This window comes from Cucurbita moschata, unplaced genomic scaffold (assembly GCF_002738365.1).
Source record: "Cucurbita moschata cultivar Rifu unplaced genomic scaffold, Cmos_1.0 Cmo_Scf00006, whole genome shotgun sequence".
Lineage (NCBI taxonomy): Eukaryota > Viridiplantae > Streptophyta > Magnoliopsida > Cucurbitales > Cucurbitaceae > Cucurbita > Cucurbita moschata.
Window position 1 is genome coordinate 3,467,664 of NW_019268522.1, and position 64,928 is coordinate 3,532,591.

Sequence of the window (64,928 nt, forward strand, 5' to 3'; positions counted from 1 at the left end):
AATACTATAAATGGTTTCCAAAGACACAATGTTACAGTGATGTGTTATCTAACCTTGCAATCTCGGCACGTCTCTTAGCTTGCTCGGCGATCTCAGAGAGTTCTCGGTAGCTACTCTTTTCGGAGAAGATGTTTGTCGATTCGGGTGGTTGAAGTCCATGTAGTGTCCTTTGAGCAAGTGCCCATTGAGCTTCCCTTTCTTCTTTTCCATAGTCTTTCTTAGTAGTGAAGGCAGTCTATTTGCACAAACACGACCCATAAGCACACAATTTTATGCTAGCAGATATTGTCCTTTTGGGGCTTTCCCTTTCGGGCTTCCCCTCAAGACTTTAAAACGCGTTTACTAGGGAAAGGTTTCCACATCCTTATAAAGGGTGTTTTGTTCTCCTCCCCAACTAACGTGGGATATTGCATTCTCTAAATGACGAGGACGAAAAGAAAAACGTACCTTGTTTTCTAACATGCTCACCCACGCCTTTCCGCTCAAGATGTATCGAATAGCGAACTTCATGATATCGAGCGGAATGTAAAAAACAATGCTATAAAGCCAGATGACACCAGCCCATCCCCATCCAACGCCCTTGATCTTAGCAAATGACCAATCAGCATACACAGCTATCACAGTTGCAACCTACGACACAACAAAAAAACATTTTAGCTACCAGACATAGTTCAAGTAGTGAAATTTGCATAGTTTTAGTGTGTTCTTACCAATTGTGCAATGAAGAAAGCGCTGACTAAGAGAAGTCCGGGACGCTCAACGTACGACCAGCTACGTGATCGAGTTACGAAAATCAAAGCTTGGCTAACAATACTCACTTGCAAGTACAAAGCAGCCATCTTTTCGTCTTCGTTATGACGAATCGATCTCACACCGAATTTATCCTACATTGTAACGAGTTATAAGTACTAAAACTTTATATGATTCCGAAAAGTAAAGGCTGGGCGCACGAAACATACAGTGAAGAAGTCGGTTCCGTCCATTAGCCAGAAGAATATAACCGTCATCAACGCCAAGTACCCACCGAGTACTACTCCGGTGGCGAAAATCTCCTTGAGTTTCCAACTGTCAGGCAATGGAGATGGCTTCACTCTGTCCTTTGAGATTGTCATAATTGTACCTTTAAAACAGAACAATGCAGGGCATCAATATTGATTGTTTCGGTTCTTTCGAGCTATAAATGACGGTTTATCGTTAACTCACCGTCGTTCAAGATGGCAATAATTAGAACCATGAACGGTGAGAAATCGAACTTCCAAATGAGAGCGATCAACATGAAACCAAACTGCAAAAGACGAATGAAATATAAATTATATGATTGATGAAACGAGCATAGTAACTATCGAACCGAGTTTAAGCGAGGATTGCATACGTACCACAATACGAATGGTGATGGAAACTGCATAAATCTGTAGAGACAAAAGAGAAGAGGAGACATGGTCAAGTGCTTGGACAAATACATGTGAGTCGAGTTAGCTAGCGATTTACGTGTCGAAAGGAGTGACTTACGGTATAGTTCTTCATCCTTTGGAAGATTGCTCGGCTAGTCAACACGGCACTGATGATAACACTCAATCCAGGCTCGGTTAGAACGATATCCGATGCGCCTCGTGCAGCATCAGTAGCATCAGCAACAGCAATACCAATGTCAGCCTTCTTCAAAGCAGGGGCATCATTGACACCATCTCCTGTCATTCCACAAATGTGCTTCCTTTCTTGCAGCTTCTTGACAATTTCATATTTGTGTTCTAGAGATCGCGTTAATATCGAAAACGTTAGTGAATTCGAAACAAAAATGTAGCATATAATCGATGTTCGAGCGTTAACAACAATCACCTGGAAACACTCCGGCAAATCCATCAGCTTTCTCAATCAACTCTTCAACTGGGAGGCCAGCAATGCTTTCGTCCTTGTGTTGACCGAGTAAGGAAGATGACGGGTACATGTTCGTTCCCATTCCGAGTCTTCGGCCGGTTTCTTTTCCAATAGCAAGTTGATCACCTGGTATGGAGGTTGGTCGGGGTCGAATGTTAACGTACAGAACATCACGGAGAAGGATTTCGATACATTAGGACGAAGGAATCACCTGTAATCATCTTGACATTCACTCCCAAGTTGAGAGCTCGGCGGATGGTTTCAGCACTGTCGTGTCGAGGAGGATCGAAAAGAGGCAACAAACCGACGAATTGCCATGGAGAACCAGGACTCTCCTTTGTTTTCTCAGGAACTTCCTGTGTAAAACATAACAAGAACCAATGATCAAAGGATGGTTCAATCATCAAAGTAAAAGTTCACACTCGATGGAGGAGCGGAATTCGAACCTGTCGAGCAACAGCCAACGATCGAAGTCCACGCTCGGCAAACTTGTCGATTACAGAAAACACCTTCCTCTTGAAGTCCTCTTTGCAGTTGCAAAGACTCAAGATCTGCTCATAAGTATCATATAGGTTATAAGGCATGGTAATCAACTAATCCATACATTGTTTTGATACGAATACGAATATGAATACGACGTGTACCTGCTCGGGAGCTCCTTTGCTAGCACGGTGCCAGTTACCGTTGGAATCGATGTAAGTCAAGGCAGTTCGCTTGTCGACAGGGTTGAATGGGAGGAAGTGAACTTCTCTAATGCCAGCTCTTGCCTGCAATAGAACAAGACGTGTTTAAAGAACTGTGATTGAGTGAAAGCGTGTGGTGAACGAATAACGAACGAAGATAACCGTACCTCTTTCGGGTCAGCAAGCATACCGACCATGGCAGCATCAATGGCATCCTGGTTTTCAGTCCTAGAAGCCCGGGCAGCAAGAAGAACGACATGGTCTTTGTCGACACCCTTGACAAATACCTCAATCAAGTTCTTGTCAACACTCAACTTGTTAAGCGTGAGCGTTCCGGTCTTGTCGCTGCAGAGGACGTCCATACCGGCCATTTCTTCGATGGCAGTCATTCTCTTGGTGATAGCTCCCTGTTGGGACAACTTGTGAGATCCAATAGCCATAGTGACAGACAAGACAGTAGGCATAGCAATGGGAATTCCTCCAATCAAGAGAACCAAAAGATTGTCGATTCCATCTCGGTAGGCACGGTGTTGGATCGGGTACATGACGATGATCTCGATCAGCATACCAATGGCAATGGAACAGATACAGAAGTTCCCAATGGCAGTGAGAACCTTTTGGAAGTGACCAACTTGGTTGGTGCTGTCAACCAGATGAGCTGCCTTTCCAAAGAAGGTGTGGACACCAGTGGCAATAACAACAGCTTCTATTTCTCCTTGTTTGCAAGTTGAACCTGAGAACACTTCATCCCCTGGATGCTTCGTCACCGGAAGCGATTCTCCCGTCAATGCAGATTGATCCACCTTTAACGGATCACCCTCCAGAAGACGAGCATCGGCCGGGATGATGTCTCCCAATTTGACACTAATCACGTCTCCTGGTACCAGAATTGCTGCATCTTGTTCACACCATTTCCCATCCCTCAGAACCTATCAATACCATATCATATCATATCATCACCAAACAAACAAACAAGCTATGAAGAAGAATTGATATCTATGATCACCAAACAAGCCATGAATTGATATCTATGATCACCCAACAAGCCATGAACAATTGATATCTATCAACAAGCCATGAATTGATATCTATCATCACCAAACAAGCCATGAAGAATTGATATCTATGATCACCCAACAAGCCATGAATTGATATCTATGATCACCAACCAAGCCATGAAGAATTGATATCTATGGTCACCCAACAAGCCATGAATTGATATCTACTACTAACCTTAGTCTTAGGAGCAAGACCAGCCATAAGAGCAGCAGCAGCATTACCAGCATTGTTCTCTTCAATGAAACTAATGGTGGAGTTGATAACCAGCAGACACACGATACCGACGAAGTCCTGCCAATCCGGTCCCTTACCGCCTCCGTTAGCCAAGGCAATGGCCATGATAGCTGCAGCCTCCATGACCCATGAAAGGGGATTCCACATAAAACCAAGGAACTTCAGAATCTTGCTTTCCTTTTTCTCTTCTAGCTTGTTGGGCCCAAAGATTTGAAGACGGTTCTCCCCTTCTTGAGATGTTAAACCTTCTCTTGTACATTTCAGCTGCTCAAACACTTCTTCAATGGGGATTTTCTCCTGCAATTATACAAATTACACCCAAATCTATGGATTTAGCTAATCAAATACTAATTAATCTTAAACCATCATTACTCACAAAACTAAGGGCCCATTACGAGTTCAAGTCAAACATGAGAACGGTTGGATGATAAAAGTTCCACATCACCTCATTTAGGGAATGATCATAGGTTTATAATCAAATAATATTCTCTCCATTGGTACAAGAGCTTGTACTAAAAGTGGACAATATCATACCATTGTAGAGAGACGGGTTCATCTAACACTAACCACTAAAATATTATATATATATAATATGCCCAAAATAATTGGGAGGGGTCCCACAATAACTAATATGAGAGCCTATTCAGTGTGATCAATACCATCTGGTTACGGAGAGTCGTAATTCCTAACTTGATATTTATATATAAATAAATGAAATTGCTTTTTAAAATATTTATAGCTGTTAAACAACAAATTTTATTTTTAATACTTGTAAGAATATTAAATTTTTTTAGTTAAAAGTTAAAATTTTTAACTCTAGTTTAATAATTTTTAATTTTTTTAAAAAAAAGAGTGATTAAATTTGTAATTTAATATATTAAAGCGATTTTTTTTTTTTGGAAAAAGACAAAAAAAAAAAAGTGAGTCACCGCCGAGTTGGCGAGTTGGACTCGGAAAGGAGACAAGAGAATTTATATTTGCGAACGAAAATTCAGGCGACCCCTCGGGGATGATGTCAAACCCCCAATCACAGCCGCGTTGACTATAAATTACCAAGTGGTCCCCACCACCAAAAATTAACACACACACACACACACAAAATAATAATAAATTAATTAACACAAAACAACCCACGTGCTTGGCGCGTGTGGTCCCACAGCGACGGCGGTGGCGCGTTGGTCGTAAATATCCGCAAGACGAAGGGTAAAATGGGAATATATAAAATAATTTGGTGAATCCAAAGCGGGTCGGGTAATTGTCAGGTAGGGTCAAAACCGTTGAAATGTAAAAAAAAAAAAAAAACCTCTTTTTTTCAGAAAAATAAATAAATAAAAGTACCACGGAGAGTACCATAAATTCCCAGTTTTTTTTATTTTTTATTATCAAAAAATTAATTCCCAGTTTTTTTTATTTTTTATTATCAAAAAATTAAATTTTTTTTTAATAAAAAAAAAAAAAGACAGCCCTAATATTGCTTTTCTGTATTGCACATGCTCAGATCCAGCTAAAGAAATAAAAAAAGAAAAAAAGAAAAAAAAAGATCTGTTTGGCTGGCGAGAAAAGGTGAGAAAGTAAAAGGGAAAATAAACACTCTCTGTTCTAAATCAGTGAGATTTTCACAAAATGAGTACTAAATTCAATCAATAACTTCAGATCAGTACCATAATCAACAGATACATACTATAATTTTGATATCAAGGGGGGTGTTTGGGGGTCGGGAAAATTAAAATTTTCCCGAGAAAATAACAGGATCAAGAAAGAAAAATACCAGATCAACCGTCTCGTTCTTGATCCCCTCCAGAGTTAAACCGGTGTCGTTTCCCATCTTGAATCGAGTTGTTCTTCACAAGAAAAAAAGAAAATTGGGTTTTTTTTTTTTTTTTAAATTTTTGAGTTTCAGAGAAGAATCATCGATTCCAGAAGTGGAATTTTCTCAGCGTTTTCCCGAGAAATGTAACGATTTTCCCGGGAAAATTAGTGTTTGGGAGAAGAGAAAATGAGAGAGAAAATGTGAAGAAGAAGAGAGTGTGAGAAAAGGGGTGAGGAATTGGCGTCTAAATGCACTTCCCTTTTTATATAACTCTAAGCCTCATCCCTCCTTCCATTGTGATTGCCACGTCCTCTTGTGGGCTCCACTTTCTTTTTTTCCCCTTTTTACCCTTCCAATATAATCAAATTAAACCCCGAACATTTCTAGCATATGGTTTCGTAACGTTGGATAGGATGTACCGTAAAAGTACTTCGAATTTAGATTCAATCTCTATTGGTGACTCCACATTGGATTCACGAACCGAATGCCCAAAACTGTTTTGTAGCTATGATGACGAGAACAGGGAAGTGGTTTCTTCGTGGCCGTTGGATTTAATCTTCCATACGGAATCGAATCATCCACATGGCAAACGATCATTGGTGGGTTTCGTCTTAAATTTTTATTTTTAATTCAATTGTAAATTATTATTGTGAAATAACCAATGATCACTATTTTATATATATTATTTTTAATTTAATGATTGATATAACCCAAGCATTTGCATTTTTCCTATGAGCAAGACAAATATGGTACCGTTGTCTCTTCATAACAACATAGGTTATTACAAAAAAAAAACAATTTTTAATCCTTGTTGGCAAGAAATTCATATTTATATGGTCATGAAGATTCATTCCGTTTTTATTTACGAGAATCTTACATCCGGCCAGGAACAAAACTAAGAACTATGAACGAACAGTTGTTTAAAAATTTAAATTTTTTTAAAATAAATCATCCCAAAAAATTTCGTTCGTTTTTTTTTAGTCGGCTGGGTTGTTATTGTTCGAGTAATTTAAACAGTATTGATCACTGGACTGAGTAGATAAGTTAAATAAACTATAATATGTGATTGGATAATTGAGCTATAAACAAGATTATAGCACATGGGATGATCAAATAATTTGAGATTAAAAAATTAATTTAGTTTCAATTAATTAATAATACAACATAAATAATAGTTTAAAAACAAACAAACAAAAAAAAAATAGAGACATTTGACTTTTTATTTTATTTTATTTTATTTATTATTATTATTATTTTGTGAAAATTATGGGAACCCCAATAATAGCACTCAAAGTCTCCTCACTTGTAATGTTTTTAAACATATCTATATATATATATATATATATAATAAATAAAGGAAATAAATTGTTTGATTAAAAAATTGATAAATAAATTTTTAATGGGAAAATTATTATTTTATTTTTTTAAAAGGAAAATAAAAGAGGGTTACTATTTAATGGAGGCCAAATAAATAAATAAATAAATAAATAAATAAAAGGCATTGAAATTAATGAGAAGAGAAAAAAAAGGGTAAAACCAACTTGACCGTTGGATTCCATTAAAAGCTAGTCAACTCTTTACAGCTTATGGGAAAATGAGAGGACTTTTTTTTTTTTTTTAATTTAGACTTTTTTATTAATTAATTAATTAATTAATTAATTTACTTAAATTAATTGATTGTGTTCATATGGGGTGGGTTGTACATGTACTTTTGTTCGTATTTTTATAAAATAAAAAAATTAATTAATTAATTGTTTTAATTATGTAACTTATGACATTATTGAGAAAGATAATTTTTATTTATTTATTTATTTGTTCCTTTAAAATTATTCTAAAAGGAATTAGTCTTAAGTTGGCTAAGTGCAATTTAGGGTCTCCTTAATTAAACCTTATTTGTAACGTTCTCTTGTTTCCATAAAAATATATATATATATATATATATATAACGTTTATTTTTTATATAAATATAATTTTTTTTGTCTTTTTCAAGAAATAATAATAATAATAATAATAATAATTTATTGGAAATATGGAAAAATATTTTTTTAAATTACTTTTCATCTATTTTTATTAATTTTTTTTCCAACGGTAATAATTAAATTAATATGTAAAGAATGAAGGGTAAGAGAGGAATTTTTATTTTGATTTTATTTTTTATTATTAAATTTTAAATTTTAACGTTGACTCTATTGTATTAGTAACCTATTATTTTAATTAAAAATTAAAACTATGAAAAATGTCGAGTTTGGAAACATGTTGTCATAGTTTATTTTTAAAAAAAGAATGTGATGTAATATAAAGTTGACATTAATTATATATTAAAATTTTCAAAATTTCAAAACTAACCCCAACAATTTGAAATTAATGTTGCTATATTTATTTTATTATATGGTCGTTTTGATTAAATTATTATTTCATATTTTAAAGGTTTAAATGCTATAATAAGGTTTCCAAATATATTAATTTGACAGTGAAGCATATTCTTCTTTGCTGCACAATTTTGCAAATAATAAATTATTTGTGTATAATATGATAAATATAGTTATATTTGTTGTTTTTTTGTTTGGTAATGTTAAGTGTACCTTGTAATTATTTCCTTTAATTTGAGTGTGACATTCAAAATAATGCCACTTTAGGCTTGATTTAATTTTATGATATTAGCTTGGAGTAATTTTTTTTTATATTTAATGGATTTTCCTCTTTTTTTTCTTTCTAAAATTAAATGAATATTTAATTGTTGATGGAAGTGTAGTAAGTTGTTATTTAAGTATGTTAGGTCTCTAAATTGGCAGGTGATTGTACGGACATTTTCGTGGAATGTTATCTACTTCTGTTGAAGTGGTTTCTAAGAGTGAAGACTATACCTACATGACCAATGGGCGTTGTAATAGCCCATGCACAATGCTAGAAAATATTGTATGTTTTGGTCTGTTACGTATTGTCGTCAGGCTCATGGTTTTAAAATGGGTTTGCTAGGGAGAGGTTTCCACACCCTTTATAAGGAATGTTTTGTTTCCCTCTCCAACTGACGTGGGATCTGACAATCCACCTTTATTCGGGGCATATTGTTCGCTTTTGTCTATTACGTATCATTGTCGGGCTCATGGTTTTAAAATGGGTTTGCTAGGGAGAGGTTTCCACACTCTTTATAAGAAATGTTTTGTTTCCCTCTCCGACTAATGTGGGATCTCACAATCCACCTCCATTCGTGGCATATTGTCCGCTTTTGTCTATTACGTATGGTCGTCGGGCTTACGGTTTTAAAATGTGTCTCCTAGGGAGAGGTTTCCACACCCTTTATAAGAAATGTTTTGTTTCTCTCTCCGACTGATGTGGGATCTCACAATCCACCTCCATTCGAGCCCCAGCGTCCTCACTAGCACACCGCTCAGTGTCTGGCTCTGATATCATTTAGAATAGTTCAAGCCCACCGATAGCAAATATTGTCCGCTTTGGCCCGTTACATATCGTCGTCAATCTCACGATTTTCAAACGCGTCTGCTAGGGAGAGGTTTTCACACTCTTGTAAGGAATATTTTGTTCTCCTCTCCGACCAAGGTGGGATGAAGTCTTATTTGAAAATGTCACTCAAATATGTTGGGATTTATATCCAAATAAAGAAGATTCTTATAATTATGGAAGTTGCTATTATTGTAAAATTCCATTATGTAATGTTTGTAAATGCAATAACAAAGATTAAAGTTGTCTTGTAAAGGCTAATTAAGTATAAAAAACTTCTATCAAAGTGTTTTTTATTTCTTTATTTATTAAATCATTTTGAGACAAAAGTGTGCTTTGATTTCCATGCTTGGGAGGATGTTTATTATCATTATTGTGTTGTTATTTTTAAGGATGATGTTTTCTTTTCATAATCCTTTTTTTTTTTGGTTTTTTTTTTTAAGAAGAAAATCTCAAATAAATAGTTGAGAAGTCCTTTCGAGAGAACGTGCCATGAACGAGACAGAAAATGAAGGAGGAAGCGAAGAAAAATTTCTCTTCGTGAGCTAAACAGAATCCGGTATGGAAATTATATCCTCCGTTCCCATCTATGCCCCCGCTACTATATTTATGTATAACTTATTATATATTTATACTGTGAGGGAGCGAAGAAAATTTTCTCCTCAATATTTAAGCGGGATCAGGTATGAGGATTATTGTGATGTCCTACATTGGTTGGGGAGGAGAACAAAACACCCTTCATAAGGGTGTGGAAACCTTCTCCTAACAGACGCGTTTTATAGCCTTGAGAGAAAGCCCGAAAGAAAAAATCCAAAAAATACAATATTTTCTAGCAGTAAATCTGGGTCGTTACAATTATATTTTCTAGAATGTTTTAAAAATCTAAGAATAACGTACTAATAGAAAGATAAACTTAAAAGTTATGGTTTGTAGGAACATGTTTGATTAAGGTTTTGGTCGTGAAATTATGTATAATATAAGTTATTATTTAAGCAATGAGATTTTAAAAAGCCTACTTAGAGACTAGACGGTCTCTCTAATCTATTAACTATTCCTATCGAGCTTTTATCAATAAGTGTTTCTTTTGTAGTAGTTAAAAAGGTATTTCACGACCAATTTCTTATTACACCATTCTCGACCATAGAATTAGACTTGAGGGGTCAACTCGTTGGCTTCTATGAGGAAGGTGACACATATGAGATACGAAGGCTCGTTAAGGAAGGCAATAATCGTTCACGTAGAGACATGTGAGTGGGGTGATAACCACAAAATATTTAATCTATTTTTATAAATATATTATTTGAGAAGATAAAAATTTCTTAGAACAATCATATACGACATGATATTAATCTTGAGTGAGTTATGAACTCCTACCCGTGAGTACTTGTTTTTTTGTATGAATCCGTAAACTACAGAAGGTACGGATAATCGTCCACATCTTTTACGGTGAAATAAAAAGGCTGCCCCGCCACAGCAAGCAAGTTGGTTTGAATAGTTTTCAAAAGCTTAATTTTCTAACGGGCAAACTTTCAATTCAAATAAAATTTCACCAACCAAGTCAAGTACAGTTCGATCTTGTAGCGTGTTCGTCTGTAGTGAGTAGTACAACGGGTATCTTCGAAAATTTAAAATCCGAACAAAAAAAATTATAAAGATAAATATTGAGCTCAAAGTATGCATGTGGGATTGGTCAGCATATTCCCATGAAAAGTCTAAAAAACCCAACAATGATGTTTAACGACAATTAGGAAAAGGTTGAGATCTCAAAAAGCTTCGCAAAAATTACTTCTTTTTTAATATTAAAAAATAAAAAGAGTAGAGACAAAATAGGTTAGGTATAGATAAAAAGGGAATAAAAAGAGAATAAAAAGAGGTAGGTAAGTTGTTGTGTTCAAAATTTACACTGAAATTTTAAAAATAGGGGTATTTTACGTACTTAATAAGTACTCGTTTGTGTTCTTCTTCTTATCTTATATGAAAACGACGGGTTAATGAGCTAAAAAATGTCGGTTCTTTCGCTTGGTACATTTGGAGCGTTTTTCTAAATGTTAGATCGAAAGTACATACGTGTTTGCTAATAATTTGCTTCGTTATTCAGTTTTATATTTAGAGGCAGTATTTTTTTTTATATCTGATTTCATGTAACGATCTGTGCTCAAGATAGCATTTGTATCGGGATTTGAAATATATATTTGACACCTGATGACCCGTCAGTCTCCTGCATCCTTAAAACATTGTCACGTAAACTCCTCACTTCTAATAAAAAATATTATTCCCCACATACTAAAATGACGAAAATAAGATTCCCCACTGACCAACATAAGTACTTTCAGCGTGTTTTGTCTTCACTTACATGCTTAAGAGGTCACCGAACATAGAATTACTCTAAGTAAAGCATGATTTATTTTTGGTATAGGTAGTAATTTTCAATTTTTGTAGTCATCCTATGCTCAGAATCACTCTTATTAAAAAAAAAACGTTCTAAATACTTTGAACATGTTTTTTCATTAAATACTGCAAAACCGAGGTACAATCAATGTTTTTCAATTTTAGAAGAAAAATATATTAAAAACTGATGGGGTACGACCTATCTTTCCATAAAAAAAAAAAATTGGAACATTCTTGAGTCAAATTCATTGAACTTCAATTTTCGTAATGGAAAATGATAAATTTTGACCGAAGTCAGTTTTGAATGTACATGAGTCGAGGTAGGTCCTCGTGGACTCGTTATAAAAGAAAACGGTAAAAATTAATCTAGAAAGTAAGAAAAAAACGTTTTTCCATTGTTGGATGAAATCTTTTTGGCTTTGTACGAATTGTCCTTTGGAATTTGTTGTTAGTCAACATTGTTGAACATTCAAAACGCCTAAAATGGATCATCAATAGAACAACTAAGATTGCCTAGTAAATTGAGTCTTCTCTCTTGACTATAAAATTCAAACAAAAACACGAGTTTCGTCGTCACAATTATTTATCGGTTTGAATAGAAAAAATTTTCCTTAAAGTTGAGATCTTTCCGTCCCACTTGTATTCTGAAAATGAAATCAGCGTTGCAACTCGAAAATGAGAAAGTATCGAACGATTTGGTTCTATAAACCAGATGGAAACCTTGTAAGTCCGTTCAATTTGGATTTATTTTATCGGTTAGCTATTTTGTTGACATTCTTGGCTTGATTAGTGATCAAATTTCTCTAAGATTTTGGTGAAAAGAAACAAATTTCTCAAAATCCACCCCCTCGAGAATCCAAGGTCCTCGATGACACATTGTCCGGTATCTAGCTCTTATACTATTTGTAACAATCAAAGCCCACCGCTAACGCATATTGTTTCGTGTCTATTAGAGAGAAGTTTTCATACCCTTATAAATAATGTTTCGTTTCACTCTCCGATTGACGTCGGGTCTCACAAAAATCGAATAAAAGTTGCGCAGATTTTTAACCTAAAAAAAATGTCAAAAAGTTTGAAAGGCAAAGCATATAAAAAGGTGAAAAAGGGAGTTTTTTTTTCCACTTTATATCCAATATCTTTGATATTTTGGTTCCTTTCATATTCTTTTGAATAATAAAGAAAATATTAAATTCTATCATTTTCCTTTTTACCTACTTTTTTTCCCTACACATATAGCTTTGCCCCATTTTCTAATATTTATTTAATGTTTTTTTTTCTCACAAGATATTTGTAGATATATATATTTTGATTAAATTTTTGTAATTTTTTTATTTACATAATTGGTGAAATTATTATCGAGATACATCGGTAAAGTCGAACCTTTTAAATGCAAGACATGAAAGACTGGTTTCATGATCGAGGTATATTAGAGGTCGGCTATCTCTAACCAATTAGTTTCTTCCTTATTACATTTTTTTCGGTATAAACAAAAAGACTTTCTTGCACGTCATTATTATTAATCATTACGAACAATATCGGCTAGTAGTGAACTTGGACTATAACAAATGGTATTAGATCCAGTCACTAAGGAGTGTGCCAGCGAGGACGATGGCTCCCAAAGGAGAGAAGGCGAATTGTGAGATCTCTGGAGAGAGGAACAAAATATTTCTTATAAGGGGTGGGAACCTCTCCACAGTAGAAGCGTTTTAAAACTGTGAGATTGACGGCGATACGTAACGGATCAAAACAGACAATATCTGTTAGTGGTAGGCTTGGGCTATTACGAAACGTACGTATTGGATCGAAGCTCTCCCCAATAGAAGTGTTTTAATATTATGAGGCTGATGTCAATACGTAAGGGGTGAAAATGGACAATATTTGCTAGCAGCTGGCTTGGGCTATTACAGATCGTACGTATTGGGTCGGGCACTTGATGGTCCAGACATCCGGGCATTTTCCTACAACCGTTACAACATGGTCACGTCATATCTGTTGGCGGTGGGCTTAGGTTGTTATAAATCGTACATATTGGGTCGAATACTTGATAGTCCTGACATTCCCCTACAACCGTTGCAACATGATCACGTCATTTACTTCTTACTTTTAGAAGTAAAGATTATCCTTATAGACCTGCAGGAATCATTTCAACATGTTTTGTTCTCAATCACATGTTTTATAGGAAAAATATTCCGAGGTTACCCAACCTAGAATTGCTCTAAGCAAAACACATTAACTTTTGAGTTTCTATGATTGAACCACCGAAAAAGAATGTGCACTTTATTGGGTCAGGACTCTCACTACGTGAATTTATCTAATCATGGAAGTACACTACGTGAATTCATCTCATAACATCATATCATCGAAGAACAATGAGAACTGCGTCAGACACTCACTTTCATTAATTTGTTGCATTTCTAACAATTTGACAACACGAACTCAATGTATCAAATGAGATTAACATTTGATATGTCAATGACAAATAATGAACAATTAGATGACGACAAACAAGTGGTACTAATAAGCCAAACATTTGTACAACCTTAACCTCTTCGAACAATTTGGCTTTTGCAATTTTATATTTAATGCATAATAAATGAAAATATAATGTTTTGTACGAGAAGTCGTAGGATTCTTAGCAACGGTTTTATCGAGCTACAACAACAACTATTAATCGCTACGAAAGAGCTCGTGGTAGTTTAAGAACTATTAACAAAACCTTTGTTAAGAGAAATTCAATATCACTTTGAAAACTGATGCAATAACCTATGATAGGAACCACAAAATTCTAGGCATATTAATGATAATTAAGGTTACTTTTCTTGGTGTAGAGAAAAAAAAATCAATGCAAGAATGCTTATTCATTAGCGATTGATCAATTACAATGTGACACCCGAGTAAAGGAAGGTACATGAATGAACTTTGAACACGTCTAAATTAGAGGATGACTAAAAAATAATTAAAAGAATTGAAAGTTATTACTGACACCAAAAAGGTGCTCCGTGTTGGTCTATGTGGATAGTCTACACTTCTAGAAGCCAAAAGTAATGTGATCATATTGTAGAGAAATGTCAGAGTAGCGATACATGCCCATGATTTGAAATTCGAATTTGGCACCTGATGGCCCCGGCATCCCCCACGGCATGGTCACGTTACCAACCCCTTCAACATGTTTTGTCCTAACTCACATGCATCCGAGGAAAATTATAAAAAATCACCTAACATAGAATTACTCCAAGTAAAACAAGTTTAACTATAGAGTTCCTATGATTGAGTAAGTAAAACCGGTTTAACTATAGAGTTCCTATGATTGAGTCATTGAAAAGAAAGGTACACCTTGTTGGTATAATAGTGACTTTCAATACTTTTAAGTCTTTTTTATTCATTCTATACTCAAATACTCTCATTTAAATGTAGCATCGATTCATTTATGTACTTCTAATTTATTCTCGTGTTACAGCTAGGACACACAGGTGCAGAATTTGAATTCCAAAATTTGGGTATGAAGCTGTGAGATCTCACATCGGTTGGGGAGGAGAATGAAACAATGTTTATAAGGGTGTGGAAACCTCTCCCAAACAAATGCGTTTTAAAAAGGGAATGCTCGACAGGGAAAGCCTAAGAAGGACAATATCTGTTAGCTGTGGGCTTGAACTGTTACAAATGGTATTAGAGCCAAACACCAGACGATGTGCTAGTAAGGACACTAGACCTCGAAGGGATGTGGATTTGGTGGGGGTCTCACATTGATCGGAGAAAGGAACGAGTGCCAGCGAGGACCCTGGGTCTCGAAGGGGGGCGAATTGTGAGATCCCACATCGGTTGGGAAGAAGAATGAAACACACCTTCTATAAGGATTTGGAAACCTCTCCCTAACATACCCGTTTTAAAACACGCCTTCTATAAGGATTTGGAAACCTCCCCTAACATACCTGTTTTAAAAACCTAGACGGAAGCCAATTAGAAACCTTTCCCTACCAGACGCGCTTTAAAAACCTTGAGAAAAATAACGACAATATCTGTTAAGCGGTGGGTCTAGGAATGACAATATTTGTTAAGCGATGGGTCTGGGAACGACAAAATATATATTAAACGGTGAGTTCGAAAACAACAATATTTGTTAAGCGGTGGGTCTAGAAACAATAATTTTGTTAAGCGGTGGGTCTCGGATGCTACATAAACATTACATACACTCTAAAAATTTATGATAATGAGATTAGGTCTTAGATTAGGATATTTTAAAGCTAATAATAAACCAAACAAAAACAATAATATCATTACTTAAAAATTAAACAATCCCTTGAAAACCCATATTTTATGAACATATTATGTAATAATCATAAAAACATGAATCTCAAGAGTGCTTAAAATGGAAGGCAACAATAATAATAAATAAATAAATAATTAAAGTAATTATTAAAATTTGACACATTTTCCAATTTGGTAGGTTTTTTGGTCAAACAAATGTAGCTTCTTGACTAACATGTGAAAAGGGGACAGTTTTTTCCTTATAAACTGCTAATCATAATTCCACATTTTGGGATTGCCTTTAAATAAATTATTACATAATTGAAATTTATTTATTTTTTTCTATTTTATCTAGAAAGTTTCGAGTCGTTTACGTGCATACTTCGTCTAATTTGATGAAATATAATATTTTTATAAGATATTCATAAAATTTTAATATTGCAGGTAGTCACGGATGCGTTTTTCTAATTTTTATTTTGTTTGTTGATTTAGTTTCGATAATTATAATGACGGTGAAAGGGAAAATCAACTTTTTATTTTTTAACCGGGGTTTACATACTTTTTATAATTAATATTGCAGGGGTACTTAAATGAATTGAAATTACGTCCCAATGAGAGCGATCTTGAGAATAAGATGGGTAAAAAATACTTGAAAGAATTGAAAAATTACTATCTACTTGAATGAACTGAAATTACGTTCGAATGAGAACGATATTGAGAATAAGATGGGCAAAAAATACTTGAAAGAATTGAAAAATTACTATCTATACCAACAATGCGCACTGTCCTTTTCAGTGGTCAGTGGTTCCAACTGTAACGCTCTAGATCCACCGCTAGCAGATATTGTCCTCTATGGACTTTCCCTTTTGGGCTTCCCCTCAAGGCTTTAAAACGCGTATGCTAGGGGAAGGTTTCCGCACCCTTATAAAGGGTGGTTTGTTCTCCTCCCCAACCAATGTGAGACATCACAATCCACCCCCTTTCGAGGCCTAGCGTCCTCGCTGGCACTCTTTTCTTCCTTCAATCAATGTGGGACGCCCCCTAATCCACCTCCGTTTGGGCCCCAGCGTCCTTACTAGCACACCGCCTCGTGTCTACCCCCCTTCCGGGAACAACGAGAAGGCTAGCACATCGTCTAGTGTCTGGCTCTGATACCATTTGTAACGACCCAGATCCACCACTAGTGTCCTCTTTGGGCTGGTGAGCCGCGGTGGATTTGGAACGTTACATCAACCATAGAAATTTCATAGTTAAACGTGCTTTACTTTGAACAATTCTATGTTGGGTGACCTCTCGTATTGGTACGTAGATCGTCTTCACTCTTAAAAGTGAAGAGTAAGTAATGTGATCATGTCGTAATGGATACAGAGTTTAGTGACTAAATTGACACAAATTCAAAAGTTTACTGATTCAACCTTAATATTTTGTTCGATTTTATAATGTTTGAATTAGTTTAAGTTAAATTACAAATTTTTTTCCAAAACATTAAGAAAAGTTCGATCAAGTTCTCATTTTTTATTTTAATATTAATAATTTCTTTAAGAAGTAGCATGAACGATGACGATACGATATTATATATCATGAATAAATAAGGATAATAGGCCAAAAATTGATGAAAGCATGATATGTTTAAAGTAATATTTTTATTTTATCTAGTAGGCTCTTATTATTATTATCATTATTGTCACGCTTGAGGAAAATAAAATTTAATGGTCAATTAACATGACATGTGGTTAATTAATAATCAACTTATTAAATTAAAGTTGAAAGTTTAAAATTTTAATTTTTTTATTTAAAAAAATCCTAAATAAACATTTGTATCCCGCTTAAATTTGTTAGAGAGTTCATATGACCCGATAATCCATCCAGCTTGATTTTTTTTTTTTTAATTTGGGCAGAGTTAAATTTTTAGAAAGCCGAAAATTTTTGTCAATTTTCTCGTTGACATTTTTTTAATTGGATGAATCCCACCGATCCGAAAATTAGGTTATGACTTAATCCAAACGTTACAGTTAAAATTTACGCCCTCTAAATTTTATAAGTCAACTATTATTTCAAGAATAAAATTAAGATTTTAAGATTTATTTAAAAATCAATTTCTTTCGAGGTTAGTGAGCTCAATATACCTTAATACAAATTAGAATAGAATAACATGAATATAATAGGTTATTATAAACTTTTTCTTTTATTATTTCGGAGACTCAAATTTTAACCCGACAACATTTTTTTGAGCTAAGAATATAAAAATAAAATTTTGTTAGCATTCTACGTCATCTATACTTTAAAAATATAATTAATTCGATAATCTTATACTTGTCTAGTATAGGGTTTATATTATGGTGGGTCGATGTTTACCGATAAAAGCAAGGACCTAAACTTTAACTCGTCTCTAATAAATTTTTAACTATTAGGTTTTAAAAAATTGAGTATCTACACAATATTTATAGTTTACGCTCTATTATAAAGAAAGCAGGTAAATATATTAAACATAAAATTTAAAATTTAAAAATTTATTAAACGTTTCAAAGTTTACGAGTTTATGAAGACATTTAATCATCAATCTTAGGCATAATAATCCTTATCCATTTTGCTTTATTTAGACGGATGTCTGTGAGTTTAATTGGAGGCAGGAAAATTTAAATATCTAATTGTTTTGTGAGATCATACATCAATTGTAGAGGAGAACAAATCATTTTTTATAAAGGTGTGAAAACCTTTCTCTAGCAAAGGTGTAATAGGGAATAATGATAGTATCTAGATGCGTACTAGTTCGGTTCCACTACATAACTTTGAAAGACGCGTTTTAAAATCGCAAGGTTGACGACTGTGATGTCCCACATTGGCTGGGAAGGAGAACAAATCACGGGTTGACGACTATGATGTCCCATATTGGTTGGGAAGGAGAACAAATCACCATTTATAAGGGTGTGGAAACCTTCTTCTAGCAGACGCTTTTTAAAGCTTTGAGAGGAAGCTCGAAAGGGAAAGCCCAAAGAGGACAATATCGACTAGCGGTGGATCTGGGTCGTTTCAAATGGTATCAGAGCCAGACACTGGACGATATGCAAGCCTTCTCGCTGTTCTCTAAAAGGGGTAGACACGAGACAGTGTGCCAGTAAGGACGCTAGGCCCCAAAGGGAGGTGAATTTGGGACGATCCCACATCGATTGGAGGAAGGAAAAAGTACCCAGCAAGGACACTGGTCGGCCCCGAAGGGGAGTGTATTGTGATGTCCCACGTTGATTGAGGAGGAGAACAAACCACCATTTATAAGAGTATGGAAACCAGGAAAAGCCCAAAGAGGATAATATCTGCTAGCGGGAGAAAGCCCAAGCAGGATAATATATACTAGCTAGCGGTAGATCTGGGCCGTTACAACGAATGCATAGTTAATTAAATAAATTAGCATATAATAAAATTGTGTTGGGTATTTAAAATGTTAAAATTTTGATCATAGAGGCGCGTGCCAAAGTGGATTGTCAGTGACAGAGCCACGCTAGGAATCCCTCATTAACCGGCCAAGGGACCCCTAATCTCCGTACCGTACACGCGTTTTTCAAGCACACACCGCTCTTTCCTAACCTCCCTGTGACAGTTTCCAAATATCTTCTCATAACCTTATCAAATTCCGCCACGTGTCCTCTCTTACCACACAGTCGGTTCCTCTTGCCCTTCACGCTTCAATCCCCCATTTATTCTTTTAATTAAAAAATCCATTTAATTTAATATTCTTTTTCAGATTATTCTAATTCCTAATAAAAAGTCCACTCTCATCCCCAACTTCTAATTTTCATTTAATTAAAATATTTCCACTTTTAATTTTATTACTATTTAAATCCATTTTTTTAAGCTTTTAAACCAAATTAACTTCCAATAATTGCATAGATTAACGTAAACATATTATATATATATATATATATAAAATATTATTGCTTTAACCTATTTAAAAATTTAAATTAAATTGAAGTTAAATTAAATAAATAAATTTCAATTTTAAATTTTGTATATATATATATATATAGGAGAGAATATATTATGCATAACACCAAAGTAAAATTACCAAAAATATATTATAATAAAGAATAAAATAAACTTTTAGTGACCATATATATATATATATATATATATGAAGAATAATACCTAATTGATTCTTTTGTAGTAAGCAAGAGAAAAATGAATAATATATTTATTTTGTTAATGATGATAATAATAATAATAATAAAAAATAGATTTCTATATTTAAGCTTTTTAATAAATATTCTTTCCATAAAAGCACAATTAAAAAAAAACTAACAATTATGGACAATTTACCATCTAAACTAATGTTTTGCTTTTGAAATTTATGTTTAATTTTTATATGGTCAACCACTTAAATTAGTTTTAATGTTGAATTATATGTTTACGTAATTCAAAATTTCATAAATTTAAGAGTCGGGTTTAATGGGTTCTTAAAAATTTGATTTTGTAGAAAATTCTGTGATTTGAAATTCTGGGTTATCATTGAATCCTCGACGACGTGATCGTGTTACCTATTCTGTCTTGATATGCTTTTAACAGTGAAATATATCACAATAGACTCGTACCGTGGTCATTTTAGCATATTTTGTAAGAAAATTCTCGAGCGGTCGCATAATACAAAATTTCTCTAAGCCAGTGCACACTGTTGGTATTTGTAGTAGCTATCCATCATATACTTAGAATCACTCTTATTTAGATATGGTCTTGATTCGTTCATGTACCCTACATTTACTCGGATGTTACAGTGATCTATTAGTTATTAAACTATACGAATAAAACCCATTTCCCATTATACATGTTATAATGGTTAAAGGACCTGTTCGATACAATTTTGAAAGTTTGAAGGGCTAAACTTGTAATTTGACCTAGTTTAAGCTATATATTGAGCCTACCTAGCTGTTGGATGACGACAACAAATCATAACTCGAGAATTACACACCTAAGTTGGATCGGGATGACCATACTAAGGGGCAAGAGGTAAGATATTGAAACGAGTAGAAAAAGAAAATGATATATTAGCCATCCAAATTGTCGATAGTGTAAAGGGTAAGGAGAGTGATAGTGAAATAGTTGATAAGGGTCATTTTCGTCTTTGCAATTTGACCCTTCAAAACTAGCTTAAAGCCAATTTGCTAATGAACCCTTTAATTGTGGGCTTTTTGTCTTTCTATTTATTAATTATCTTTTTGTCTTCCAATGAGAATCTTTTTTCTTTCCTTTTTAATTAGTCTACTAATTATTATAATTATTATAAAAAAAATAGATGAGAAAGTTAAAAAGATAAAGTTGAAATTATTGTCTATTTTGCTCCGTTACTGTGATATCCCACATTGGTTCGGGAGGAGAACGAAACAGCCTTTATAAGGGTGTGGAAACATTTCCCTAGTAGAGCATTTTAAAGCCTTGAGCGGAAGCCCGAAAGGAAAAACCCAAAGAGAACAATATCTACTAGCAGTGAGTTTGGGCCGTTACAGTTACATATAGCTGTGAGCCTCATGGTTATAAAACAAGTCTATTAGAAAGAGTTTTCACAACCTTATAAGGAATGCTTCGTGCCCCCTCCAACCGGTGTAGGATCTCATATATATATATATATTTTATAACAGCCCAAGCCGTCAGCATCACAGTTTTAAAACGCGTCTATTAGAGAGAGAATTCCACAACACTTTGTAAGGAGTGCTTCGTTATTCTCTCCAACCGATGTGAGATCTCACATATACATATACATATATATATATATATATAAAGATAATACGTGCAACCTTTTGTGTTGTCATAACCTAACTTTCTTCTTCTTTTTATTTCTTTTGTTCCTCCTTTTTAATCGGGATGATGACCGAGCAAAAATCAAATTGAGAGTATGAGTGAAGTCACCCCCTCTTTGTTCATATAAACCATTAAAATATAGTCAACAGATTCTTCCTAATCGGTTCACCAATATCTTCATAAATGAACCGAAAAAATGCTTTGTTCTTACTTTATTTTAAACCGATCATGATACTTTTGAACTATGTTCTTTATGAACGAGATTGGGATGTCCTTTTTGAACCGGCTTCCTTACGTCGTGTATAAATAAGGGTACCCTTTAATCACCAAAGATAAAAAGGAAAAAGAGAGTGAGGTTAAAGTTGGAAGATTTTTATTTATTTTATTATTATTATTTTTGGAGGAAAGCCATTTTGATGGAAGCATATATATTATTTGAATAGCAACTTTCCTTTAATAATTTGGACATTGTCTTTATAGCTACCTTTATTAATATTTCTATAATTTTAGTGAAATTACCGTTATACCCTTGCTTATTCTCTCACCTTCTCTCTCTTTCTACTTTATTTGAGTTAGAAAGGGAAAAAGAGGAACATTTTTTGGAGGGTAAAATTGGGAAGAATATTATTGAGAGATGTGGTTGAAATTGGTTTAGAATATAGTCAATAATCCATTTATGGCCATCCAATAAAATTCTTGGTTTTATTTCAATGGCAACAAATTTTCCAATTTTTTTTTACTTTTTAAATCATATTTATTTATTTATTTTTATAATTTTACTCTCATAAGAATATATTTTTCAATTAGAAAATAAAAGAACCGAGCTTTAAGTCTATTTCAGCGTAAATTGACCATTCCAAAAACGTACAAATATATTCTCCATTCAAGCATGCATACAACTTTGCTAAAGTTCACGTTTGATTCCTCAGAAGAAAACTCCAATAAGAAAGCGTTTGGTTTAGGAACAAGACGTTTATGGAATTTGGAACATAAAAGTCGAGTCGAGTCTACATTTGTTAAGTATATGGATTTCTCGAATCTGTAAACAAAACAAAACCTATCAGCTCGAGTTGGAAATCAGAAAGCTATCTCCTGAAATAACTAATCCCTAGACATTAAAGACATTTTTTTAAACGACTAACCAAAGCTCCCAAAATTTAGGGTTTTCACTGTTTTTATTTTAACTACAAAAATTCAAGTTTACAAACTTCAAACTTCTCGAACTTTTAGATTATAGCGTCAAAATTCGTGAGACAGGAGACAGGTCATCGTTCTTGAAATGGGGTTGGCTAAATAATGGTCCTAACTCTTTGTAGAAAGAGGAGAAGGCAAATCCAAACAAAATCTATCCACCGGAGTTGGATACGAAAAACCTATCATCCTAAATAACTAAACCCTAGACATTAAAAATATTATTTAACGACTATCCAGAGCTCCCAGAATTTAGGGTTTTCACTATTTTTACGACAGAAATTCAAGTTTACAAACTTCGAACTTTTCGAACTTTTGAATCATATTGTCAAAATCCGTGAGACGAGAGACGGGAGAGAAGCCATCGTTCTCGAAATGGGGTTGGCCAAATAATGGTCCTAACTCTTTGTAAAGTGAAGGCAAATCCAAGCAAATTGTACGTTGTCCTACAATCACAATCTTTCTTTTAGGTTATTGGACCATTGGAGCATCCACTATTGAGTACGTTTGCACTTGGAACCATCCATTTCATAATATGTTCCTTTGCCCTTTAATTTCTTCTCACTCTAAACCTAAACACTCTCTTTATTACACTAAAAAACACAGCAAAGCAAATTATTCCCACCAAAGAATCCAGCTTCTCCACCTCCTTTTGTCCACAATTTCCCTCTTTTGCTCCCCTAATAATGGAGATTCTTAGCTTGCATTGTTTGAAGATAATACGACACCCAAGTCCAAAACCGACCCCGTCTCTATCTCTCGCTCACACACAGAGTGTCGATATCATTTGTCGATGGAAGGAAAACCGTCCTTTTGAAACGAGCCATGAAAAAACACGATATCAGTGAACTTGGTTTGAATTAGAATGAAAAAGTATGTGTAACAGCTCAAACTCCGCGCATATATTGTCCTATTTGGATTTTCTTTTCTGGGCTTCCCCACAATGTTTTAAAATGCATATAGTAGAGAGATGTTTTCACACTCTTATAAAGAAGGTTTCGTTCTCCTCCCCAACCGATGTGGGATCTCACAATTAATTGTGAGATCCCATGGGGCCACTTACTGAGTATTCTTCGAAGTACTCATGCCGTGTGCTATATCATTTTTCAGGTAAAAGCAAGGCGCACTTGTACGAAGGACTGCAACATCGCGAGCAGAGACTGTGACACGTAGATTCATATTTAAATTTATAGGTTATTAGAATAGATTGTTATGCATTTCATTGTTTTCAATTATTTTGTATTGCTTTTATTTTCTCTAAATTTCAGTAATTTGTATTTAAACATGGTCGTGTTTTCCAGGGAATAAGTTCTTTTAAGCGTTTTTCGAAGTTTACGCTATAATGATGTTCATGTAAGAGTTATATTTCCGCATTATAGATGAGCATGAGACGTTAGTAACGACTCTGAGTATGTAGAAATTTAGGGTCGTTACAGTTGCTCAATTGTGAGATCCCACATTGGTTGGGGAAGAGAACGAACATTCTTTATAAGGGTATGGAAGTCTCTCTCTAGTAGACGCGTTTTAAAAACCTTGAGAGGAAGTCCGAAAAGGAAAGCTCAAAAAACATCTGCTAGCGATGAACTGAAACTTGTTAAACTATTCTCAAACCAACGGTGCTTATGTTCGTATTGTCAACATCTCTCATCAGTATTCATTACCGAACACTTTTGCAACATGAAATCAAAAAGATAATCGTCATGTCGAACCGTCTAGGGTTAGCAATGTTAGCTTTGTTGGGTACTTTGGATGAGATGGAGAGGTTGAAGTGTAGAGGAATAATATGGAAGGTACATAAGTTCCACTAACAAAGGTTGGCCTTTCGGCTCTTTTGGTTTTTGCCTTTCTTTTTCACAAAAAGTCCTCTTGCGTGGCCACACAAAGTGAACCATGCACCAAGCTTTTCAATGGCCATCATCAATGGAGATTTTTATTTATTTATTTTTGTTATTTAGTGTCTCAACATTTTTTGTAATTGCACTTTATTCTTTCTCCTAACCCATTTTGAATGTTCTTCAATTATTTGCCATGAATTTGGTTTCATGATGTTTGGCTTAAAAGAATTTCGTGTCGAAATCATTGCTATGTTATGTTTTAATTCTATTAGGTTGTTGTTTTGAAAGATGGATATCTAATTCTTGGAACATGTTTGTTGGACGGTTTTTAAGAATTGATTGTGAAAGCGACATGATGAACAACGGATTAGAGCATCTCTAGTGACATGATCACATTACTCACTTCTCGCTTCTAAGAGTGAAGATTATCCCCACAGATCAACAAGGGTCCTTTCTCACTTCTAAGAATGAAGATAGTGAAAATTATCCCCACAGATCAACATGGGTCCTTTCTCACTTCTAAGAGTGAAGATTATCCCCACCGATCAACACGAGTCCTTTCTCACTTCTAAGAGTGAAGATTATTCCTACAGATCAACACGAGTCCTTTCTCACTTCTAAGAGTGAAGATTATCCCCACAGATCAACACGAGTCCTTTCATGATGCTTTCTCCTCACTCACATGTATACTAGGAAAATTCCAAGGTTACCCAACATAAAATTACTTCCAGCAAAGCATGTTTAACCATGAACTTCATATAATTAAGCCACTGAAAAGAAATGTGTACCTTATTAGTATAGGTGGTCATTTTCAATTATTTTAAGCCTTTATTAGTCATCCTATCATTAGAACCGCTCTAATTTGAATGCGGTCTTGGTTCATTCATATACTCATTCTTTACTCAAGTATCTGCATTTGTAGAAGAAAATTTTATATATAAACAATTCTAAAATATAGATGAAAAAATTATAAACTTCCACAACCCGCTTCTGAACGGGAGTAATTCAATTTGTTAAGATATACGTATTTTAAAACTAATATTGAAATTTTGTATTAAGCACCGGCATGGGAATATTGACACAAAAGCATGTGAAGAAGTTTGTTCTTCATTTTGCATTGATTTCAAACCCACACAACACACTCCACCACTTTGAGTTGGCAATCTTCAATTATTAACACACTTTTTTCTTTATTTTAATATATAATAACTAAATGCTTCTCAATAACATGCCTACCCTTTTAATAAATAAATAAATGCATCTTTGACCAAAAAAAAAAAAAAAAGACCCGAGCCCGCTGCTAGCAGATATTGTCCTCTTTGGGCTTTTCGAGCTTTCGCTCAAGGTTTTTAAAACGCGTCTTCTAGAAAAAGGTTTCCACACTTTATAAAGGTGTTTTGTTCTCCTCTCCAACCAATGTGAGATTCTTACAATCCACCTCTCTTCGAGGCCCAACGTGCTCGCGGGAACTCGTTACTTTCTCCTATCAATGTGGGACCCCCACCCAATCTACCCTCTTTGGGGCCGTTACAAATTTAAACCTTAATCTTTCATAAGTATATAACTTTACATCTCTTGTCAGATTCTGTTTGAAAAACGTTAATTTACAAGTACATGAATGAACCGAAACCACATTCAAACGAGAGCAATCTTGAAGATAGAATGATTAAGAAAAATTTAAAAGAATTGAAAGTCACTAACCTATACCAACAATGTGCCCCTTTTTTCACGATTAAGCACGTTCTGCTTTGAGCAATTCTACGTTGGGTGACTTTCTCAGAATTTTTACCGAGTGATAACAAAACATGTTGGAAGAACTCGTGTTGGTCTGTAGAGATAAAACTTTCACTCTTAGAAACAACAAGTAACGTAACTATGTCGAAGAAGATGTCACGAGAATGTCGGGAATATCAGATACCAAATCCTTATCCGTTTATCATTTATATATATATATATATATAAAGAAATTGGGGCAATATTGACTAGAATGGTAGAGAGGATCATCATAATGATTATCAAAGGCATGTGATAAGATTTCCCACTTCACAACTTACAGCTTGGAAGCTTTCAATGCGATGTGCAAAAGTCATTACTACCCTTTCAAACATAAATTCACAATTTATTTTTGTTTTAAATTTTATTTATTTATTTATTTATTTATTACAACAATTAATTAATTAATTACTCGTCATTTACAATATTCCACCGCATTATCATTTGTTTTTTTTTAATATTTATTTAATTAGTTGAAATTGTCGGTGCTATAATTGAATATATAATTGACTGATGAAATAATTAAATTTAAAAATATTTTAGTTATTAATAATAAAAATTATAAATTCTTTTTCAACATAATTCTTTTATGATTTATCTAATTTATTTTTATCTTTACAATATTAAAAAGTAAGATAATTAAAAATAAGTTTTTTCGTATTTGCCCTTTTTTTAAATATATACTAATAATAATAATTTATAAGTTTTATTTTTTTTTCAAATGGGTCAAAAGTATTAATAAAACAAAATATAAAATCTTTCCGAAATAAAGCATTAGAATTTAAAAAAACACGTGAAAACGAATCACGTTCCCTTTGTAACATAAACCCAGATCTATTTGATCTTCCACCTAACAAAAGCGAAAAAAGAAAACACGAGATGAAATTAGGTACAAAAATTAGGTCAATTTTATTCATTAATAATCCGTATTTAAATATGACGATACATCACATATACTCAGGTAACGCCTAATTGAGGAAAACAACGAATTGAGGGATGATGCAATATTGGTAGTGAATAAAGCGTCTACGGCAAAGCCATGAGATTCATTTGGGCAAAAAAACAAACGTATGGTGACCTAATCAATACCTTAAATTCATTACTTTAATGATATAACAATTTGAATAAGGCAAAAAAAAAAAAAAAAAGGAGAGGAACATAAACAAATGCGAAAATGTGCAAAGAAATTGATACCAAAAGGGTTGAAGATCGTCATGTTTGGAAGTCATTGGTGGAATTCAAGTTCAATTTTGATTTGCTTTTGATAAATGGGTAAGTGGGTTAACAAAATTGACTCGTCCCGTTGTTTGAAAGGGTAAATTCATTTGTTAGTTGTTTAACTCAAATTTATCACTAATAGATATTGTTCGTCTGGGTCTGTTTCGTATCACCGTCAATCTCATGATTTTAAAACGCGTTTGTTAGGGGAGAGATTTCCACTCTTATAAAAATTGTTTTGTTTCTTTCTCCAACCAATGTGGGATCTTACAATCTGAATTCACCCTTCTTAGGGGCTAATGTCCTTGTTGGCATAACGTCCAGTGATTTTGTTAGACCCCATATTGGTTGGGGCATGGAAAACATTGAGGGGAAGCCTGAGAGGGAAAGCCCAAAGAGGACAATATTTGCTAGCAGTGGGCCTGAGTCGTTACAAATGGTATTAGAGTCAAATACCGGATGATGTGACAGTGAGGAGGTTGTTCCCTGAAGGGGGTAGACACGAGGTGGCGTGCCAGTAAGGACGCTGGGCCCTGAAGGGAGATGGATTTGGTAGGGGTCCCACATCGATTGGAGAAAGGAACGAGTGCTAAGAAAGACGCTGGGCCTTGAAGGGGGTGGATTGTTAAACACCCTTCACACGAGTGTGGAAACATTTCTCTAGTAAACGAGTTTTAAAAACTTTAAGGGAAAACTCGAAAAAAAAAAGCTCAAAAAAGACAATATCTACTAGCGGTGGGCCGTAGCGTTACAGATCCGAAGAAAAGGAGCCATTCTTATAAGTTAATAACCTCATTTTTGCAATGGAGCAGACAATATTTCTTTTCTTTTCTTTTTTAATTTGAAATTTACTTCCATAATTCATCAACTTGAGAGTTGCTTTTGTTGAAATTTGAGTGTTATTTTTATGACTTAATTCCTTTTGACCTTTGACTTTTGTTTTATGTTTTTTTTTTTTTGGATAGCATTAAAAAATGTGCAAAAAAAAAATCAATTTATAGTGAAGTTTGCTTGTAAAAACTTTCATAAGTGTATCTTTGCTCTCGTCTCATATGACCCAGTCCCGACATCCAAATTTCCTTTGACCAATAGGTCGTCGAACATATCATTATGGAACTAATATAGAAAAAAAAAAGTAAAAAGAAAAGGGTACACCTTTACATGATACGAGCGTTTTGATATTAACGTAGACTATTATTAATTTAGAGTTCCATTTGTGATTGACATCTTTTCTTGCTCGAACATTATTTTAGAATTTTAATTATTATAACTAACCAAAAATAAAAAATAAAAAAATTAATTGTAATTCCTCTCCTACTTGCACAAGAAAATAGAACAATAATTTATTAATTACCATATGAAAAATTGATAAATAATTAAGAAACATGGCGTCAACAGAAACCAAAATCAAATTGATTTCTTTCTTCTATTTTTTAAATGATTTTTTAAAATCATTAAAATAAAATAAATAATAATATTATATTAATTAAAATGGATAAAAGGAAAAAAAAAGGGAAAAAATGGTTTAACACGTGTGAGAGATTTGTTCTTATCTTTTAGAACGTTTACCTTCATTCATTTTTAATACCTTTTCATAGCTTAGGATTATCGGGAACGAAAACTTTGTAGGGTATTAATTGTAAAACATTCGAACTTCAAAAATGGATTCGTCGATTCATTCTCAAACTTTAAGGAGTCTAATAAGTTCTTAGGCGACTTTTTGTGTTCTAATAGCTCACTGTAAAAATATTTTTCGAACAGATTCTTGATATCGTGCGAAGTAGGTTGGTAATTTTAGAAAATGTTGAACGAGTCACTGATAAAATTAAAAGTTTAGGGGCTTATTTGACATTTTTAAAAGTTTAAGGACCAATTGAATTTGAGTGGGATTTTGACTTATATAATGTCATTATTCAAGATTCCTTGCTACATGTTTTGTAGGGTGGAAAAGCTCATTAGGGTTTACTAGTGGGAAGGGCATCCAAAGAGGGTGGAGGGTCCCATTTGAGGTGGGAGATTCTATTTATGCCTATCAATCACACTATGAGCTTCATATATACATAATTTGAAATTGAAATGAGGCCTTCTTACATAATGGGTGTGCCCATTCCCTTTCCAAAATCAATTCTTTGTGGCTTACAATGGTTCTCTTCCCAATAAGTAAGATGAAAGGTTACTTTGAGAGACTCGTTCTCTAGTTTCTTGAGGTTCTGTAGTGAAAATGGGTCGATGATTTATATTTTGAAAGATAATCGGAGGAGAAACAGCCACTTAATCATTTGTTTTCTCGTCTTTATCTATCTTCCTTTGACTTTGCTTATATAGTCTTTATTCTCGGTTCTTCTAAGTTTCCTTACCATTTCAGTTTTGCTAGAAGTTTGTTGAAATCTCTTCGTTTTTTCTTCTTGTTAACTTTACCCTCATCTTAGGTCCCTTTGGGACTTGTTTCTATACTTCTTTTTATCTTCCAAATGGTTTTCTGTGATACCAGAGTTAAAGATGAGAATATGAATGAACTGAGACCACGTTCGAATGAGAACGATCCTGAGGATATGATGGCTAAGAAATGCCTAAAACTATACCAACAAAGTATGTCTTTTTCGGGTGTCTCAGTCATAAGAACTTCATAGGTAAGTATACTTTGCTTTGAGCAGTTCTATGTTGGGTGATCTCCTAGAAATTTTTGTACAATGCATGTGAGAGAGGACGAAACATGCTAGAAGAACTCGTGTTAGTCTACGGAGACAGTCTTCACACTTAGAAGCGAGGAGTAAGTAACGTGACTATCACTAGGGATGCAAGAGAATGCTAGGGTCATCAAGTGTCGAATCTAGATTCCGAATCCTGAGTAAGAGTCATTACATTTTCATTCCATCAACCCCACTTTACTCACATCACTTCCATTTACGAAAATCTCTCAAATAGTCAAATATTTCACATGGCATGTCTATCACGAGAGAACGAACACTATTGACATTACTTAAAGATTGTGTTCTATCCTTCTAAACCCAATAGTAGCGTAGCGTATGCAAGAGCATTTAAGAGAACGAAAAATTTCTCATCTTTAACTCATTCTCATATGGCTAGATATTTGATGTCCATAAGCTTGCTTCAACTATCACTCTTATTATTCATGCTAACTTGGGCCTTGCGTACTAACCTTAGAGTCAAGCCATCTGAATGAGGCTGAAATAAGACATAAGAATGTGAGCTATAAAAAAGCATTGTTGGCTGTGAGGAACAATAGAGCAACAAAAAACGCGACCAAAACAAACTGGAATAGCCATGAGGAATGAATGAGCGACAAAGCTATAAGCCATGAAGATCAAACAGCAGTACAACAATGAGCCGAAAGAAATAGAAGTTTTATAAGAACACTATACTATTTGGTTATAGAGATAGTGTATCTAAAAACTCAAATCTTATTTGATTGTTATTTATGTGTCATGTCAAATTAAATGTTGGATTTTTATTTTATTTAGTTTTCTGTTTATACATCTTACCGGTAATAGCACAAGCCCATTGCTAGCAGATATTGATATTGTCTTATTTGAGATTTTCCTTTTGGGCTTCCCCTCAAAGTTTTAAACCGTGTCTGCTAGTGAGAGATTTTCACACCTTTATAAGGCCGATGTGGGATCTCACAATCCACCCCCTCCCCCCGGGTTTTATAAGAAAAACTTTGTTCCCCTCTCCAACCGATGTGGAATTTCACAATCCATCCCTTAGGAGCCAACGTTCTTGCAAGCACACCATTCGGTGTCTGGCTCTGATACCGTTTGTAATAGCTCAAGTCCACCGCTAGCAGATATTGTCCTCTTTGAGCTTTCCTTTTCGAGTTTCCCCTCAAGGTTTTTAAAACGTGTCTGCTAGTGAAAGGTTTTCACACATTTATAAGTCTGAAGTGGGATCTTACAATCCACCCCTATTTATAAGGCCGAGAGGTTTCCACACCTTTATAATGAATACTTTGTTTCCCTCTCCAACCAAAGTGGGACTTCACAATTCACCCTCCTGAGGGCTAGCGTTCTCACTAGTACACCATCCGGTGTCTGGCTCTGATACCATTTGTAATAGTCCAAGCCCACGGCTAGCAGATATTGTCCTCTTTAGGCTTTCCCATTCGGGCTTTCCCTCAAGGTTTTTAAAACATGTTGACTAAAGAGAGGTTTTTCACACCCCTATAAGGAATATTTCGTTCCCCTTTCCAACCATTGTAAAATCTCACAGTAACTTTGTTTCGTTTATTTGAATTTCAAGATTAAATCTAAAATAATGTTTATATTTTAAAAAAAAAACTTGTGAAAATTTCAAGCTAAGGTAAGAAATCTTAAAAAAAAAAAAAAAATAGTACTTTCATAGATAAGATATCAAACTACGAAGCTAACCTAAAAACTTGTAGAAATCAGCATGCGACCACGCAGTCGAGGGAGAGGAAGGCAGGGGAAGCGAGGTAGGCCTCCAAGGGCTAGGACAAACCCAACAGTCGAGGCTCCATCCCAGGATCAACCTGCTAGCCTGAATCCAAACCCAGCAGTTGGGGCTCCATCTTAGGAGCAGCCTGCCAACATGAACCCAGACATCTCGAGGATGTCGACGATTATAGGAGCTTTGCAATTTCTAGTGCATGTAGCTATTGTTGGGCTGGTAGCCTAGTTAACCCAAGATACAGGGGCACAACTTAGGAGGGGAGGTATCTGAGATACTTTAAGGGGTGTGACCTCAAACTGTTTGGAGGGTTATCTCGAGACTCGGTAGTAGTTTAATTATGGTTGTTTGCGATATAGAAAAAATTCCGCTGTAAAGGATCACCAAGTAGGATGTGCAGCCTTTATGTTACGTGAGGATGAACGACTTTGGTGGCAGTTTTGCTCAAGGTCTATTAATGTCAATAACGGGTCAATCACTTGGACATAGTATAAGAAAACATTTCTCAAGAATATATTACACCAATTCTGCAACTCCAACAGGAGAACAGGATTGTCAATGAGTACGAGAGAGTTTGCCTCATTTTAGCATAGAACTAGTAGATACAGTGGCAAAGAAAGTCAAACAATTTGTTATGGGCTTGAAAGCTGACATTCGAGGGTTTGTAGTAGCACATATGCCTAAGAGCAATGTCATTGTCCTTTAGTTGGCAAAGTTTGATCAATGATAGAGCACAAGAAGATTTGAGGGAGTTTGTGAATGGAGGTGATCCTTAGAGAGCGATATGTCAAGTTTAACACTAAGCTTGAGCTAGGGACAACCTATCTTTAGGGATCTATACAAGTGGTCTCAATAGAACTCAAAGAGTTGAAATTGCATATTCAAAAACTCTTACATAAGGGCTTCATACGCCCAAGTGTTCTATTTGTAAAGAAGAATGAGGAGTCTATCTGCCTGTGCATAGACTACCAGAAACAAAATACAGTGACTACAGAAAACAAATACTCTTTGTTGCAAATTGATGACTTGTTTGATGAGGAAGTTATGTTCTCTAAGATCAACCTTCGATTAGACTATCATTAATTGATGACAAGGGAGCGCAACGTTCCTTAAACAAATTTTTAAATCAGGTATGGGCATTACGAGTTTAGAGTAACATTTTTTGGACAGACTAATGCTCGAGTAAAGTGCTCAAAGAGTTCTAAAACCGTTTACAATTGTGTTCATCGACGATATTTTAGTTTACTCAAAGTCCAAAGGGGAACATGAGGAGTATTCTTAAGAGGGTTGTTGACAACTCTAAGAGACAATAAGTTGTATGTTAACTTCTTCAAATGTGAGTCCTGGCTATATTTGAAATGAGATAAGATCACAAAAAAGATGCATCTGGAAGTGAGATAAGATCACAAAAGAGAATTGAAATGAAAAAAAGATAAATTCAAAATATGTGAACAAGATTCGAGGGTTGAAATTTAGGGTGTGGTTGAGGATTTCAGAGGGGTAAACATGGAAAAATTATAGGCAAAGCCACTCCTAATTTCATAGTGGCTAAATTTCAGATTTTTTCTTGACCATTTTTTTAGAATGGAATTTGTATTGCTATTTACACCATATTTGATGGACTAGTCTGGGCCAACTCAAAACTTGCATGAGCTTGATGATCCAAACTTTGATCCAATGGCCTTGACCTAAGCCCAAATAATATCTTGGGCATACTAGCTTGGGCCATGATCAAAACTCGACCTGTACTCCGAGGGCCGAAATGAGAGGGTAAAATGAGGGATGAGGGACCAAGACAAACTACAATAGCCTTTGAAAAAGCGACGAAGTTTCTTAAGAGGGAGATGCTGAGATGTCTAATCAGGGGAAGAAAGAAGTGGGCATTATTCCACCTACTCCATTCATTTTGTTTCCTGAGAAAGAATCGATGAACTTACTATTTCATCGATTTAACTCTAAAACTTTGGAAAAGTATATCGAATTACACCCACAGTTAAGTTTATGTTGCAACACCATGAGTAAGATATTCCACACGTGTTATTTCTCAATAAAGAAACAAACCGAGATGGTCAATGTTTCGGGAATAACCGGACCAACCCAGTCGATTCAGTTTGTTCCAAGTCAACCATTTTTTTAGAACCCTTAATTCTTTCCATTCTTGTGAAATATTGAACTAGAGAACTTGGAGATTTTCAGTGTTGTAGAATGACTGAACTGGACTAATTTACATGGTTAATATCTGGTGTTCATTAAATTTTTATGACCACTTCTAAATAGAAAAACCACTCGGCCTTATCAGGGTGAATTCTGTCCATACATGAGTTATTACTGTGCATGCATGTTGAGAAGATCTTGGAGATAATGTTCAGTTCAGAGCCTTCCACCATGAGTTAAAGAGAATTCTGATCCAAATCGTATGAAAGAAGAATATAATCAGCCCAGCTTTCTCAAATGAGTTCAGAAATTCAGCCCAATATCTCACTTCATTCGCAACGTTTCTACTTCCATTCTTCTAAGTTGGATTGCATAGTAAGAAAGATAATAAGAATAATGTACATAGATGAATATTTTGAAAGAACTTGGGACGTCAAATTAGACACTTGTGCATTCACAAAATAAGTTTATAAAAGATAACCATATAAGCTCCAAAAAAAAATGCTTCGACACTGGGGAGCTGAAAAATGTGGACCAAAATTTTTAACATAATAAAATAAATGCATGATGGCAAACGCACCTCTTGGTTTTCCCTCATGTTGTAATCCCTATACTCCTGCAGATGCTGAAAAAGGGAGGAAAATAAATGGAAGGCATTACCATCAAAAGCTCTCGTAAGAAAGCGCAAAAAGAGGGATTAAGATCCTCTTCTTCAGGCTTTGGTGCAAATGCAGTCTAGTACTCGAAAAACAAACAATAAGTTCATTTTGAACAACTTTAGGATTAGCAAACCATCCATTTTCCCCCTGAAAATCAAAATAAAAGTTGTGCCTGAGCACTATGAAAATCAAGAAACAAAAATGGGATGTTTTCGAAATAACAAAATTAAACAGGTTCTGTTTCTAAATAGGTAAGGCATTGTCAGTAATGACACCCAAAATAAGTTAATAGCCAGAGACAAGGAATTATATAGTATGCACCTTTGGGAGCTGGTGGTTCATCTTGAGGCTTCATGGCTGGGAAGAGAAGAACCTCCTGTTTTCACAAAAAGAACAGCATGAGAAAAAAAGATTTCACGAGTATGCATCACCAGAAGAAAACAGGGGTGAAACACAAACCTTGATGTTCTGCGAATCCGTTAACAACATAGCTAGCCGGTCAATGCCCATTCCCCAGCCACCAGTAGGAGGCAATCCATAATCAAGAGACGTACAAAATGTTTCATCCAAAGCCATTGCTTCATCATCACCCGACTGTCGATCCTGTTAAAGAAATCAAGTAATATAAAACCCAATAAATCATCAATCCATTCCACAAATCATCATTTATGTTTTAGGGTTTTAACTCTACTGTATTTGTGTATTTACTACAGGATACCTTGAGTTGTTCAGCAAACCGCTGGCGTTGTACAACAGGATCATTCAATTCAGTGTACGCATTACATACCTGAATAGCCATTAAATGTTAACAGCAGAAGCACAAAGGCATGCACACATACAGACACATGTATGATCAAGTATGAGCAGAAAACTAATTATTGTTGAGTTTTGGTAGCTTACTTCATGTTTGTTGATGAACAATTCAAAGCGTTCAGTTAGACTAGGTCTTGCTCTATGCCACTTTGCCAAAGGACTCATAATCTCGGGATGATTGATGATGAAAGCAGGATTCACGCACGTTTCTTCTAGGAAATGTCCCACAAGCTGCCAAAAAATTTACTTTAATACTGTTGTAAAAAATGTGTGTGTAAATTTTCCAGAAGTAAGGTTCGCAACTCATCTTCTCTTTCTGTATATTTCCTGTTCCTCATGTAATATGATATCTTATCTAAACAAGATTAGTTTCTAAAGATAAGATAATATGATTAAGAGAATTACTTTATCCAGCAAGCGAGCAGTTGTTTCAGGTGGAGGACATTTGATTTCAAACTTCAGGCATGCCTCTCTTAGATATTTATTAGCTTCATCACTGGCCAAGTTCTTGGGTATATTAAGATTTGCCATTTTTTCTAATTCCTCTATCATGTCAATCCTCCTGCAGTACATTAAACATATTCAAGATAATCCCAAATAAGATTCTGGTCAGCACAGTTCAATTCATACATGGGCTAAACAAATTATTGCAAACAGACCTGAAAGGGGGAGTGAAGTCAATCTCAATCGATTCATTGTCAAGCCCATTTGAATGATATTTTACTTTATAGCCACCTGTAAGCTCCTTCACCATTCCTATTTCAGACGCAACCGTGTCAGAGTACAGATACAAGTTGATAAAGATGGAAACTGTGAAAGGCGATGATGGAGAATTCGAAGGAGTTAACATGCAACATCCGTAGTTTCAACACTTCTTATTATACACCAAACTTTCATTGAGAAGAAATGAAAAGATACAATTAAAAGAAACTCACAGCAGAGGAGTCAAACTACAAAAAGGGGCTCAAGTCCGAAGTTTTAACATTACCACTTAGCATTTTCTCAGTGAGTTCCATCAAATCATAGTAGTCTGCAAATGCCATGTAGAACTCGCAGGTGGTGAACTCAGGATTATGAGTCAAATCGATACCCTCGTTTCTAAATTGTTTCCCTATCTCATATACACGGTCCAATCCACCAACAACTAACTGCTTAAGATAAAGTTCAGGTGCAATACGCATAAACAATTTCATGTTGAGATCATTGTGGAAGGTCACAAATGGACGGGCAGCTGCTCCTCCAGCAATCATGTTCATCATTGGTGTCTCAACCTAAGGGTTAAGACATTAAGAAAAAGATAGAGAAATAAATTACAGGTGAGGTGCATTCCATCCAAAATCATAAATTGCAATGATCAATAGTATACATACCTCCAAGAAGTCAAGATCGTCAAGAAACTTCCTAACATATTGGATTACTTTAGCTCTGGTTTTGAATATTTGCCTCACTTCCAAATTTAACATCAAATCCAGATATCGTTGACGATAACGAGTTTCCTGGAATAAGGAAATTGAGCATATTATACCATAATATTTCCAAGAGTATAGTCTTGGAATGATAATCAGAGATGAAAATTCAGCAAACCAAGGAACACAGATAGCGTCAACCAGCTATTAGTCTTAGTTCAGGAGATAATACATGAATCAGGAAGATCAAGATGTTCTTTGACTAATACAAGTTGAACACAAACAATGCATTTTAATGGAACCTCTTGAAGTAAGGGTATTTTGTTATTAACATATAAACTTGATTGACGATGTACAAAGAATATAGAAAGAAGACACCATGTGCTAGACACACATCGCAAACAACCTAAAGCTCAAATTCTGCTTGTAGTTTACTCTATTTCTTAGAATGAAGTTTTCTATCTTTACTTCAACTGATATGCCAGTATTTTTCCTTTGTCCATAGACACAGCAATTACTAGTGGGCATAATAACTAAACTAGCATGTGCATACTTTCTGGCAACCAATTGGTGAGGTTTTTTTGTAGCCCTTTAGACAAGAAAGTGAAAACAGATAATCCGGTGAGTATACAAAAGAAAGTGTGAGGCACAAAAGGAATAGATACCTGATCCTTTAAAATATAGGTTTCAGGATTCCTGGTACAACCTGGGGCCCATGCGTCATTTTTCTGCACAAACATGAGAACATGAGGGCTCATCTAAACAACCTTGATAGAGAAACTAGTTTTATTTACCTTCAAATTTGCATTCTCAGAACCAGAAGCCGCCTTCTGCTTTGGCATCATATGCAGACAGTGAGATAGGACAATGAATGATTTTGGAAAAATACTGAGTTCTCCCCTTTTTGTTTTTCCTGCAAAAATGGAACATGTTGATAAATGTCATGTAACAGAAACACAAAAGAGCTCAAGGAAGAAAATGCAAAGTCATGGGTTTTTCAGCGGCATTAAATTATAAAAGGCCTGCTATTAGGATTTCTCGCAGGGGATGCGACGGACAACAGTTTTAACATGCACACCCACTACAACTGAAACAATGTTAGATAAAAGCCTGCATTTTTCTTTATCCAGGTTATTCACGTTTTCCTTAAAATTAGTTAGTTGATTCTTGTTTTTAGGTAATCTGAATTGACACACACGTATAATGGGATTGCATATTTTTAGCTGGCCATGTTTACAGGAAAGTGGCACAGGTTTAGTTGGCCACTTGGGCCATTTTTAGCGTAGATTTGTTGTTTAAATATGCCTCTAATAAGAAACCAATCACCAGTCTTCAGCAGAATCTCAATACGTCTTCTCTCTCGTGTTTTTCTGTTATTTTCTTCTTCCAACATTTTTCTTCGGCTTTTTTCCTCCGTCAAGGATTTCCTCCAATTTGCTCAGTCAAAGGACATCAAACAAAACTGAATAAAAACTCAATGTTGCAAATTCCTCTCTCTTTCCTTAACTATGCAAGGAATATATCAAACCATGATAACACACAGAAGGACCAGAAAGGAAAAAGGACAATTGTGGAACAAACACAATAGACTAGACTTCTGAAAAATAAAGGGAAAATACTAGTAAAGGGAAAGAGCCTAGACAATTCTTGCAGCCCAACCTGGAAACCCAGTGACACCAACAATATCCCCACGCTTCACACTGGCATGAAACATTGCAAATTCAGCTTCATCGAGCTCTGAGACACTGCATCATTAAAATGGAAATGTTATAGCCTTTGCATAGAATTGGAAAAAAAAATAGGAACCAAGTCTCAATAGAATAAAACACAAAATAAGACATGACAACAGCTTTGATGCACATGCACTTCAAGACACATAAATGATAGGGTATAATAGGTGGTTTTGCCAGGATCTACGTAATTCCAAATTCTCCAACAAAATTCTTATATGAGCCTTAAATCATTAATGCAAAAGCACGGGGTTGTTACTATCTATGATTCTTATGGAGATTGATGGAAAATGAAAAACAGAAGTGAAATAAATGAAGCAAAATTGTGCAGGTAAGAACTGACAGCATAAAAAAAAAATACTGTATACGTGAAAGTGGAAAAATGGAAATTCTCTCAGAGAAAGAAAAGTGAGACATGAAAAGACGCATAGCTTATATGATGAAATAGATTGTTTTTAAGAAAAAATAAAATAAAAGCTACTAAGAAGTTCAATAAGAAAAAAGGGTCAGAAATTAAAAAAGAACATTGAAAATTTTCTTTAATATAAATAAAAAATGTAGCCATTAATTGGAGTTCAAGTACAGTGGCCAAAGTACCATAAAGTATAATATTCACAACTATAACTAAAATAGTGCAGACAGATACAGAATGGTTCCATACCGTGCATCAGTCATAACCTGGATTTTAGCTCCAGAACCATGAAGATCATAAAATAACAACTTCGAGGAGGAGGATCGTTTGCTCATTATCCTCCCTTGAATGGTACAAAATAAAAAAAAGATCAAAAAAAGATATTTGGAAATCAACAAAAAAGAATCATGAAAATGGTTTTTGGTTCAATTACCAGCAAGAGATTCCGAGACTTCCTCAAGGTGATCACCATTGTTTAAAATTCCATATTTCTCAATATACTCGAGGAGAGACATCGAAACCTGAAACTTGTGAGGATATGGATTTTTACCATCTGCCTTCTGAGATGCAAGATATTTCAGCCTATTTTCAAAATATTGCTGCGAAAAACAAGACAATTGAGGCAGAAAAATCAGCTTGACAACCGTTCTTAAAGGTCTTAAACAGAACTTGTCAAAAAGAAAACATTATAGTTGTACCGTGGGATCCATTTCTTCATCATCAACTGCTACAGATTTCTTACTCTGCGATGCTTCCTGGTACATCACAAGTACATTTCAGTCACAAATAACTTTCGGTCGTGGTAGTTAAAAATAACATTATAGCAAGATATCTAACCATCTCACAACTCATTTCTTTTCAGATAAACATTGTCGTTAAACAGATTGCCAACTGGAAATATCATATTTGGTTATCTCAATCGACATGGATTTCTATTTCCTGTGAATAATTAATTCACCATGCTCTGTTCTTAATTAATGCATTAGACACACGCTCAAATCTTTAGGTGGACATCTAGTACCTGTTTTGCTTTCTCCTTGAGTTCCTCCTTACGCCTCCTTTCCTCTTCCTTCTGCTTCAGCTTTAATTCCTTCTTGCGTGCACTGAAAACATTTCAAAGTTCAACCCCAAGACTCCAGAAGTCATCATTCCGACTAAAAACTATCCAACTAGTAATAGAATTTCAAACAAAAATAGAAAGACAATTAAATTGAACCCCAGAAAAATTCTACTTATTAAGACTAAACTTAGCCTTAAATAAGTTAACATCCATTTCCACACAAAAGCTTAAAACATAACAATGTAAAAAATTCACCGAATGCTTACTTCTTGCTAATAGTTTCTTCAGAACCTGGAGCAGAATCGGCTACTGCATCCACAGTTGCAGAAGCAGAACCCAACCCTTCAGTCGAACCCGCCATTCGACCTAAAGTGAAAGCGTAAACGTCAATTACAATTTTCAAACACATAAACTCTCAATCAAAATCTCTAAAATGTATATGTCGTTACTACATGAATTTTTTTTTGTTTTTAGTTCAACAACGTTGGAGATGGAGGACCTTTTGGGGTACATGTCAATTAGCGTTAAGTTATACTCACTTTCGAAATTACTATTGAATCATATTGACGTTGGTAGTTTAAACCTCCACTTTCATCTAGTGTTGCGTACATTATTGAATTTTAAATATATATATATATATATATATATATATATCTAAGAAGACAAAAAAAATAAACCAAAAAAGACAAAAAAAATAAAAGTAAAAAAATTTATTTCACAATTCATAAGTCTCCAAACTACAAGACTTCAAACTTTTGATTTTGAATCTAAAAAATTCTTCCTCTCGAGTGAATCTCTTGAATTTTGTCTATACTATACTCATGTTGGCCTACCTATAACTTTTAAATGAATTACATGAAATACAAAGCATATAACCATTCTCATTTTTATAAATTCAATGTATCATTGGTAAAGGTTATTAAACTGATTAATTTGGAGAGAATTTCAGTTTTCAAACAACTCATTGTCTTCTCCCATTTATAATCTACAAACATCCAATACAAATTCGGTTCAATTTTCAATTCATGGTCGTAGAAACAATGGAAACTTTCAGCACAGACGAGACGAACAATAATGCAACAATTAAAAGAAAATGGCGGTACAGCCAACACAAACTGAGTCGCAATTTGCCAGCCGTTTCTTTTGTTATTATTATTTCATTTCCGTTGCATTTCAGCTGTTGTTATTCAGACGAAAAAAAAAATCAAACAACGTATTCAATAAACAAATCCTAATTTGTTTTTAAATGAGAAGAAAGCCACAGATGGAGATTGGTAGAACAATAGCAACACCGAGAGAGTAGAAAACCAGTGCAATACCGTTGGACGGAGGCCGCGGCGGCACGAACAGAATAAATACGACGGCGGCACGAGCGGAAGAAAGAAGACGGCGGCGGTAGCGCTGGACGGGAGAGATGAGGCGGGCACACTCAGCTGCTGAAACGGAGAACACGACGGCGCGAAGAAGAAAAAGAAGGTGGCGTTGCGCACGTGAGAGGGAAAGGAAAATGAAATATCGTTAGGTTTTCCTCTTTATTTTATTTATTTCTATTTTATTTTATTTTGTTTTGTCTTGTCTAAAAAAATACTTTTAAATTTTAAAAGGTTCAAAAAAAAATATTAATGAAACCGATAATATTTGATTGGCTAAATTAATAAAAATATACCGTTTTAAAAGTCTTAAAAAATAAAACTTTCAAAAAGGTAAAAAAATATTTTATCACTGTCTAACTGTGAAACCGTTAATATTTTATTTAAAAAATATTTTAAAAGTACAATTGAGTTTAAAAAGTTTCATTAATAATACTAATACTTTTACCGTAAATACCACGTTTCTTTACTCATATTTTTCAACAAAAAAAAATTGAAAAAAGTTCAATATCAAGAATATTTAGTAAGTGAAACTCACTGTTGGGATCGAAAAATGCATATACATGCAAACATGACTATCATGGCTGTAGTGAGACCTAAAACCTCGTTTTGGATTGCAATTCCTTGTTTATATCCGAGATGTGTATCACTTTCACACAAAACCTACTAGGTCAGCATCGTTAGATACACATCATTTTCACACACACTAATCCTGTATATCTCACGTTCATGCATTTAGGACCCTTTAACGAGCATAAAATCAAAGAAAAAGCATATATAATGAGCACACACATGCATGAAGTCCAACGTCTTGAAAACATTAGTTCTTAAACATTATGCAACATAAAAAAATTCATGCATAAACGTTCTCATCAAATACATTGGTAGCATACCCGACATCAATCATATCATAATTTATCGTTTCAGGAAAGCATGTAGTTTAGCATGTATCAATCAATCATCCAAACTTACCCTAAAGCATTCAAACAATAAAATTACTTACCTTATATTTTCCCGTCTCTTCTTCTCTCCCTCTAATCTTCTCGCTCGCAACTTCTTTGAGCATTCAAAATCAAAATGAAATAAAATCGGAAATTAAAAAATATAAATAAAATTCACGTTTAAAAGAATAAGTTTGACTTTGGTAACATTATGACTGAGAATTTTTTTTTTTTTTTTTTTAATTTTACTTTTGAATTTTTGTAATTTTGAGGAATATGGATATTATCTTTTTTAAATAAAAAAGACAAAGGGAAAAGGAAAGGAAATACAATGTTTATGGTGAGCAAAAATGGGTTGAGTAAAGGTGGGTTTGGCATCTAGTTCCAACATCTTTTTTCAAAAGTATTTTATTCAATTCTTTTCATTAAAGTTATTTTAATTTATATATTTTATGTATGTGTTCGAGTTAGCTTACACGTACCTCTACTTTTCAAATGAAACAACGGTAAGTGGCCGTCGTAACTTTAACTTACTCTTTTAAGCATTTTATTATTTACACGACTCTTGTGGATAAGTATTTGGTTACATGTTTGTTAAAAATAGATCTATTATGTTTAACTTTTGAAGTATTTATGTTATAGTTGAATCGAAAAAGAAAAATCTTTAGTCAGCTTTCTCAGCTCGGTTTGACGTCAATTAGCTCGATTGGCTCGACTTGATAATTTCTATCCATTTTGGAAGCATTTTTTTTTACCCAATTTAGGCCAGAAATTGGTTAATATAGCAATTGTTTGGACAATTTATAATGTTTAGTATGATTTAAAATTGATTTTAAGATAATTAAGTGAGGTTGGCTTGAGGATAGGCTCCAAAGCTCAATTTTCATTATGGAACAAATATTGGAAGTGAATTTGAAGCTTAGGAGTCCAAAGTAAAGCCTAATGAATTCATTGATGTTTGAATAACACTTAACCTACCGTCTATGTACGTGTTATTATTTATGACATGATATTCTAGTGAATTGTTGTGATGCATGTAATTCCTATTGTTGATTCATGTTTATATGTTAATATGATCACCTTATACTCTAGGAGACACTATGAGATGTACCATGTATGATAGACAAGAATGAATATCACGAATATATATGTACGTCTCATAGGAAATTGATGTCATGATAAGTAAGGAAGTATTATTTGTATCATTGAATCATGATTCTTGATGTGAGACCTCATGCATGTTGTATGTAATACGAGCATGGATTACTTCTCCAGTATATTATATACAAATGTATACACGACAATATACACGCTCATTTCTCTTTCATGAGTTTTTGAGAGCATGCATTAGTCCATAGTTAAGCCTAGAAGTATGTTAACGAGCCTGTCAACAAGTAGGTTCACACATGCATGTGTGAATTGTGTGTAGAAAATATTATACATCTAACTCTACCCAAAAACGAAAAGTAGAGCTCAAATTTTAGCCATGAAAAATATGTGTTACTAGTCATGAAACATGTTGCATATGGTTGAATTTCTCGACCATATTAATACGTCACTATCTATCATATCCATCTATAATTTTGTACAAGGCTACTTCCATCATACACTCCGACTCTCTAACTAATCACATTTTTCTTCATCCACTCACCTCACAAATGGTATCAGCAAATACTCCGCATAAAACAGCTGCAAATCAGAACAAAATTATACACAGTCAAAAAGAGTGAAATGTTTTAGATGTCCTTTAGAACAAAACTAAAAGAAAGGACTCCGATTATAAAAATGAATAAATTTGTAACACCTTCGACATAGATGCTCGAAGAGAGACATCTTTTAAGACATTAAGAACACTATAGTTAACTTGAGTATAGCTCAACTAACTAAGATATATACACTCGATCAAGAGGTCAAAAGTTTGAATCCCACCTCCATATATTGTGAAACTAAAAAAATAATGAACCATACCAAGTCATGAATTCACGTACAGATAAAATACCAAATTGGTGCCAATGATAAACTATGCCATATGTTCTATACTTTCTTAATCTACATTTTAATAGTTTGTTTCGGAGAATTGAAGATTAAATTCTCTCATTTCTACGAGAATATTCTCTTCTCCCCACCATAGTCGTATATAAAGGTCGGTTTGGAATAACTTTTTAACTGCTTGAAAACACTCTCTTTAGACTTCAAAATTTTTAAAGCACTTAAAATATCATTCCAACAAACTATAAGTCCTAATAGTGGCCCCAAGTGAACCAAACTTCATTTAGCAATGCCTGTTTCGACTATCCATCCAGTTTTATCTCATCCTAACAAGTGAAATGCTGTAATATAAATACCTTAAAGATGATAATGATACCTGAAGAATCGCTACGTGTAGGAAAGAAAGCTATTAGGTATAAATGAATGCTTAAATGGATCACTTCTTGTATGAAATGTGCCTCGTCAAAACTCATGGGTTGACTATTCTAATATTTTGTATCCTAATGCTATATTGTTGCTAGAAGGGTGGAATGGGGCAGCTTCTCATCTTACAAAAGAAGGGAAAAAAAAAAAATTGCCCATTGACTACACTACCACAATGACAAACAAGGCAGGAAAACATCGAAGGGTTTAAACTTAAAAAGTCTGAAAGGACCCTAAACTTTCAATTTTGCGAATAATAGGTTCTTAAAATGTAAAAATGTCTGATAGGTCCCCAAACGTAAAATTTTGTAGCTAATCGATCCTTAACATCTTCTTAAACAGTAAAAAATGTCTGACAGGTTCATAAACTTTTAATTTTGTATCTTAATCACCTGACATCTTCAAAAAAAATTTAAAGACCTATTAAATGTAAAAAAGTTTATATGAAGTTGGGACCTAGTGTAAGATTGTATTAAACACCTCCAAAAACTTAAAAATTTAAAACACTAATACACACTTTTTTAAATTTAAAGACAAATTAGAGCTATGCCTAAAAGTTCTTAAGAATTACACTTGCCAACTAATGATTTTCTTTATTTTGTGACCTACTTTCTATCCAGAAACTAAAAACTAGTCACTAAAAATTATTTAGTGTTCTAAAACGGCCACAGTTTCAAAATCAATTTTGAAAGCTAAACAAAGAAGGTTCCTAATCACTGACATAAAGTTAAAAATGGAAAACTAAAAACAAACAAGTACGCTTTTTCTTCCCAGAATTTTGGATAGGTCAACTGGTGAAGGCCCTGAATTTTAAGGGAAAGTCATGAGTTCATTAGAGACCCTGATTTTAAAATATTGTAAGCATCTGACATCTTTAATCTCAAACATGGAGGTTGACCAATTCATGGGACTCTCGGGTTAAAAGTGGACAACTATTAGAAATTAAACTTGAAATTAATAACATATTGAAATATTGAAAGTAAAGTTGCAACTATTTTATGGCAGCTTTACCATAAACTCCTACAGCATACCTTCCATATAAACATGTAGAAGGATGTTATGGCAGCTTTGCTCTTCAGATCAACTGATTTGGCATGAATCCACAGAATTGAAGCCAAAATGACGTGTCCCGAAACCTAAAGAATGTATACAGATCATAGGTTAATTAATTTGATACTTCTTACTCTTTCTTTGACAGCAAACAAAAACTAAATTAATAGGAGACAGTTGAAGAAAGGTGGAAGATTAGAGATCACCAAATCTAAGCCAGGGTTAAAAAAATCCAATTAGTAGCAGAAAAAATGGTTACGGGAGGAGAGTAATTAGTGAAACCATGAACTAGGGACTTCCAATTTGAAGCAACGAAAGTACATGGATCAATTAGCTCAACAATTTGCATATTCATGTCTTAAAAAATTAAATTCTTTATTTGGTCCTTGGATTTGGAAGGAGTGACACTTCATAGAAAGCTCGATTCAAATATCCTTCATTGGGCTTCGACCAAGCCCATATGTGAGATCCCACCTCGGTTCAAGAGGAGAACGTAGCACTTTTTATAAGAGTGTGGAAACCTCTCTCTAGCAGACACGTTTTAAGAACCTTGCTGGACTAATTAGTGGCAGTCACCAGGCAATGTGCCAGTAAGGACACTGAGCCCCAAAGAGGGGTGGACACGAGACGGTGTACCAACAAAGACGCTGGGCCCCGATGGAGGGTGAATTGGGGGGTCCCACATCGGTTGGAGAAGGGAACGAGTGCCAGCGAGGACGCTAGGCCCCGAAGGGGGTGGATTGTGAGATCCCACATCGGTTGGAGAAGAGAACGAAGCATTCTTTATAAAGGTGTGGAAACCTCTCCCTAGCCGACGCATTTTAAAAACCTTGAGGAGAAGCCCGAAAGAGAAAGCTCAAAGAGGACAATATCTGCTAGCGGTGCGCTTGGGCTATTATACCCTATTTCCTATGCAAGAGCAACTCAATAATCAACAGACCACCTTTTCTTTTCCTATCCTTTAACTTAGGGACTGTGGAGGAAGCTTCTTTAGTAGTTAGGCTGGTACCTTGAGCTGCTTATCTTGTCAAAGGTTGTCTTGTCCTGTTTTTCTGTGGCTTAAGGGCAGAACCCTTTTGTGGAAAGTGTGAACAATATATGTCGATAGGGCATGGGACAAAATTGCCTTTACAAATTTGGAGCTCCAAACGTAGTCCTTTTAGCAACTAAGAGGGATTTTACTAACTGCTCTGGCTTTCGATAGTGTTCACTGTTCACCTAAATATTACATCCTTTCAATTAAACGTCCTTTTTCTTTAAGGAAAAAATTGAAGAGATTTACTTGATGACTTGGATAGTTTTTGAATTAGTTAACACCAACCGTGGCACGATATAAACGAACTACGTAATTTAAAAAAGATAACACACATTAACTAGGACTCTCTTGCGTTTTTTATACCTCAAGAAAAAGAAAATTTGACACTCTCCAACTTACACAGCATCAATGAACTAAAGCACTGCAATGTTTGTACTTATTAATATCTCTGTTTAATTTCCCTTTTCCAGTTCTAAGTATATCAAATTAAAAATAGCAGAAATTCAAGGTAGGTTTGGACTCATGCAGACCAGTTTTAAGAACTGTTTCCTTTTTCTTTTAATAGAACTATGATTATGCAGTCTGAGTATGGGTTTCAAGGAACCAAAGATTTACCGTTAGCAACTTGCTCCACGGGGAGGAAGATGCAACTCCCACCAAAACGGCAACACCATATGCTACTTCAAGCAATGAAATACAACCCCAGAACACCTGCAGAATTGTAATCCTCATGTTAGGGTATATGATTTATACACGTTTGTGTCAAAATGGGAGGTTCTTTACACAAAAAATAAATAAATAAATTGAATTACTCAACACTAACCCGCTCTTGTCCTAGACGTACTGTAAAAGAACGGATGCCAAATATCTTATCTCCTTCAATATCCGGAATATCCTAGAAACTCAAGTAAATTAACAAGTCATAAAAACGAGCAAGATGCAGTGTAAAGATATTTTTTTGAGTTGAACAAAATGTAGGAATACAAATTTGAATCTCTAATTGTTTGATCGAGAATATGTCTTAACCAATTAAGCTCTATTCAGGTATGAATCGAGAACAAACAAACTTTTGAAAGTCACTACATATTTTGTAATGGAAAGCGAAATTTTACCTTAAATAATGCTATAACCACTGAGAAGAAACTCATAAATGCAGTTGCAAATATCAAGGATCGTGAAAATACGGGAGGTCTTTGGAATACGTGAGTCTGGAAAACATCGATACATATTAGTCAACCCTGAGCATGTAAGTGCACCAAACAAAGAATATATGGAACATCTTTCAACCCCGAGCATGTAAGTTCATCGCATGTAAGTGCACCAAATAAAGAATATATGGAACATCTTTCAACCCTAAGCATGTAAGTTCATCGCATGTAAGTGCACCAAACAAAAAATATATGGAACATCTTTTAGTCAACCCTGGTTTTTATCGAAGTGTGAACATGATTTTGTGTCTTCACTGTGTCCATCTTATTTATATATCTACATATGTATTCACCCACGTCTATGCCCTCATCAGTGGCCCAGTTTCCAATCTAGAAAAATCAATGTTGCCGTGCAAAGAAACACACATAACGAGTCACAACATGACTAGAGCATGGATTGTAGGATTCATTATTTACTTAAAACAAGAGATACTTTTACCTGCATGTGCAGAAAAAAAGCAAGTTGCACAATCACTGCTCGAACAGCTAGAATGCACATAGCAGCTACCACAGCAAATCTCTTCCATCTCAATAGTGGCAGCTGAAGTAACAGAAAAGTTAAAAACCATCAAGGGTTCAATCTCTTCACTAAAATCAAATTTTCATTCAATTATATAGCTATGCACGCAATAATATTAGTTTTCATCAATATGAATCAATGGACAATTAAGGAGGAAGAAATTTTAGAATGATGAACAAGAAAAATATACTATTGCTTAAATTGAAAGAGCTCTAATAGATCCCTTTTTAGCGAGAATCTGAAGGATCGTCCAGTTCAGATAATTAAGAAATGATTATCTTGTCATTTGAGGCCAACATGCAATGAACATTTTTTAAAAAGTGTTAGACTATAAATTTTGTCTCCAAATTTTCAAGTTTGTGTCTATTTAGTCCTCATACTTAAAGAAGTTCCAAATATGTCCTTTTAACTTGTTAAGTAAAGCCTGTTTAGTCCTCATAATTTCAATAATTTCTAACAAATCCTCAAACTTTCAATTTTACGTGATTCTTTTAATACTTGCACAACTTGCTAATAGTTCAAGAATTATGTAGCAAAGTTTCTCCAAGCATAATTCTTCAATATGTGCTACATGCCACATAAGTTGAACTAAATGTTAATGGCCAAAGCGTATCAAACACAAAATTTAAAATTCAGAAACCTCATAAACTTCTAAAGCCTAAGTAAACACAACTACAAACTTTAGGCATCATTTGATAACCATTTTGTTTTTAAAAATTATGTCTGTGATGCTACAATTCTTTAGTAAGTTTTCACCTTCCTAGAAACATATTGAATTTTAAACCAAATTTAAAAAACAAAATCAAATTTTTAAAAACTATTTTCTTTTAGTTTTCAAAAGTTGATATGATTTCAGAAAACATTTCTAAAAATAGGTAACAAAGCAAGAAAACCATAAATGAAAGTAGTTTTTATAAGCTTAATTTTCAAAAATAAAAAACCAAAAACAAAATGATTAACAAATGATGCCTTAGAGATCTATAACAAACTCTTTGAAACGAATGAAATCATGGACCAAACTTATTAACCAAAACAAATTTAATTGACCAACGAAATTTTAAAGGGAAGGTTTATAAAAGTTGGTTTTGTAAGTCTTGGACGAGAGATTGGAAAAAAGTACTACGTAAATGCACTTTGGAAGTTAAAGGCCTTGATGAGGAGAAGTTCCATTGAATTGTGTGAAAGAAGGATTTATTGCACTTTCCGAAAATGGTTTTTGGAGGTTATTTTCTTTCGGACAGCAGCTTGGTCAGCTTCGTGGGAGTAGTTTTTGATAGATTTTTCAAGGAGCATGGTATTCATCAACAATAGACTTCAAATGAATACTCGACAAAATAGTAGCTAAGAGAAAGAACAGCACAATCATGGAGATGACTAGATGTATGTTAAAAAACAAAAAGATGCCAAATGACTTTTGGGGAGATGCTGTTGTTTCACCTATAAATTCATACCAGAAGGTGATGGTAGAAGGCATCACTTTTTTTTTAAACACAAACGAACTTTTCGTTGATAGATAAGATAGAAAATGTTTACAAACTCTCAAAGAGTGAAAAGAAAACTAAACAACAAAAGAAAAAGAGGATATGTTCAAATATTACAAGAGCCAAAAACCAAATATTGAAGAACAAAACTAATTCCACGAAAAATTATTGAAGACGAACAAGAAGGGTAGGAAGATGGGACCTTGAGAAACCTTTTGAAGTATTTCACATAATAAATGATAATCCATTTGGACTCTGGACGATAATTATTATTGTTTTCTCACAAGAAAATCTCTTTCAAATATAAGCTTAACATGATGCAACCAGGCTTATAACTGCATGTGAAGATTAGTTTACAAAGATGTTGAACTAAGCAAGAATGTATGTAAGCATAAAACTTCAGCCAAATGTGGCATAAGAGACACGAAGATGTATATGCAAAGCTGGAGGTTTACCTCTTTTCCTGGTTAAACTTTCCCATTAGGAGCATAAGATAATACATCAAATCAAGATTTCAGCAGGTAGAAACTATAGCCAGTTCAGACAAAATAAACATGCTTGATTTGGCTTTATCGTAGATAAGAATCAAAAAGCTAGAAATAACTAATAAGTTAAAGGAACCCACTCACATCAATGGAATAAGCAGTTCCAAGAATAAAGCTGACGAAAAGAGCCCAAAACAATGGCCATGAACGAACAACCCATCCCAGCCAAAAACTCTGTACAGAACAAAAGCATTGGAAGAGTAAAGTAGTTCAGAATGGAATCTTGGCGCCAATTAATTGTATTTCAAATACACAAAAGAAATTAACCATAAGAAGTATATTTACTACAAGCTTAGAAGTTATGTGCATCTCAAGATATAATTTATATCATAATTAATGAGGTGAAAATTTTAAAAGTCTTCAGTCGTGTAAAGATATTTTGGATATTTAAGCATCACAGATGTGTATATGAAAAGACAAGATATAATACTATACGAAAGATGTGCAAACAAATTTATAAATTTTTTAGTTTAATTTTTAATGATAATTAGAACGAAATTTTAAATATAGCTAATGAAATGCAATTTTCAAATCCATTAAAAAAAATGTGAAGGTCACAAATGTTTGAAAGATGATAAAATTTATAGTTATACTAAAATTATATAATAATTCAAAACCATTTAAAAAGATAAAAAAATAAATAATAATAATAAAAAAGTCATTTAAATTTTGAAAGGTCATGACAATTATAACGAATGTTATTTTAATTTAGCAATTAATAATTAGTTTAAGATTATAACTAAATTTTATTAAGATTACCGATGTGTATTAATTATACTTTAAAAATCTATTAAGACATAATATTACAATTAATGAATTACAATTCTCAAAGTAATATAGAAACCAGTAAGCAATTTCGAAATGTGTAAAAGATTTTATAGGTCTTTGCAAAGGCATAAATATAGTTATAAATAGTTAGTTTCAAATTGTAAATTAATTATAAATATTGAAAATCTAATTTTTAAAAAATTCAAAACAATTGAAGAAAATCAACCTAAATTAATTATAAGAGTAAAACATACAAGACAAAATTCACAACTTAACTTTGACTGATTATTTAATGAAATTAGTCTTTTATGTATGTTATTAATAATCTAAATTTGAAATATACTCTTAACGTTTCAGATTAATCATTTTATTATTTAATTCCTAAGTCTAATAATTTACTTTCTTATTAAAAAATAATTTCATCAAATAGTAAAATATTTTATATTAAAAAATAAATTTTTACCATTTTAAAAACAAATTTAAAATAATATTAGACCATGATTATTAAAAAAAAAAAAAAAAAACCCACTTGTTGTACTAAAAAAACCTAGTATATACATTTCTATTTATAAAATGCTTCAAATAAAATCCAAAAATATATATAAAACAAAAATTCAACAGGGATCTTGCAAATGATGTGATACATAATAAGTAATACCAGAATGGAAAATGTGGAGACAATCGCAACGCCTGTGCCAAAAGAATATTCTCCTGACGCCAAAGGAAGATATGGCTTGTTAATCTGCAATTAAGGAACATACAGGAATGGTTAAGCTGGAAGTCTTCTTTGATGCCTATTAGGAAGAATATAGCGAGCTTCGCTTTTATTGTTATTCAAACAGTATCCAGTAAATATCATATGATAGCTTGGCCTGCACAGTCATGGCACTTCCACGGATACATCAAGGATACATGTTAAAGAAAATCTATCTTTGAAATGCTCACACTAGTAAATTAAAAGGATTATGGTAATGTGTCCAATAAGGAGATCACTACACAAAATCATATGGGCAATATACTCTACCAGAAACGTTTTCAATGTAAAAACAGGTCCAAAACCATGCCTGCCAATATGTTCTGATAGAAATTTACCCATAAGATACTCTCTCAAGTTCCAGGAGAAAAAATAATAAAGCTTTGCGGACCTAGTTTACTAAAATATTATAAAATAAATATATATGAAGTACCTTGTCTATTTCGATGTCAAATAATTGATTGAGACCTACAATGTAAATATTCATAAAGAGGGCAGCAACTATAGCCTGGAAAAAAGTTTGCAAATGTGTTAATAATATACAACCGCCCTCAAAAACTCAAATTAGAACGCTCGCTTGATACATTACCTCCAACACTCCAGTTAAAAATAATGGTGACAAGTCTGATAACTTCTCAACTGCTAATAGAGAAACAGATACAATGCTCAACGCCTGCAAGCACAAAAGTAAGGTGTAAGCTGAAGATGAATATCTCAGAAAGAATGGAAGTAAAGAATAAGTTATTGGCCTAAAAGGACATTTGTTTTAAAACGTAACTGTACCAATAACTGTGTGTGGCCGTGAGAACCTGTAGAAAGCATCCAAGAAACTCTTTACAGAGCCATCAAAGTTTTTGGAACTTAAAACTTCAGAATCAGATTCGAAAGGCTGATTAGAGGCTGCTTTTCTAACTTGAATTATGTTGTCTTTCTTCTGATAGAAGGTATGTCTTTGCCCTAGTTGATGTGATTCAGATTCAAATTTCGCGCAACAGTGCCATTTAAAATTCTTCAGTGCACCAGGCCTGGGACCTTCAATTGTGACATGGGAATTTATGAGCAAGCATTCTCTGCCTCTATCCTTTTAAACAATTATGCTATTGTTTTCAGACCAGAAAGCATAAGAGCCATAATTGCAACCAAGAGATATACAATAATCTTTAGTGGTTTGAACACCACCAAGAACACTATCCTCTTCTACAAAAAGAATTCACCGAAGTCATCTTTGTTTTCAAAAATCCTCTTTCCTAATAAGTCAAAGAATAGCTCACACCGAGCAATTCTATTATTCTTTCTTTATTACTAAAATGTTGAGACCATCAAGAACTTTTTAGTAAAAGGGACCACCATGCAACCAAAAGGACATGATAGTGTCACCTCTAACCTGATTTCCAAGTGTTGAGATAAGAGCTGCTCCAAATGAGATACTCAATCCATGACTTGAAGAAGGAGACGAAGAAACAGAATTTCAATGATGGAATGAAATGATGCAAAAAGGAAAGGAAGGGCGGCCTGCCAACCACCCAAAGTGGATTACGAAAAACTTCTCTGCCTAGCAATGAGAATTGTGTACAAAGAACTTCACCCCAGACTATGAAACAGCTAGAACTACTAGGTTTTGGAAGCAATCCATCTTAACTTAGAATGCTCACCGAAAGACATAAATAGTTCCTTCAGTGAAGATGGGGTGGAAAAATACTCTCTATTCATTTGATTGATCTCATGAATACAGTGGTAAAACAACTAGTTAAAAAAATACAATTATACAGTCCAGTAGGAAGGGGAAAACCAGAAAAAAGAAAACATAAGAGGAAAGTTAGAAAAAATATATAAATAATAATAAATAAATAAACAAATAAAAAAAGAGAGAGATGCAAATGCGCTGGAAAAAGAGAGGAAAAAACTATTTAAAGAATAAGCCAGCTAGCAAGGGATCATCCACAACGACACTCCACCTCAAGCTAGGATGCAAATATCAACGGTTTTCTTCATGACCTTTATTAAGGATAATTAGAAGGGTTTAAAAGAGGACTTGGAGCGGGTGTTTAAGGATTCTTTTGAAAGAAGTCTCTTGGGTAACTCCTTCAATGAAACCTTTGTTTGCCTCATCCCTAAAGAAGTGTAAATAGGGTTAAGGATTTCAGACCCATTAGTCTGGTTATGAGTGTTATTAGATCATTGCCAAAGCTCTAGCTTTCTTCTACGATCTGTAAGGCCCAAGGTACTTTTATTGAGGTAAGGCAAATTCTTGATTGGGCTCTCATTGCTAACGAGGTTAACGAGAAGTATCAAAGTTGTGTCAAGTGGGAGTCATGTTCAATCGATTTTGAGAAGGTCTATGACCATGTGAACAGGAATTTTTTGAAAAGAAAAGTTATGGGTGCAGATGCAGGACTCAAAACGGTTATATATTCTATTCTCATTAATGGTAGACCCAAGGAGAGGATTCATGTCGTGAGAGGCTTGAGACAGGATGATCCTCTTCCCCTTTTCTCTCCTTGCTTGTTGAGGATACTCTAAGCTAGATTGCCTGATGGGTTGCGAGATTGCCTTTTTCCCTTCATCCTACTTGGGACTCTCCTTACCATAACAGAAATTCTCTTTCCTTTTGGGACCCTGTGGTGGAGAAGGGGAAGAAGATACTTGCTAATTCAAAGAGAAATGTTCTCTAGGGGGGTAGACTAACGGTTGGAAAAGGCTTTATGACTAAGTGGGTCTTTGCCAACGAAGGTGGTGTGTGGCTGATGACTTCAATGTTGTCTGATGGATGGCTGAGAGACATCACTACTAGAATTACAAAGAGTAGGAGGAAATTCAATCAATTGATCTTTGTCAAAGACTCCATCATGTCAATGGTAACTTCACTTGGACTAAAATGGGTGAAAGAATGGCAGATTCAAGGACTAATAGATTCTTACTCTATTAAGTCAGAGTCTAGAAAAGAGTTGGAAAGATTAATTCTCCATAAATCCTTGGCATGCTACACTGCCCAGGCCACATGGGCGTTAATTGGGAAGAAAACAAGCCCATTTGGAGTGCGCTTTACTCAAGTATGGGATAATAATGTCTCAGATTCAGTGACTACTACAAGAATCTGTTTGCAGATCCTGAAGGTCTCTGATCTCAGTATTTATAAAATCCACTCTATAAACGTGAAGATATTTCCTTAAAATTGATTCGAATCTTCCCACTCTTATGACACAGACTATATAAAATATACATACAGAGAATACTCACGTGGGCATTCAATGATATATCATCTTTCCTATTTTTGTCTCTCACATCCTCCACTTTTCTCTAGTTTCATTTTCGGTAAGGGACTTGCAACAAAATTACGGCATGTCATGGGCCACCAGTCAGTGACAAAAGGCCAACATCTCGCATCCAAGCACTCTTTTCAATGGCCCAACATGCAGACATAGACTACCAAACGTGCCTTACTTGTGTCAATCACACCAGATAATGATATTTGGTAGTTCGGGTGCAACGTTCTCCAAAATTTGGAAGATCAAAGATAGAATTTCTTATTCAAGGACATTCGTAATGTTCAGTTATTCATATTTCCTCTTCAGAGCTACCATTCAAATAAGGGTAAATATCTCATCTTCTAAGAAAAAGGTGAAAATCTACAATAACTAGTAGATCTAAGATTTTAAAATTTCTTTAATAACTGATATTTAGAAGAAAAATAGCTAAGAGGTAAGATAACTCCAACCAAAGACAAAGAAGTTATAGAACGCCCCCCAACATTGATTAAAGTACATAACCACACAATAAGGCTAACAAAAAGAAACGAATAAATAAATAAATTATGAATTCTAATTGTTTTTCAGAAAATGAAACCTTGACTGGAGGAAGATTCAATGAGACTGCACAAGTATTAAGATAACAATTGATATTTAATGAATATTCTACATCTATATTATCAAAAAAAAAAAAAGTCCTGGGTTTCCAATGATATCAAATAATACAGGTAGCTGTGAAAAATATAATAAGCAGATTCTTATAAGTTAAATGATTCGTTCTTTCTATTATGTTCTTGAAGTGAACCTTTATTACTAAGATCTGTCGAAATATGAGTAAAAATATATAAAATTATTCGTTAAGTTACATATTATTATCATATTTCGCATAGAAATATTATCAACTTAGCAAAAAGAAAAGGTAAAAACCATAATAAACAAAAGCAGTAATTCCCAGAATTGAAATTTCAAATTTTCGTTTTAAAATGAATTTTCTGAGAGCAAAACGCATTTTCCAGAGATTTAATTGACACCGACGCTTATGCCGCCTTGAATAATTTCTCCGCCTTCAGACTTATAAGACCAATAGGCACTTGGCAGGTTATCTTATATAATAGTTTCCAAATTAAATTTTATAAAATTACGACTCAGTATCTGGCTAAGACTGAAGTTGGCTATACGATTGAAATTATTGTTCTAACTTTTTTTCTTTTTTAAATCGTTGTTAAATTTAAAATTCAACTCTCAAATAGCCCCTTGGATGCCCGCCGCCCGGATAATCTCTTCCGCTGGTTCAATTCATCCAACTTGAACAATCAACAACAAAGTCTTTTGTCAATTGCGCTACCAAACATGAAATCAGAAAAATCAAGCAAAAATGACAAGGAAGCTGCGTGCGGCACTGACGAATTAAAGGATAACAGAAAAGCCGAGAAACGAAAGCGATAAAAGCAAAGAAATTAATATTCAAAGACAAATTGATCGTACTTGGAAGCGAAACATTGTTGACGTCACGATTCGTCCAGCCGCTTCCAATTCCACCTGTCGATCAGAACCAGCAAATCAAACAAATCAAACTCGAATCAGCTTCAATCAAGAAATACCAAGAGTATCGCGAGAACATCATCGAGTTTCTCTCCAAGCGCAAATGAAAACAAAGCATAAAAACTAAAACCAGGCTCGATAACAAAAATGCACCAATCAACAAGCAGAAACAAGCTTAAAACAAGAAGCTAAACATCCAATGGAGAAATCTAAGGTTAAACTAAACTGAAACAGCCTCAAACCACTTGGATTTGAAGGAAAAAAAACGGCATACCTGTGGCAAGAGTAATATGACTTCGATAGGCTCTAACGGACACGGAATCCATTTCTGAGGCAGCTTCCTCCTCCAAGAAGGAGAACAAAAAATGGTAGAGATTCGAAGCTTTCAAGAATGAAGAAGCAAAACTCAACTCACTCTCGTCTTCTTCACCCAAGCTCTGAACTCTCAAGAGTCTACAGAACACTACAGTGGGCTTTTGTTTATATATATATATATATATTTTTTTTTCGCTCTAAAATGCTCTTTTGTCGTTTTCTGTTCCGAAGTTGGGAAAATTTGGTAATTTATTAATTTTGTTAGTTACAATTTTAATAATTTAAAATTTTGCTAAATTTATAAAAAATATATTTTTTTTTTAACTCTAAATTTTGTTAAAATATTGTTTTTTTAACTAAAAATAATAATAAATGAAATTCACTTTACACGCTGTAATTTAATTATTTTGTTTTATTTCCCTTTTTTGGCACTTTTAAATGCTTCCTTTCTTAGCATTTTCGGTTGGAAAATGTAAAAGGTTTTGTATTTATTTCTTTTAATTTTAGTCAACAATGGTTGGCTTTTCCTTAATTAAAACTAAAAAATAAAATTAGGGATTACAAATTTAGTTAATAAATTTTTTAATTTTTATAATCTTATAAAAAAATAGATTTTAAATTTTTAGAAATTCTGTCGGTAGATTTATCATAATTTTTACATTTTTAATAGAAATTATATTGGAAAAATAAAATTATTTATAAAAATATTGGGTATTTTTGGGAATTATTTTGATGATTTTTTTTTTTTTTTTTGTACTTTTTAATTTTATAAGTTTATTAATGTTATTATTTTATTATTTGATTTACTGTAGTTTAGATCTCTCTAGATGGCATCAAGACATATGGACCTCGTCGATGGGGATCGAGATGCGAGTTGCATTGAGAGACCTTGGCCTCGAGCAGAGGCAAAGTCGAGCTAAATGACTTGGCCTAGTGTAGAGGCAAGTTGGATGTGTCGCAGACGATTAAACATGCACGCGCAGGCAGCGTGTGTGGTTAAACAAGCTTGGATTCCGCATAAGCGATGTTCGATTGGCAATGACAAACCTTGCCTAAGGTCCGACGAAGCCACAAAGTCGGGGCGAAAAATATATATGGGGTTTAATTCTCCTTAAAGCTTGTTGTGAGCGTGTCAAGATCACGACAGGATTAATGGTAGTATAAGAGAATTGTAACCCCTGAAATTTTTTACATGATAGTCCCTGCATGATTTGACTAATCACTCGTCCTCGTATTAGAAGATTATTTCACTCGGTAGTTGAGAGTCCATTCTCTTTAGTTGTAGATGTTCATTTGAACGAGCTAGGTTTCTCAAGCGAGATACCTATGCTTGACCTTTTTGGGAGATGCCACGCAAGGTGCAGGAACTGTAGGAGCTACGATACATCTGCTCGACCCTCTTGTTTAGCCAACCGAAAGAAGCTTTTAGTACAATATATTATAGTTAAGATTTGGAACTCTTGCAACTATGATAGAAAATAATCCTCATGTAAAAATAGAGAAATGTTATGTGAGAGTCTCACATTGGTTGAGGAGGGGAACGAAACACCCTTGTGTGGAAATCTTTCCCTAACAAACATGTTTTAAAGCCTTGAGTGAAAGCACGAAAGGGAAAGTCCAAAGAGAACAATATCAGCTATCGGTGGGGTTGGGTCATTACAAATGGTATCATAGCCACACACCGGACCATATGCCAACGAGGAGGCTATTCTCTGAAGAGGGTAGACACATGGCATAGGGGGTTGACACAAGGCAGTGTGCCAGTAAGGACGCTGGCCCTGAAGGAGTTGAATTGTGAGAGTCCCACATTGGTTGAGGAGGAGAACGAAATACCCTTGTGTGGAAATATTTCCTTAGCAAACGCGTTTTAAAGCCTTGAGGGTAAGCTCGAAAAGAAAAGCCCAAAGAGGACAATATCTACGGTGGGCTTGGGTCATTACAAATGATATCAAAGCCGGACGTCGAACCATGTACTAGCGAGGAGGCTATTGCTCGAAAATGGTAGACACGAGGCGGTGTGCCAGTAAGGACACTAGGCTCTAAAGGGGTGAATTGTGACAGTCCCACATTGGTTGGGAGAAGAACAAAAGACCCTTTCACCCTTTAGAAGGGTGTGAAAACCTTAGGTGTTTTATAAGACGCTAACTTTTTCGTTCTATAATATATTTTTTTTCAATATTCAAGTAAAACAAAATTTTATTTAAAAAAAATCTAAATAATTTAGTTGTTTATTCAATTGAAAATTAAGCATATATAGAACGGCGTAAACGTGCACGACTTTAGGTTGCTGTTCCGTTTCAAAGAATAACCTTTGTCGAAAAGGACTATTAGACAATATTATCTTTTTTATTTCATTTTGATTGGTCGTACAAAAGCTCAATTGATAATTATTTAATTTTTTAAAATAAACATTCTCAAAATCTAAAATTTAAAATTAAGTTAAAAATTATAAGAAAAGAAATATAAATTTTAGTAATAAATAATTAAAAAAGAAATATATTCAATAAAATAATTGAAAGGGTCACATGGTACGTAGGGACAGTTGAGCAAAAGGACGAGGAAATAAATTTAAAAAAAAATCACTAATTATTTCCAAAAAGGAAAAACGGAAATTACAAAAAAGTCCTCGCTTGTTATAAAATCTCCGTCCTTTTCTGTCTGCATCAACGTACCAATTAAACAGAGATAATTAAAAATCCAATAAATTAAATCAAAATAATTAATTTTTAAAATAAATTTCCATTATTAATTTTTTTAATTTTTTTATTCTTCAAAAAATTTATACTAAAATGACGTTACAGCTCAAATATAAAAATTTTATATATTTTTTTAATTATTATTAGTTAAATTAAGTAGATAGTTCTCTAAACATATAATTTTTTAAAAGTGAAATTAGATTTTATTAATTAATTTTAAAAATAAATTAATGGTTATAATTGGATGAAAGAATATGTTTGTTCATAAATGGAAAACTCTTAATATCTCGCGTAACATCGACTTTATTTTACTCTTAAAATGATTAAAGACAAAGTTGAAATAGTCTGTATCTTTAGCTAATTGAATTGAATTATTGTGATGTTGTTGGAGGTTAGGTGAATTGAATTATTGTGATGTCCGTATAACATGAATTTTTGAAACCTAAATTGTAATGTCCCATATTGGTTGGGGAGGAGAACGAAACACCTTTTACAAAAGGTATGGAAACCTTCCCTAGGAGACGCGTTTTAAAGCTTTGAGGGGAAGTTCGAAAGGGAAAACCCAAAAAGGACAACATGTGCTGGGCACCAAAAAAAGGTGTATTTTGATGTCCCACAATGAAAAGTCCAAAGAGAACAATATCTGCTAGCGGTAGATCTGAGTCGTTACAGTGTAATAGACTATTAGCCCTAATCAAGTTCTTGCAAATTATTTGATTCATTTTGTTTGAGCAATTTAATTAATTTATATACTCAACAAACTTAACCTTTATCAATTAATACATTTTTCTCATTATAATCAAATATATGTTTTTCATAAGAAGGTACATCAATTTTAACAATATTATGATCGTTATCCTTTATGAAAAAAAAAAATCATTTAATAAAAGACTCCAAAGATTTATTTTCAATTATTGAAGTCTTATATTTATTTTTAATCACAACATATTTTGAGCTCTATACTTTTCTTCTTTTTGGATTTTTCTTCTCGTGCCCCTTCATATAATCTCATGTGTCATGAGAGAACCAATAAGTTCATCCAAATGAAGCATTTTTTGCTTCTTGAATCGCCGTCACTTTTGCCTCCAACTTTTAGGTAAAGACTTAAGAATTTTTTTTACATTTTCGAAGGTAAAATATATTTTTACAAGTTTGTCATGAGCTCAAACAATAAAGTTTATATAAAAAATCTACAAGAGCAACCCGCTCTGATACCAATTGTTGAATTGGTATGGCAACCCTAGAGGGGTGAATAGGATTTTAATATTTAAACGTGATTAATTTTTCTAATTATGAAACTTTTTACGGAGGAGTAAAGATGATAATTACTAGAATAATATAATTCAAGTCAAAACAATAATCAACTAGAACATGCAATAAATCACCATAATAATTTTGAAATTAAATAGGAAAGAGTTAGAAAATGTGACACTATAGTTTTATATGGTTCGGTCAAACTCGACCTACTCCACTCCCCAAGCACCAGTTGGAAATTTGAATAAGGAACTTTCTTGACTCTTTACACGGATCAGAGCCAAACCGTTATACCACTCTTTTTATAAGTTCAAGAGCAAACTCAATCCTTTCCACGGTGCAGAATCAAACTAGTACAAGTATTTGAATTTGGTAGTAACACACCACAACTCTCTCAAATAGATTTACGATTTAAAGCACTCACAATTATTTTCTCACAATAGAATAAAAAAATCTCTCAAGAATAAGATTAATAAAAATAAAATTGGAAGATTGGAGAGAGCAACCAAAATGGAGACATTGAACACATGAGGATTGAAGAATTTATGGAAGTTGTGTATGGGGGAAGTTAATGAGTTTATATAGAGAAGAAAAGTGGCAAAAAGTAGAAATTAATATTGACCATTGGATTGTGTCGGGAGATTAAAAGGTAAATAAATAAGAAAATTTTCCAAATTCATTTATTTAATTTTTAAATATAATAATAATATAATATAAAAATAATAAAAACCAATGTGAGTGAAGATCAAATGACAAATTCAAAATTTATTATAAATATAATAATAAAAAGTACGTGAGTAACCATCAAAATTTTAAAATATAATAATATAATATTATAATACAGTAATAATAAAAATCGATCTAAGTAACGGTTAGATTTAAATTTATATTATTTAAAAATAATTTTATTTAGAAATATAATAATAAGAAAAACTCCCCAATTTGTTCTCTTCCAAAATGATAAAGTGTCATATTTTGATTTATCCATCAATTTGATTTAGCTGCCACATCATCACATCGGGTATGTTGTCTTGACGGTAATATCTTCGTTTCAGCTCTGATTGGAGTGATTAAAAAGTCGTTGAAATCGTTATTCACCAACTTTATACTGTGGACGGTTGAAAATATTGAAAATGGTTAATAATTAAAAGTAGGTTTCTTATCGTCAAAACATCAATAAATTAATTAATATGAGATTAAGAAAAAAAAAAACCAACAATTGAGGAGGAGAACAAAACACCTTTATAAGAGTATGGAAAGTCCAAAGACGACAATATCTACTGGGCCGGTGTATTTTGATGTCCCACACCCTTTATATGGAAAGCTTGTAGAAATCGCTAGGACATGCTAGCATGGTAGCTTATCTTACATTAGGTGGTTAGGATATGCACGTTTAGAACTTAAATAAGCAAATTTGAATAGGTGTTCACGTATGTAAAGGAAAATTACGGAAATGCCCTTGTATGAGAACAGATGATGCATGTCTATTAAATGTTTATGGAGGATGGTAATATTGTGATATGTCCTACGGGTGCTAGATGGACGTTATCTCCCCGTTGAGTATGTTTGAATTGTATAATTAAATTGTATGCTAGATTTAGATAAATGTACGTAGGAATTATTTGTGCTTACTTGATCAATAGGAATATTCCTTTATTAAACTTGCATGTGATCGATAGAATATCACCCTAGTAAAGCCTGCATGTATCAGAGTGAGTAAGGCGATAAAACCAAAGTGGTTATACAACATCTTAGGTCAAAACGTTTTTAGTACGCTGAGTACCCTGGAATCGTGAGCGACGATCAGAGACCTATGTGTACCTTAAGATTTGGCTTAGGGACAAGGAGTTAACCCCGAGCGACCTGAAAACGTTTGTTGTAACCTAATCCACCTAGACGCCTTAGAACCTAATATATCTCCATGATACCCAAGATGAACTACGAGAAGACATAAGATCGATGATAACACGAATGGAACTATTTGGGGAGTCACTATGTATGTAAGATAGAACCCACCTTGATGAGGGACGAGAGACTACATAAATAGCAACCCGAAGACTCGCTACTGCATGTAGAGTATAACTCGCCTTAATAGGAGTAGACGATATGATAAGCTACCACTGAATGTATGATAACCTGCCTTGAGAGGGGACGATGGACTACATAAGTGGGCTACATGAGACAGGGACAAGGGACTACACAGGTAGTTGATTGAGGATATACTATTGTGTGTAGAATAAATCTGTCTGAGAATGGACGATAGACTAAATAAATAGTATATCGAGGAGCTACTATTGTGTGTGGAGGAAACTCACTCTAGGAGGAGATGAGGGTACACAAATAAATTAGCTCATGATAGATACCAATATGGTGTGAGGTAACATTCAGAGGATACCTGAACTAGGCCGAATTTCTTAGCACCCTATGACAAGCCCGTGGAAACATATTAGGTTTAGGATGCGATGAGAGCCTACATGTAGACTGCTTACTGAGTGTTTTATACTCACCCATCTTTTCTTTTCTTTTTTAGGTACCGATCAAGGTGGGGAGGTGCTCGAGAGCTGCACTGTCACAGGGGGATGTCGACCCAGAACGTCAATGTTATTTTCTCTCTCTTTTGGGTTGTTGTTTGTACTGATTTTTTTTCCCGCACCCTTTTTCCATTTGTAAATAACTAGAATACCAATTTTGTGTTCTCCTTTTCATCACGATTTGATTTGTCGAAGTCTCGAAAATCGGATTGTGATGACCTAAATCAACTCAAAAAAACATGAAATGCTCAAACCTATAAGGAACGTGTGCAAAGTCAATTCCTCTCATAGGCAATCAAGGGGGAGCATGAGCCATGTGTCACAATCGCACTTTTGATGGCAGCGTACTTGCGATTGTGCGGCACTCACTTTCCAACGACAAGTGAGCTAAGCCAATTCGTTCTTGCGTCGCCTACGGCCAAGCGACGTATGCTCGAGCCTCTGAGCTCGGTTTTAAGAGAAGGTTTTAGAAAACGAAGGCAGAGAGAGATTTTTGAAAGAGACGTTATATAAGCAAGCAAGAGAGAAATAACAACAGCTCACGGTATATAATCTTGGGTAGGGAGAAGTTGACAATTAGTGGTATCCCCCTATAATACATTCTGAGTCATTTCATGTCTGACAGGCCTAGACATAATATTTCTGAAACGTCGTACTTTCTATAAATATAAAAGTAAAACACTAGAATATGAAAAGACATAAAGGGTTGGGCTTGTCATGGGCATGCGGCCATGGGCAACATGCCTTGGACGAGCATGACTGTGACACCATGTATGCCCTGAGTTAGTTGTCTTATGGTTGTGTTGGTCTGTGCGGATAATTTTTACTCTTAAGAAGCGAGAATACTGGGACAATCAGGTGTCGAATCTGGATTCCGAATCCTGATCTGAATCTTGGGCACGAGTCGTTACAACTGACCTAAAGTTAAAATTCTTAATTAATCGCTTTTTCTCTAACAAAAAGAAAAAAATTATTAAAAAAAAAAAAAAAAAAAAAAAAAAAAAAAAAAAAAAAAAAAAAAAAAAAAAAAAAAAAAAAAAAAAA

At 34.2% G+C, this 64,928-nt stretch overlaps 3 protein-coding genes across 10 annotated transcripts in view; all 3 read right to left on the bottom strand.

Moving 5' to 3' along the window:
- LOC111444349 (plasma membrane ATPase 4) overlaps positions 1-5,902 on the bottom strand; it is a 24,231-nt gene extending 18,329 nt beyond the window's left edge. Inside the window, exons 1-14 of one of the 2 annotated variants that reach the window (XM_023082423.1) lie at positions 5,620-5,902; positions 3,792-4,148; positions 2,726-3,487; positions 2,520-2,642; positions 2,322-2,426; positions 2,087-2,231; positions 1,837-2,001; positions 1,510-1,748; positions 1,377-1,409; positions 1,204-1,285; positions 960-1,120; positions 711-884; positions 448-630; positions 6-235 (exon numbers count right to left, since the gene is read on the bottom strand). In XM_023082423.1, the coding sequence (XP_022938191.1) occupies positions 32-235; positions 448-630; positions 711-884; positions 960-1,120; positions 1,204-1,285; positions 1,377-1,409; positions 1,510-1,748; positions 1,837-2,001; positions 2,087-2,231; positions 2,322-2,426; positions 2,520-2,642; positions 2,726-3,487; positions 3,792-4,148; positions 5,620-5,676 (2,790 nt within the window). In that variant the 5' untranslated portion in view covers positions 5,677-5,902 and the 3' untranslated portion in view covers positions 6-31. The remainder of the gene's footprint in view (positions 1-5; positions 236-447; positions 631-710; positions 885-959; positions 1,121-1,203; positions 1,286-1,376; positions 1,410-1,509; positions 1,749-1,836; positions 2,002-2,086; positions 2,232-2,321; positions 2,427-2,519; positions 2,643-2,725; positions 3,488-3,791; positions 4,149-5,619) is intronic. The other variant, XM_023082422.1, reaches the window with a different exon arrangement.
- Positions 5,903-30,350: 24,448 nt separating this feature from the next.
- Positions 30,351-42,692, bottom strand: LOC111444350 (lysine--tRNA ligase, cytoplasmic-like). Of its 7 annotated transcripts, XR_002710684.1 has the most exons (20): positions 41,536-41,734; positions 40,483-40,582; positions 40,178-40,259; positions 39,855-39,911; positions 39,590-39,755; positions 39,406-39,499; positions 38,674-38,759; positions 37,809-37,927; positions 37,680-37,742; positions 36,979-37,104; positions 36,597-36,879; positions 36,268-36,364; positions 36,014-36,170; positions 35,696-35,839; positions 35,514-35,582; positions 35,255-35,398; positions 35,117-35,171; positions 34,717-34,761; positions 31,943-34,384; positions 30,633-30,740 (listed from the first exon to the last, which is right to left on the bottom strand). XR_002710684.1 is itself a non-coding variant. In XM_023082426.1 (19 exons), the coding sequence occupies exons 2-18, from the start codon at positions 40,575-40,577 to the stop codon at positions 34,745-34,747; spliced, it is 1,854 nt and encodes a 617-aa protein (XP_022938194.1). In that variant the 5' UTR covers positions 40,578-40,582; positions 41,536-41,734; the 3' UTR covers positions 30,351-30,740; positions 34,717-34,744. The 7 variants fall into 7 exon arrangements, 6 of the variants coding, with proteins under 6 accessions (XP_022938194.1, XP_022938195.1, XP_022938197.1 ...); XM_023082426.1 differs by lacking the exon at positions 31,943-34,384 and having other exon boundaries at positions 30,351-30,740; XM_023082427.1 differs by lacking the exons at positions 30,633-30,740; positions 31,943-34,384 and adding an exon at positions 34,400-34,494.
- A 1,248-nt stretch (positions 42,693-43,940) lies between these two features.
- On the bottom strand, positions 43,941-57,547 carry LOC111444351 (homogentisate phytyltransferase 1, chloroplastic-like). Its single transcript, XM_023082431.1, has 13 exons — positions 57,363-57,547; positions 57,032-57,085; positions 53,080-53,333; positions 52,891-52,974; positions 52,735-52,809; positions 52,206-52,289; positions 50,864-50,953; positions 48,673-48,774; positions 48,138-48,233; positions 47,849-47,920; positions 47,641-47,736; positions 45,971-46,075; positions 43,941-44,216 (listed from the first exon to the last, which is right to left on the bottom strand). Exons 1-13 carry the CDS (start codon positions 57,412-57,414, stop codon positions 44,175-44,177), a joined length of 1,206 nt encoding a protein of 401 aa, XP_022938199.1. The 5' UTR covers positions 57,415-57,547; the 3' UTR covers positions 43,941-44,174.
- Positions 57,548-64,928: the final 7,381 nt, after the last annotated feature.

Excerpts from the sequence above, each read along its gene's own strand:
- LOC111444350 (XM_023082430.1), bottom strand. The coding sequence starts at position 40,577 with ATGGCGGGTTCGACTGAAGGGTTGGGTTCTGCTTCTGCAACTGTGGAT. Across the intron at positions 39,500-39,589 it reads AGTCTCGGAATCTCTTGCTG|GGAGGATAATGAGCAAACGA; the intron begins GTAATTGAACCA and ends GTACCATTCAAG. Across the intron at positions 35,840-36,013 it reads CTGCTCGCTTGCTGGATAAA|CTTGTGGGACATTTCCTAGA; the intron begins GTAATTCTCTTA and ends ATTTTTTGGCAG.
- LOC111444351 (XM_023082431.1), bottom strand. The coding sequence starts at position 57,414 with ATGGATTCCGTGTCCGTTAGAGCCTATCGAAGTCATATTACTCTTGCC. Across the intron at positions 53,334-57,031 it reads CAACAATGTTTCGCTTCCAA|GTCCCAGGCCTGGTGCACTG; the intron begins GTACGATCAATT and ends TCACAATTGAAG. Across the intron at positions 48,775-50,863 it reads GAACTGCTTATTCCATTGAT|CTGCCACTATTGAGATGGAA; the intron begins GTGAGTGGGTTC and ends CTGTTACTTCAG.